The sequence below is a fragment of the Vicia villosa genome, linkage group LG6 (genome assembly GCF_029867415.1).
Source record: "Vicia villosa cultivar HV-30 ecotype Madison, WI linkage group LG6, Vvil1.0, whole genome shotgun sequence".
NCBI classification, from domain to species: domain Eukaryota; kingdom Viridiplantae; phylum Streptophyta; class Magnoliopsida; order Fabales; family Fabaceae; genus Vicia; species Vicia villosa.
The window spans coordinates 29,549,065-29,621,153 of record NC_081185.1 but is presented as its reverse complement, the minus strand read 5'-3'; the positions used below and the strand labels follow the sequence as shown (position 1 = coordinate 29,621,153).

Sequence of the window (72,089 nt, the reverse complement as noted above, 5' to 3'; positions counted from 1 at the left end):
CAAGGATAAATCGTACCCATACCTACTAATTAGCGTATTACGAACTCGATGGTGTGGTTCTTTGATCCTGTAAACGCTTGTACCATAGAAACCGAAGGTGTTCCTTCCTTGTGCCCTAAACATGGAAAAACGTGATAGCTGCGCCAAAACTCTCGTGCGTAGGCTCAAAACAAACGCACACATTAGTACGAACAGGAATATATGGATTAACAGCATTAATATAACATATAACACATGTTTGAGATTCAAGAAGTTATACTAATGGTGTACCTTCGCGAGAGAGGTTCTGAGCGTGAATTAATTCGTTTTAAAGTCTTTGATCAATATCTGGGGACCTCTGGAGCATGAATTGATCTTCAGAATGGACTGAGAACGGTTGGAGAACCAAGTTTGAATAAGCCTTAGTTTCTTAATAATTTCACTACCTTGAAACCCTATTTTTTTCAACCAATTTTTCGTCCTCCTCCCCTTGCAGCATGTTTCTATATATATAAGGGTGGAAATAGGTCAACAAGAATGGGCTTGGATCCATGTTATTTGGAAAATAAAATTTTATTGAAAATTATGTGATTTTTCCTTCTATTTTTGGACCATTCCTTTCATAACCATGCACCAACAAATTTGGATCCTTACATGTGAGTATTTGGGCCATTGGATGATTAAAACCTGATCCATACAATTTATCCTTATTATTTTTATAATTTTACTTAATTTATTTGTCTTTTTAGTGAATAAAATTCCAAATAAATCAACCAAAAGTCATAAAAATATAAAGACAAAATTATAGGTCCTTTCCTGGGTCACAAGCATGTTTAGGATCCAAAACCTAGGCCTATTAATCCAAAAACATAAAACTATGCAATTAGGGTTTTGTACTTTTCTTGAAAATTGACCAACTTGCGCAAGCCATAACTCGGTCAATTTTTATCATATGGAGATGATCTAGTACTTTCTGGAAAGCTCAAGATGTCCTCTTTAAGACACTTTGGAACCTTTTTTCCATTTGAGGATTTTATCTCGATGATATGGCTTCTGAGAAAAAACAGCTTTTTGCGAGCTTCTAGAAGGACCTGTAATGTTTTGGCTTATATCTCTTATGCGAAAGCATTTCTTGACCTTGGACCCAACATCAAAGTTGTAGAGAATTGAATTTCCTTGAGAATGAGATTTGGTTGGGGAATTTCTGAGAAAGTATGAAAGAGATATGGCCAGTCAAAGTTAGGTTGACGTTCTCCTTAAAACCCTAATTTAGCAACTTGTCCTTTGTGGATTTTTGATCTTTTCTTGATGGATCATGATCAAATTTTTATCAAATGAAGAATCTATCATTAGAATAATGATGTTGACCAAAAATCAGAAGTTTTGACTGTAATTTGACCGTAGTTGACTTTTTTAGGTCAAACTGGTCGACTGTTGACCACTTGAACTGTTGACTGAGCCATCTCATGAATCAGGGTTTGAAACTTGGCATAGGGATTCTTTGAAGTATATGAGAGGCCATGGGATCCATTTGAGGTCTTAGAACTTGATTTGATCTTGAGAGAAGCAAAACCCTAGTTGTGGGTTGATTGCTTAGGAGATAAGTAAAACTCGTTTCTCAGTGCTTGAGCCAAAAATATTTTAAAATATGATGGGCAAATTTTGGGGTATGACAGCTGCCCCTGTTCAATCTTCTTAGACCTGAAGATATAGATTGGCCTGTGTTCCTGTCGGAATCTGAAGGTGGAAAAGGATTGAACACTAGAATATCAAGAAATTTGCCCTTGCTGATGTAGGGACCTTTTCTAGAGATGGGCTTAAAGATGCCATCAATTGATGTATTGACATGTGTTAGAATGAGTTGTACATTAGACTGTATATGTGGTGTCAGAATTAAATTGTTAGCTCGATTGCCCTGAGCGTCGGGATCATATAAGTGAATTGATTGAGATGGGCTTAAAAGATGCCATCTGAATGTTGAGACTTGATTGAGATGGGCTTAAAGATGCCATCTAGCTTGATAGACTTGAGAATCAGAATACGTCGTACGTGAAGGATATACTTAGGATGAGTCGTACGTTAGAATGAATCCACTGTATTGATAAGTGTCAAAGTAAGTCGTACGTTAGGCTATACTTTTAGGACGAGTCATACGCTAGACTGGGTCAAGTTTGCATTGTTAAATGTATGGAAGGCCGACGTTAGGCTGTAGGATAGGTCGCACGTTAGACCAATTTCCCTATGTTGATAGTTGTCAGGATACACCATACGTCAGGTTGTATCCTAGGATGAGTCGTACGTTAGACTGGATCCTTTGTATTGAGAAGTACCAGAATGAGCCGTACGTTAGGCTATATCTGAGTTTAAATGTATTGAGAAGTGTTTGTTGGAGGTTGATCGTGTCAGCACCGTTTGTAGTAACTGAATTAGATCTTGGAAAGATGATCGTGTCTATACCTTTCGTGGTGATAGAATTAGATCTTTGAATGTTGGTTATGTCAGCATTGTTCGTAGTAACTAAATTAGGACTTGGAAGGATGATCGTGTCTACATCGTTTGTGATGATAGAATTAGATCTTGGATCGTCGATCGTCTCAGTAATGTGTATAGTAACTGATTTAGATCTCAGAATGATGATCGTCTCAGCACCTTGTGGGGTAACCAATTTAGATCTTGGAATGATCGTCTCCATCGTTTGTATTGATGAATTTAGATCTTGGATTGATCGTCTCCACCATTTGTATTAATGAATTTAGATCTTGGATTGATCGTCTCCACCGTTTGTATTGATGAATTTAGATCTTGAATTGTTGATCGTCTCGACACCTTGTGGGGTAACCAATTTAGATCTTAAGAAAATGATTATCTCTGAACTATCTCTGGAGAATACCCCGCACTAAGTATCAGAATTAAATCTTGGTCTTGATTATCTCTGAACTATCTCTGGAGAATACCCGGAACTAAGTATCCGAATTAAATCTTTGTCTTGATTATCTCTGAACTATCTCTGGAGAATACCCGGAATTAAGTATCAGAACTAAATCTTGGTTTTGATTATCTCTGAACTATCTCTGGAGAATACCTGGAACTAAGTATCAGAATTAAATCTTTGTCTTGATTATCTCTGAACTATCTCTGGAGAATACCCGGAACTAAGTATCAGAACTAAATCTTTGTCTTGATTATCTCTGAACTATCTCTGGAGAATACCCAGAACTAAGTATCAGAATTAAATCTTTGTCTTGAATGAGTGTCAGAATTAAATCATTGACTTGATTATCTCTGCACTATTTCTAGAATATAATGTTCACTCGATTTGTAGGAATAGACTGAAAAAGCAACATTAGTTAGTTCTATGCAATGTCGTGATGCATGTATTGTAGTGTTTATTTTTTTGAAATGAATGAGAGTGTTATGCATACGCCATGAGGCGTATGTATGTTATGTGTGTGCCATGAGGCGTATGATGTATGAATGCAAAGTGTTGTTAATGATGATAGTAGATTGTAGCAGCGTCTGGCATGGAAAATCAATCCCTAACTGTTGTAGAGTATACAGAGTACAGGTCTTTTGTTTTAGTAGGAACTCCGCTTCATGCTCGAGGATGATCAGCTGGGGATTTTTTACTTCTGCTTGGGGATGAAAGCAATTTGAATGGTTGATCTTTGATGCACCCTGACTAGGGATAAGAGAGATGAATAGAGCCTGTTGGAGGAGGGATTGGAAATAGCTACTTGAAGATTACTTTGTGGGGATATGATCCTGTGACATCGGCTCTGTGAGAGGATGTGGATGCCTCGAACATTGCCCCCAGTGGTTGTAGTAACTGCCATTCCTGGGCTTGTGTTGATTGGGACACACCAATGTGTGTTGGTCAAAGTGTCCAACCTACCTTGAACAGCTTTGCCCCTGCTAGTAGGGAATTTGAAGAGACTCGCCTCGTGAGGACCTTACGATATATGTACTATGGGTGACTTTCCCCTAGTAGCCATAAACTTAGTATGGTACCCCTGACTGATCGGGAAGTAGCTTCAGACCCACTTGGGTGCATGCCCCTGATTGTTTGGCATTCTTGAGAGATTCTTGGAATCTTGACTTAAATGCCCCAGATTGATTGGACAAGGCATGTCATGCCCCTTGTATACATTGCTTCTGGAGTGATCTTGTCTGTCGGGATAACTGTTAGTCATTAGTCGTACCCTGTGCAGATTCTTCTTGTTGCTAACATTTGAAACTATGTAGCAAAATATGTTTAATAATGAATTCATGAGATGCAATGCATATGTCTGTCTTGAGTTTTTTTGAAAAATATTAAAACAGGGGATGTAAAAGCGTGATATTTGTAAAAATGTGATGTTTGTAAAAACGAAATATCAACTCAGCATTTTTGGCAAACCTTAAGGAGTCAGGATACCTTTTTGGTGACAGTATGCTTTCGAACTAACCATGCTTCAGTTAGGACTTTCAAGGGTTGTAACGTGGCTTGGTTCACGATTTAAGAAACAAAGGACAATGGCTCAAAGTTTGTTTGTACCCATCCCAATCTTCGCGATGTTCTTCGATCCTATGCTTATTTAACCTTTCGTTTAAGTCCTAGCAGAGCTTGAAGTTGTAACATTGTCATTTGATGATGGTTAAAGTACCGGAAGTTTATTTGGACAGACAGTCATCTTTTTTGTAATGTTTTCTTTTGTTGAGGATTTGTAGTGACCTCTTTTTTAACTTTGTTATCCTTAACTTTTGCCTAAACTATTTATTTTGAGATTACAGTCAGCAAGATGTTTTGATTTTTGATAAGTCTCCTTCATAGGTTTTGACTTAACAGTTTTTTCTTTTTTTTTGGTGGATATTGACTGCCTGACTTAATGGTTACGGGAACCCATCACTAATTGTGTAGAAGGAATGCTGGCATAACTGAGTTAACTGAGTAACTACCCTGCCCCAGGTTATGATTAAGGGTTTTAATCTGTATGAGAAAGAAAACTTCTACTTCTTAGGCTCAAAGGGGTTGACGAGGGATTAACATCCTTATATCTCCACTGTTTAGGAATTGAAACAATGTATGTACATCGTCAGCATAGTCTGTTCAAAAGCATACTGTATGAGGTTGCGGTATATTTTTCGTCATCCTCCCTCAAAAGGCTTACAACTTAGCACGAGTTGAATATCACAAAACATATGCAAAGTAAAGATCCAGTTTAAAATGAGTGATAGCGAAATAATTTATTCAAGAAAAACATATGCAATGCATTGATGATGATTATTAAAACAAATAATGTCTATCATGAGCCGAATGTTTAAACAAGCAGGAAAGAAAATTGCAAATGAAAGCAAAGCTAATGACCCAACAATCCATCCTTCTAGACATTAATCAGTCTTGTCATGATTAGGCATGAGAGCAATGATCACCATAGGGATCTTAGGAGGGTTGAATTTAATTTCCCCATCATCGATCATGTCTTGAATCTTATTCTTCAACGTTGATCGGAAAAATAGCAAGTGTACTATTTTCACCGGTGTAGTTATAATGGGTTTTACCCCAAGTATCGATCACGAGGATTGCGTAGGAAACACAAGTTATTATACTAAGTCAATTAAACATAAGAGCATAGGGGTGTTGTTTTAAATGATCAACGCAATAAGCTAAAATGATGAAAAAAATAAAAATAAGCTGAAATCAAAGTTGAACTTTTATATATAAATTTAGGGTAATGCCAAGGTAGGTGTATGATTTGCCTTATAATGACTCTGTAAGAAGACCTCTTTAACAAGTTCATATGCTGCAACTATTTGTTCTTAAGGGTGTTTTCCTAAGTCCTTAGTGAAAACCTTTTAGTTTGCAATCCTATTGCCTAAGTCCTTAGAAACAAAGGTTTGTAAACCAAAGATGTAAATAATCAAGAATGTTCAAATAACTTTACGGTATCCCTAGTCCTAGGTGATAAATATAAGATTTAATTGTTTAAAAACCTTAACAATTGTAGTCCTACAGATTGTTAACCGTAGATCAATCCTTGTTTTGCCGACAAAGAAAGCATAAAAACATTAAACAATCAAATTGCAAAATATGAATACTTGATTAAAGAAATACGAAGATCATAGTCATTACAATTCAAATCAGGGACACCCCCTAGCATTGGGGGGTTTAGCCTCTCATAATATTCAAGAAACCAAAATTGAAAAGTTTAGACATTACAAAGATTAGGAGAACTCTGATCTTCAATGGTGTCCACCGTTGAATCTCTTCGTCTTCCAAAACCTTGATGAAGCTATCTTTCTCTTCTCTGGAATTCTATCGTACGATCCAAAAGTGCCTTCTCCATGTCTCTCAAGTCACTTTTAATCCCTCTAGGTTTTCAGATACCAGCCAGAATACCAAAATTGCCCCTGGGACTAAAAATTTGTAAAAACGTAAAATTCAGAATTTTTGTCCGCACAGCTGACACGGCCGTGTCACTTGACACGGGCAGACCGTGTCAGCTTCTGGTCTTAGGAGGAAGTTCTTCAGGAGGCCTGACACGGCCGTGTCAGGTGACACGGTCAGACCGTGTCCGCCTTTGCCTTTTTACTCATTTTTGCTTCTTGCTTCCTTTTTGCGCACCTCTTGGACATGCAATCTTTCATCAATCCTAAGCTAACCTGAAACCATTACCAAACGAGATCAAAAGCACCTAATTGACAATGAAAATGGCACAAAAACAAATTGCAAGCAAATAAACTACAACTAGATAAATTTAAAGAAAACATTTGAAAACAAACACAAAGTGTTACCAAACATGACGATCGTGTGTCGAATTCATGATGAAATTAAGTGTAAAATGGTGACCGATCAAATGTCCAGCAATTGTTAGTGTCATGTCCAGGACTGTTGGAATGGTACGCGTACCTCGCATTGGGTTTATAGCCAGGAGCGAAGGTGTTAGGATTGTTAAGAGGATCCCTCAAAATATTCAATTCGATCTTCAACAGATGTTGTAATGCTTGAGCCGGCGACATATTGATCTTGGTGAATTGAATTTTAGGTACATCTGGCTTTCGTCGTTATTATAGTGCCGGTGTAAAGATCAAAACTGCCCCAACAGATAGGTTGCGTTCATTACGACCTTTCTGGTTGTATATAGCATTAGCCATACGAGGCTTCTCAGGTGAGTTGAAGTCAATAATCTTGTCGTCAATTAAGTCTTGAATCCTATGCTTCAATGGTCCACAATCTTCAGTATCATAACCAGGGTTGCTCGAATGATAAACACATCTTGCATTATACTGGTACCCAGGAGCGGGATTGGCTGGAACTGAATATGGAGGTAATGTAGTTATCAAGTTCTAATTGAGTAGTTGTTGCAGAACTTGAGACAGCTGCATGAGTAACGGAGTAAATGATCGCTTAGGTTTGGATTTCCAATTATCTTGACTACCTTGCTGCCTATGCTGATCCTGCTCCTTCTTGATTAGAAGTGCCTTTAATTCTTCTTGCCCCTTGGTCAGGTTAAGGATCATCTGAGCCTGAAGATTTTTGACTGATTACTCGAGATCCATGATGCTGAAATAAACTGCGAGGAAGGATGAGAGACCTGTTGTAAGAAACCTGCTATGCGATGTTATGAATGCAAATGCAATATTTTCAAGGATCTATAGGAAATTTAGTTAGCAACATTGGAGAATGATTTGGTCGCATCTTTGTTCGAAGAACTCTGATTCTTGGATGTTCTTCTAGGGGAATCAAGCTCACCATATCTAGTGGGTCATAGCCTCTGATTCGGGATACTTCTGAATTTGAAGGTACATGGCTAGAGGAAAATAAATCCTCTTGCCTCTTGATAGATACAATGTCTCTGATTCGGAAGACAAATGGCCAGAGGAAAGTAAATCCTCTTGCCCCTTGATTAGGAATTCAGTCCTTCATAAAAGCACCTGAAATTGTGCGCCCTAAATCCCTAAGATCCTTGAAAGGGTTAGTTAATATGTTATGTCATGATGTCATGATGTTATGCAAATGAAATGCATCAGGAAAAGCGTAAGATAGTTAGCACAAACAAGTCCTACAACAAAACCTGCAAGGAAATCAAAGGGTTAGCAGTACACACAAGCAAGCCACACAAGTGTCCTTAGGTTTAAAGGCTTGCATGGAGTCTGACCAGGTAACTACCCTTCCCAAAGGTACTTCTATGGATAGAGTGAATTTAGTAACAGGGTTCTACCAGTTACTCATAATTGTCAGCCCCTCTAAAGCACCCTAATGATACTTTAAGAAAGAACCTATCTGAGTTGTAGTATCGGGTAGCGACTAGGCCCTAAACATTTGTCAAGAGTAGCCCCCTCACTACGTCCTAAAGGCCAAGATGGGTTAATGGGTAACTAAAGGTCCTTAAGCTCCGGCGCACCCAAAGGTATATACATAGACCTCCCTCATTTGAGCAAAGTGTGTATATATCTATGGAGTCCTAACTTAAGTGTGAAATTCATATTGACTCATCTCCCACACATGTGAAAGAGGTCGCCATGACTATGCCACTCCTATCTTAAGTGTACTTGAATCCGGGTATAGGATTCGTCCTTCATTTAATTCCCAAGCAACCTTTAAAATAAAGCAATCAAAACAAACAATTGAAAACATTTAAGTGAATCCTAAACTTTAAGGTAACCCCTCTTTTTTTAAGTATATCCCTAGCAGAGTCGCCAGTTCTATAATACGGTGGGAGAACTGACTTTTTGAAATGTTGCGGTAAGCAAGAGTCGCCACCGACTTTTATTTTATCCAATATATAGAAAGGCTAAAAGAACAGAAAAAAACCCTTTTAAAAGACTTTGACTTCGGGGGGTAAGTTATACAAAGGGAAGGTGTAAGCACCCTTTGTATCCATGGTTATCCATGGGCTCTTAATTGCTTAGCTCACTTGTTTGTTTGAATTGTTTGAAAGAGTGTCGTGTGTGAATTGAAAAGATTTGAATAAGGACTTTAGCTTGTAAATAAGCGTAGCCTTTTGAGTTGATTTGAAAAAAGGGTGTGAAAAGTAATTTGAGTTTGAATAGTGAGTAAGCAGTTAAAAGCACCTATCATAAGTTTAATGTCTTTCTGCTCTTTAAGATTTTTCGTTTGAAAGGGCTATCCATACCATAAGGAGGGTAGGTAGTCTTTTCATTGGATATAAAGGGTCATCGAGATTATCGTTTGCCACAGACTGTCCCTACCATAAAGAGGGCAGGTAGTCTTAGGGAAGGATAGAATAGTCATTTAGGAAACATGAGATGATACCTTAGCAATTGGGACAATCATCATTTAAACCGAGGCAACATCGAGGGACAAGATCATTTTTGTTAAGTCAACTTCGAAGGGACATATGATCTTATGATGATTTATGAACTGAGGGCAACATTTGCTTTAGGAATCCTTGGAATCGAGGGACTTGACTATTTTAGAATCGTAATTAAAAGGCAACAGACAGCATAAGAAAGGTTACCCTAAAGGTGTGTGAGTGCACAATCAAGTGGTTAATATTCAAATAATTTTATCTTGTAAAAATTAGTGATTATATGTTCAATTTAGGGTGTATCACTCCCTAGGATTACTAACCATAGCAGTTATAATGAACAGTTTAATAGTCCTACGCTATTACAATAAACACCTATTGATGCGAGAAAATTAAAGGCAAAAAAATAAACCTAATTACTATTACAATAAAACCCTTGAAGGGTAACAGAAAGTAAAAGGCAGAAAGAAAGGTAGAAAACTTTTTGTACATGGCTTTGGGGTAGATACATTATAAATTGAAATTGAAAATATACAAGGCACAAGGTAAACAGAAAAATAAACAAGGCAAGAGGCAAACCCCGAACGGGGAAAAGTTAACCATGGTTAATAAAAAGAAACAGGTTTTAAAACCTGGACTAAGGTTAATGTAAAAATTTATGTTGATCAAAGCCCTTAATTAATTATTGGTTTTAATTTTAAAATCGGCTAATCTGATTAAAATAATTTTCTGAACCCTAATTTATTTTTAATTGACCTAAATTAATTTATCCTAATTTATTTAACCTAAAATTAGTTAATCTAATTATATAAAAATTAAAGCCTAATTAAATATAATTGTTGAATCCTAAAGTTATAAACTAATCTAAATTATTATCTAAAATAAAACTAAAAAGATATTAAGAAAAGAAAATAAAAAAGGAAGGAGAAAAAACAAAAGTGGTAAATAAATAATAAAGAAATATAGAAACCCGGGCATTGATTAGGTGTGAGAGCTTCCTGAAAGTATACCATGAGCCAGCGTTCCATGACCTTTTGATTTGAGGATGTGTGAGATCTAAAGGCTGGTGGATGATGGTGCACTGTAGTTGCGTGTGGCTGTATGCGTTGGATTCAGTGAACATACAATTTGTAAAAATAATATTGTCATTCTTGGGTATCGAACCCAGGGCCTTATGGGAACGCATTAATCTTCCTTGCCAATCATGCTACACATTGTTAGTTGTAAATAATATATCCAGAATCAATTATATGCAAAACAAAACTATTAATGGCAAAATTCAAAGACACACTCAGACTAGGCCCCATTTATCCTGTGTCAGCGAATCAAAATTGGTGAGAGAGAGAATTGATTTTTGACCAGCCACCTAGAATTGGCCACGCGCAGAGAGAGGAATTGGGAGGGCTGACTAGCCAATCACACAGCAGCACGTGTGGCCCACTATCTTCTTTTTCTTCATTCATATTACCTGCGGATTCAGCTTCGCGTTTTGCTGCGAATTCTCTTGCGGAAAAACCTTCGAGTTCCTGCAACCACCAAAACTCACGGAATACGCATGGAACAAGGATAAATCGTACCCAGACCTACTAATTAGCGTATTACGAACTCGATGGTGTGGTTCTTTGATCCTGTAAATGCTTGTACCATAGAAACCGAAGGTGTTCTTTCCTTGTGCCCTAAACATGGCAAACGTGATAGCTGCGCCAAAACTCTCGTGCAAGGGCTCAAAACAAACACACACATTAGTACGAACAGGAATATATGGATTAACAACATTAATATAACATATAACGTATTTTTGAGATTCAAGAAGTTCTACTAATGGTGTACCTTCGTGAGAGAGGTTCTGAGCGTGAATTAATTCGTTTTAAAGGCTTGGATCAATATCTGGAGACCTCTGGAGCATGAATTGATCTTCAGAATGGACTGAGAAAGGTTGGAGAACCAAGTTTGAATAAGCCCTAGTTTCTTGATGATTTCACTACCTTGAAACCCTATTTTTTTCAACCAATTTTCCGTTCTCCTCCCCTTGCAGCATGTTTCTATATATATAAGGGTGGAAATAGGTCAACAAGAATGGGCTTGGATCCATGTTATTTGGACCATTCCTCTAATAACCATACACCAACGAATTTGGATCCTTTATGTGAGTATTTGGGCCATTGGATGATTAAAACCTGATCCATACAATTTATCCTTATTATTTTTATAATTTTACTTAATTTATTTGTCTTTTTAGTGAATAAAATTCCAAATAAATCAACCAAAAGTCATAAAAATATAAAGACAAAATTATAGGTCCTTTCCTGGGTCACAAGCATGTTTTGGATCCAAAACCTAGGCCTATTAATCCAAAAACATAAAACTATGCAATTAGGGTTTTGTACTTTTCTTGAAAATTGACCAACTTGCGCAAGCCATAACTCGGTCAATTTTTATCATATGGAGATGATCTAGTACTTTCTGGAAAGCTTAAGATGTCCTCTTTAAGACACTTTGGAACCTTTTTTCCATTTGAGGATTTTATCTCGATGATATGGCTTCTGAGAAAAAATAGCTTTTTGCGAGCTTCTAGAAGGACCTGTAATGTTTTGGCTTATATCTCTTATGAGAAAGCATTTCTTGACCTTGGGCCCAACATCAAAGTTGTAGAGAATTGAATTTCCTTGAGAATGAGCTTTGGTTGGGGAATTTCTGAGAAAGTATGAAAGAGATATGACCAGTCAAAGTTAGGTTGACTTTCTCCTTAAAACCCTAATTTAGCAACTTGTCCTTTGTGGATTTTTAATCTTTTCTTGATGGATCATGATCAACTTTTGATCAAATGATGAATCTAAAATTAGAATCTTGATGTTGACCAAAAATCAGAAGTTTTGACTGTAATTTGACCGTAGTTGACTTTTTTAGGTCAAACTAGTCGACTGTTGACCACTTGAACTGTTGACTGAGCCATCTCATGAATCAGGATTTGAAACTTGGCATAGGGATTATTTGAAGTATATGAGAGGCCATGGGATCCATTTGAGGTCTTAGAACTTGATTTGATCTTGAGAGAAGCAAAACCCTAGTTGTGGGTTGATTGCTTAGGAGATAAGTAAAACTCGTTTCTCAGTGCTTGAGCCAAAAATATTTTAAAATATGATGGGAAAATTTTGGGGTATGATACATAATCACATCATTGGTTATAAAATGCAATGAGACTAACACCTACTAAAATGCATGTGGTACCAACAGGGTATAAGCCCTTAACATAATGCCAATAAATTGAGGCAGCAACAAGGCATAAGCCTTCAACGATTCGTCAATCCAGGCTAACAATAGAGCATAAGCCCTAAACAATGTAATATATGGGAAATCTACATGCAACAATACAATTATGCAACCACAAGGCATAAGCCTTCTACAAAGGCCAATATAGGCCATCACCTCATCGAATCATACAGCCACATCATACAATTACAAACAAAAATTAGCAGACAAGGTAAAAATGTCTTTCTCAAACAATCATCCAAATAATTCCAAATACTTTGAAAATTCAAGTATTCAGTTTTTATCAAAACTCAGATCAAAGGCCATTCAAATGATTCCAGTAAAATACGGAAAATTCACTAAAACTCATGATAAATCACTATTGCCCAAGACATGATTTAGTTTTTTTAAAATATAAACATTTTCTTCCAGGGCTTGCTAAGTGGACTATCAATTATGCAGAAAAATTCGGCTACAGCCAGCTACTTCCCAAGCCACTTTTTCCACCAAAAATCCATTTTAAGCAGTCCAGTTTTACGAAAGAATAATATATTCATGTTCCTATATTCATATGACATCTATTGGGATCATAAAAGCGCAATTCTACGACGTCACTTTTGACACTGAATTTACGGTCAAAACATGAAACTTTGCAAAAACCAACAACAAGTCCAAATTTCATGAATTAGAAGCAATACAGCATATATACCACGCATAGCAACAATAAATTTTTATTAAACATACATCAATCATCAATTTCATAGAATTCCTATTCAAAACTTAAGAATATCAATATAGAACCAAAACTCCATTCCTATCTACTAATCATCATACCCAACCTTATAGAGTTAGAACCTCACCCTTACCTTGGATTAATGATTCTCTACTCTTGCAATGGATTCCTTACCCTAGCCTCTTTGTGCCTCTTCTCCTCTTCTACGATAACTTCTCTTTTCATGTTCTCTAACTTTTCTTCCCAATTCTCTTTTCTCTCTTATTTTTAGTTAACCCCTTACTAACTTCTATCTCACTAATGGGCTTAACAAGAACACCCCCACTATTTCTCATGCTAACAAAAAAAAGGCCCAACTAATTATATAATCATTTATTATATTATTATTATTATTATTATTATTATTATTATTATTATTATTATTATTATTTAACTTCTAATAAAATAGCATGAACACTAATATTTAGCTACACCCCCATGTTTCAACGCTTTTAGACATACACCCCTCCAACACACAACTCTATAAATAAATCTCAATTCTATTTAATAATTGACAACCAAATAATTAAGTAATTGAATAAATAAATAGGCGTTACAATTCTCAACTACCGAATGCAATCCATCAATATTCATCACACAAATCATACAACAATAACCGTTCATCATCAACTTCAACAAGTCAATTGAATCTTCTTCAACGCAACCGCTCGTTGCATTATAACACCGAATTCGCAATCACAAACGCAAAGACGCAACCTCATCACCTTGCAATATCCGCAACAAAAATGCTTCCAAGCGATAACAACAAATCTAATCGGTGTAGATGAGGTAGAAACGAGAACGCAACAATCAAACCCCGAATCGAATTGCATCAACGCACAAATTTTTTTGCAAACTGCAAATCACACCCAATCGCGATGTAATGTTCGGCTCATTACATCAGTCATCTGCGAGCCACAATTCCGCATGACCCAAATTTCAAAGCGAGAATAAAGAAAAAGTTGAGAATTGTAAGGGAGAGAATCGTTACTCGAACATGTGCGCATCTGAATCAGAGTTGGAAACCCGTTTTCTCCATTTGGCACTCCTTTTTCATTTCACTTTTATTGAATGTGTTGTGTATTACTGTTAAATCACATTAGTGTGTGTATCTTTTGATTAATCTGATTTGAGAAGAAATTAGAAGTTTAAAGGTTGCAGAGGTTGAAATAAAGGAAGTTTAGATGGAGAGAGAGAGAGTTGGATTTTGAGAGATGAGAAGAAAGGTCATGGAAAAACAACGTTGGAGCTGTAAGTACGAAGTGCGCCTAAGAGGGGGGTGAATTTGGTTCTTAAATTTTTTATCGGTTTTTGGTGATGTGTGGATTATTTTTCTGGTTTATGGTGAAGTTATGGAAAGAGTGAAATGCAGAAAAATAAATGACACAAGGATATATCTTGGTTCCCCTCACAATCCGAGAGTACCCCAGTCCCCGTATGCAGTAAGAGATTTTCACTATTGTTGATAACTTGTACAACACACAACAACAACACCAAGAACAATCCTCTTGGACCAAGAACAATCCTCTTAGATTTTTCACTAAGACCACTTATGAGAACAATCCTCTCAAAGGGCCTAACTTGTTTCCAAAAATCCTTGATAACAAGAATACAACAAGTATTTGATCTTTGTATAAGAGTTTGAATAGTAGAACAATGTATCAATCACTTGATTTATCTTCTCTTTCAAGTAAAACAATTCACAAGGATATATTAGTGCTCAAGGTATATGAATACATGAGAATGTTTTTCTGAAATATGTATGTAACAATGCAGAAAATTTCTCAATGAAAGTTTATGAATAATGAACACTTTGTTTGGAAATTTGTGAGAATAAAGTTTGTAAATTGTATGAAAGAGGTGAGTTTTTGAAATATGATATACATGGTATTTATAGATGACTCTACACCCTTTAGAATGGTTGCATTTTGATGGAACAATGAAATGGTTAAATGTTTGAAATATAATTTCGTTTGGATTTAAAACAGGCTGAAAAAGTCTCATTGGTGCAGTGGTAACCGATTACTTGAAATGAGGTAACCGGTCACCATGTAACGTTACTTTCTAGAATTTGAAGATATTACCCAGGTAACCGGTTAATTGGTTGAGGTAACCGGTTACATCACCTAAAATCTTCCAAAAACAAGGAAACAGTGGCGCTGCAAAGTTGACGTAACTAATTACTTGATTTCTGGTAACCTGTTACTCTGAAGCTAAAAGGTGAAAAATATGTGGAAATGGCTTGGAAACAAAAACAAAGATATTTCTTGATAAGGTAATGCATATGTATGAAAAGGTGAACTATTTTGAGCACTAAAATATCAATGTTTAAGTTTTAGCTTTTACCCAAATATTTGAAGATCAATCACAAAAGTTGCAAATGATCCAAATGCCATCATAGTTCTTTTGCTCATCTTTTTGATATATGTTGACTTCATCAAAACAAATGCTTCATGTAATTATGGAGAAGCTTGAGATTACAGGAGCGTGAAAGTAGAGTGAGAGAAATATGAGAGATCAAGAAACTGAGAGAAGGGCGAAAAACAGGAGTAGTTTTGAGTGATATTATTGATTTGGTTTTTGCTGTTTTAGATTCTGGAAATCAGTAAAGAGAGAGACTATGGGTGAAACTAGAGAACAAGGGAGAAGAAGATTTCTTTTAACGTGAAAATTGAATAAGGGGATAGACTGAGTGGGGACCGTAAGAGGAAGAGGGGTGGACTCCTCTTGGATGTCATCTAGGTGTTTTCTTCAAAATTCGTTTTGGGCTTAAGCCCAGGCCTTATCCATTTTCTTGTATGAACCTCTCCATGGTTTACATAACCCTTGTCCTGGCAGACTTAATAATTTTAGTCAATCTAAGCCCACCAGGTTCATGTATGCACTCTTGTTAGCGAGCTGCACCCCCCTGGGTTTACCTTAGTTTATTTGGGCCATGCGTGTAAGTTTGAGAGTGCACCTAAGAGGGGGTAGTGAATTAGGACTTTGAAAATTTATCCAGCTTTAGAATACTTGTTCTTATTTTTCTCGTTTAGTGCAAGAGTTTATACATGTGTTTCTTTATTTTCTGGGTTTTTATTTGTGATGAAAGCGGTAAATGCAAAAAAGTAAAGAACACAAGGATGTATAATGGTTTCCCTTATAGTTTAAGAGTACTCCAGTCCCTTTTCAACATGAAAGAGATATCACTATTGTTAGATATTTGTACAAGCCTAAACCCAGGACTTCTCCTACAATCTTCTAACAACAAAACCACCAAGAACAATCCTCTTGAATCAACCAAGTTGAAATGAGAACAATCCTCTCACTTTCAACCTCTTGCTTCCAACAATCTTAGATAGCAAGGTACAACCAAATAATCTCAATTCCAACAATCCTGGAAAATAAGATATGAATACAACAAGATTTTTAAGAGTATGAAATTTGTAGAATAATTATCACTTTGAGTGATGTATCAATATAATTAATCTTCCTTTCAAACAACGAACTTATAATGATATAATATAGTGCTCAAGTGTTTTTAAATATTATATGAGTTTTTCAGGACTAATATGAAAATGCATGCAGAAAAATTCTTTGTAAAAGTTCAAGAACACAAACACTTGTTTTGAAATTTGAATGATAATAATGATGTTAAATTTCTATTAAAGAGGTGATATGTAATTTGAAATTTCATGTATTTATAAGAGCATAACACCTTTATGAATCATGGTGAAGTCATGAAAAAATATAATGAACAAATGTCATGTTAAAATGAAAAGGTTTCATGAAGAAGTGCATGAAAAGGTGTTAACAAAATTGTTGTTTTTTCAAATTCGTACAGGACTTGTTAAGTCAGTTAAAACGGTCACCTGACTTAACAAGTTCACAACAATTTTAAAATTTAAAATTTAAAAATACTATTTCAGAACGTTCTAAATTGTGGCGGTTTTTATGTTGTTATGACAGGTCAAAATTCCACAATTTACCAAAATCTGAATGTTTGTAAAAATTGAAAAATTTTAAAAATTGCTAAATATTTGAACCAATTTTATGTAACATCTATTGATTTATCCAAGTCAATAGATTATATTTGAATGTGATTTAACATGGTTCAAAGATGAAAAATATTATATTTGAAAATGATTTAACATGATTCAAACATAAAATATTATATTTGAAAATGATTTAACATAGTTCAAACATGAAAAATAAATTTTGAAATGAAGGATAAAAAATATTTTGAGCACTAAGAAATCAATATTATTTGCATGCTTGTACCTCTATTCATTAAGATCAACGTTAGTCTTCAAAGTGGAATTCTTGATATGTTTGTTGCTAGCTTTCATAATGATGAGTCTTGATCACTTGATGTTACAATTGAAGTTGAAGCTTTTTCCATTCTTTATGCATTCATTTGTTTATCATTTTGTCTTCATGACTTCACAAGGCATTCAATTAATATTTGCACCACCCTTTTCCTTTTATTATTTTTAGTCCATTATTATTCTTGTTTTTATTATAGTTTTTTATTGTTGTCTTTAATTTCTATTATTATCTAACAAAATAAAAAATGTTATTAGATTTTAACTAGTTTTTAATGTTTTTAGAATTAGTTCATAATTTCTAAAATAATACAAAAATATTTTTATTTTTATTTATATTTTAAAAATACAAAAATATGTTTTTTAATTAGACTTTTATTTTCTCTTATATATTAAAAACTCCAAAAATATTAGGTAGAATTGTACACAATATTAGGATCTAGAATTCCCCCGTTTAATACAATTAGATTTCTTTTTCTTTTTCAACTTTTAAAACATCTTACTAATAACTATTAGAATCGCACTACCACGAGTCTTAAGCAATGGAAAACAGTGGGCGGGTGTAGTCCCTACCTTATTCTTCTTTCGTTCACAGTCTTTTGTGCGATTAGTGTCATAAATTTTCCCATAAAAAATACCCAGCAAAACTCATTCAAGACACCTAATAGAGGTTGATGAGAACCATACTTCCACGAGCTTTAAGCGATGAAAAAGGGTGGGCGGGTGCAGTCCCTACCTCGCGTTTCTTTCATCCATAGTCTTTGGTATGGTTCAAGTCCTAAACTTAATCAAAAGTGGAGAGGTGATGAGTGTCCTTGCAGTGTGATCCACTTATCATTATCTACAACAAAAACACTTAACAAACGGTTCTCTTCTCTCTTACCTTCAGGGCTTTATTTCCCTTAAACAGACATATTACTTCCTTCCGATTGCAGACAAGTAACGCGTAAGACTCCACTCAGCGAGCAGCTATCCTAATGCTAGAATGCAAATGTAACTTCGTCTACTAAAAAACACAAACAAACCAAAAATATTGAGCTGAACTATTGCACTCTGATTCCTCATAAGGGATACGTAAGCATTAGGTCGCGGGGCCTAAGCGAGCACAATTTTTTAAATATTCATTCTTTTTACCGTATTTTCTTTTCTCTTTCTCTTCTTTTTTCAGTTTTCCTTTAGCGAGTAAGCATTAGATAATACACCCTTAAATTAGGAGAAAGCTTGAGTGGATCTTGTGGAGTACCACAGACGTGAGGGGTGCTGATACTTTCCTCCTGCGTAACCGAATTCCTTACCTGATCTCTGGTCGCAAGACCTTTTCTTATCCTTTCTTTCTTCCGGATTTTCTCGATATTTTCCCTTCCCTTATGGGATAAATAAAATTCAGTGGCGACTCTATTATTCTGTATCATTTTTTGCGAGCGTGCGACACTTGTGAGTAACCAAAATATTAATATTTTGGAAGACTTTCTATTGTTTACCAATTTTCACGGTAAAGAGTAATCATTCAACAACTCAAGGTTTCCAACTTCCAAGAATATAAAACGTAAAGAATTAAAGAAGCAATAATGAGCAAACTTGACATGCGTGAAATCTTTTGGCTTTTAAATTTTTAAAATTCATAGAATAGGAAGAATCAGAAGAACTAATATAAAAGCGGAATTCCTCCTTGAACCAAAACACAAAAAGAACTTCATCCAAAGAAATTAAGAAGAGGAAGAATAAAAATGAGTACTTATGGTGAAACTTATAACAATGCTGAGAGAACATAAGCTGATATGGCTGTAGAGGCCAAAGCTCCTGTACAAAACCCTCCTCAAATCAAGAAGAGGTCCAAGTTGTTGAAAGTTGTTGTGGTTGCACCGAACCTTTGAGACCCAGGAGAGCTTTCAGGAAGAGGAGATCAATAAGAAGAAGAAGAAGAAGGGTGAAAAGGCCATTCATCATCGATTATGATGATGATGAAGCAAATTATACTTGGTCAAAATTTCTCTCAGTTAGAGCATTTATATATAATTAAAAAAAATGACTAACCTTTTTGTAAGTTTTCAGCTTAAGGTTTATTTAATGAAGGTTGTATTCAAGAAATTTTATAAACGTTTCTTATCTGCCAACTTAAGGTTACAACTAATCTATCAGCTTATTTTGACGTACACACTAATCTAGGGCTTTCATCCCATGGTTTCAAGGAATTCAAGAAATCCTTTCTCATACACAATAATCTATCAGCTTTCATCCTATGGTTATATGCTACAAAATCTGAATAAAACCAAAACTCAGTTGCAACAAAACAAAAAATAAAGGAAATGTGAATGTTACAAAGTCTAAAACATGAACAATACACATTCATAAGAACATAAATAGATGCGGTAACCCTAAACATTCATAAGAGGCAAAGAGAGAGAATGAATCTGAATAAAACCAAAACACAGTTGCAACAAAACGAAAATAAAGGAAATGTGACTGTCACAAAATCTAAAACATGAACAATACACATTCATAAGAATATAAACAAATGCGGTAACCATAAACATTCATAACCGTCAGAGAGAGAGAGAGAGAGAGAGAGAGAGAGAGAGAGAGAGAGAGAGAGAGAGAGAGAGAGAGAGAGAGAGAGAGAATGGTGACGCACCAAAAATGATATTCGAAGAGGATGGTGAAGATTTTCCTTCCAGAAATTATATTCGAATAGGATGTGGAAGATTCCGCTTCCAGAAATGATATTCGAAGAGGATGGTGAAGGTTTCTCTATCGCAGTTGTCTCGTTCCCTATGTGTTATGAACGAAATAAAGTACCTGCTACATTTTAATTTTGTAGGAAAAAATTTCACAATGGTTACGAGCTTCAACCGTAGTGATATATGAAACTTATAACCACGATTGAATAAAACAACCGTAGTTGTTATACTTTCAATTTTTAAATAAAAAATGTTAAGAGACAAGTGCTTATTTTTACTGTAAAAGTAGAAAAATGTAGATGTTGGGATTCAAAGCTTGTCACCCAATTTATATGACAACAGTTCTTTATAGGATCCTTGATGAACAATTTCTTAATAAAAAAAACATGCGCGTAGAAAATGTGATATGACTACGGTGGATATATGGCTGTGGTAATTTAGTGTCACCGAAGGTATATTCCGTAGTAGTGTTAGGTTGAACTTGAGTCCCGAGTCAATTTAGTGTCACCGTAGGTATATATGGGGTGGATGTCAGTTGTACTTGCTAAATAAGTATAATGAAGAACAACCTCTTATTGTATAAGGTTGTTTGAGGGTTTAGGGTTTGGAGTGTATTAAGTGGTCGCCCATGTAAGGGTGGCAGATAACTCTTATTTGTGTCTCTGAGAGAATTTTCTCTATTGAATTTATGGAGATTCGGAAGTCTCCTTCCCCACTCTAAAATTTAAGTGTATATATAAGGCTTCTTGGGTATGAGCTCGATGATTAGAAGGGGCATTTTCCGTATCTTTTCAGTCAACATTGTAGGAATGTGAGAATATTTGGCTCTTACTCAGATAGTGGGGAAATAGCTTTTTATTTTGACTCATTCCCAGAGTCAGTTAGTGATTGAACACCTCATCCGCCACACATGGTGAGTGAATGGGTCGCCTCAAAAAGACCAATGCTAATAGGACGATCTATCACTAGATTATTGGATGATTTCTTTCCTATTATAGATTGTCTCTTATAGCGTGTTGCAAGTCCACCTAATCCTTAGGCAATTGGCTGGCATCGTGTAATCGTAGACCTTCTCTCTTAGTGTCTAATAAAACTATTTGAGTACAATAAAATTGTCAAAAATATCTTAAATTCTATTTTAAAAATAAAAAATTTATTTAATGAATTAAAAAAGTGGACTCATTATGACACGAAAACAAGCGCCATTCACATGATTGATATTCTTGAGAGAAAAACATTCATAAATTCCACAACACTGGTTTATACTAAAAAGCATTCCATATGTAGAAATATGGACATCCCCCATATCACTATCAGGGGTTGGGTGAAACTCTATAGTTTTGTCGTGCTCAATTCCTTACATACATGTAATACAAACTGTTAATTTATTTCAATCAACAAAACAAAGAAAGAAAAGAGAATCTAGTCATCCACCATGGAAAAACAGCATCCCATGAGCCACGAGAAAGCAACCGAGTTTCGACCATTCTCGGTGGTAACACCTCATATGCGTACATTTCACCTATCATGGTTCAACCTCTTCTCCTGTTTCTTCACCACCTTCTCCATCCCTCCTCTCCTCCCAGTCATCCGCCACGACCTCAACCTCACAGCCGGTGACATAGGCAGAGCAGGTTCCGCTTCTTTCGCCGGCTCCATCCTCTCCCGCCTACTGATGGGCCCAATCTGCGACCTCGTGGGTCCCCGTAGAGCCTCGGGTATTCTTTCTCTCATAACCGCTCCCATCATCCTCCTCACCTCCATTGCCTCTACTCCTGGCGAATTCATCCTAGTTCGTTTCCTCGTAGGCTTCTCCCTCGCCAATTTCGTCGCAAATCAGTTCTGGATGAGCTCTATGTTTGACGAATCCGTTGTTGGGTCAGCCAACGCTTTCTCCGCTGGCTGGGCAAACACCGGTTCCGGCGTCACTCAACTTGTGATGCCTTTAATTTACTCCTCTCTCGTCACGTATCTTCCATCCTCCACCGCTTGGCGGGTATCATTTATAGTTCCCGCCGTTTTCCAAACGGTTACAGGTGTGTTAGTTTTAGCATTCGGCCATGAGGCAAACAAAATTCCATCAGAACCAAAGGAGAATACATTGAAAGTGATATTTGGTGGGTTAAGGGATTACAGAGGATGGATACTGGGGTTACTATATGGATTCTCGTTTGGGGTTGAAATGACAACGGATAACATAATAGCGCAATATTTTTATGACAGATTTGGGGTGAACCTAGAAACAGCAGGAATTATTGCAGCATGTTTTGGAATCACGAATTTGTTTTCAAGACCAATGGGAGGGATGGTTTCAGACAAAATGGGGAAGAGGTTTGGTATGAGAGGGAGATTGTGGGGTTTGTGGATTGTTCAAACGGTTGCGGGTTTGCTTTGTGTGATGCTTGGACGACTTGACTCCTTGTGGAGTTCTATTGTTATCATGTGTTGTTTCTCTGTTTTTGTTCAAGCTGCTTCTGGCCTCACGTTTGGTGTGGTTCCCTTTGTTTCTAAAAGGTTAGTTCAGTTTTAAACTTCACTCATTTTCTCTATATCTTGCGCTATCAATCTATTTAGCTATGCTATTGCTATTAATTGCTTTTTAGGCTCTCCCAATTATATGCTAAATATATAAATTTAATTCATTCATTTTTCAATTAATACGGTAAATTTTTAAATATAAAGTGCATTATCAATAAAGGCTTTCTGTCTATGTCAAAAAAGACTATATTTCTAAATATATAAATTTTTGGGTAATTGTTGTCATTACATAAATCTTATTATTATTTAATTCAATTTATATAGTGATTTTTTATTTATAAAAATATTATATTGTGATTGTGAGGTCAGGAATGAATGAATTTGTTGCTGCATAAAATATCTAGTTAAGCATTAAAGAGGTAGTTCGATATTTCTTTTAGAAGAAAAATATATTGAGCGTGTAATTTCTTTTAGGATTCACAACCTAGAATTATTTGTCTTTTACAACTCACTTTTCATGAATATATGAGTATATTCAAGGCCGTCTCAAGTTTTTGGAGGCCCTGTGTAGAATAGTCACTGTTTAACCATAAAAACTAATAGAGGCCTTATGTACTCATGTTTTAACCTACCAAATATTTTATGAGGCCCTATTTAGCTATAGTTTAACCTTAGAAATTTTGAGGCCCTGTGCGGTAGCCCGCTTTGCACGCCCTCAAAGACGGCCCTGAGTATATTTAGGAATTGGATCTCTTACCAACAATTCCGTGTATTTAGCCAATAAAATGGTTAATGATACGGAGAGCATTCAAATGAAATGGTAAAAAATGTCTACCAATTTAATCCAAGGTCATGGATTTGGTTTCGATTCGAAAAAATATTTTAAAATTTTTTTATTATTCATTGCGGTCCTATTTAACTCGAACAATCATACTGATTACCAATTGTGATATTCTATTTCTATAAAAAAATACAAAATAATTAATAATTAAACAATATATAAACGTCTAATAGAATTTATACTATATATATAATTTGAAAAGAATATTTGCATGTCTAATAGAATTTATATTTTAAAAATTAAATTGAAACATGAACCGACGTTCAAATTTAATAAATAATAAATAAGCTTTTTCCGTTGGTCAATTTTATTTTTTAAATTTATTGAATAATTAATGTATCTAATCTATAGGTTAGATATTTTAATTATTTAATAAATTTTAAAAGATAAAATTTATTTATAATTTAAGAGAGAAAGAGTATAGGTTTAGTTTCAACCAGTAGTAAAAAGCCCGAATAATAAATAATATGAACTTTGAAGATTTTATTAAAATAAGAAAAGTATTAATAAGCATTTTTAAGGTATTGTTTCAAGAAGCAAAAGAAATATTCTTTTTACAAACCGTGTATTTATTATTTTAACAAATATTTAACATATATTTTTTATATAATTGTTTTTATTTATAATTTTTTATAAAATATTCTTAAATAAACATCACATTATAAAATAATGTTAATTTTCTAAAATTTTGTTATAATATTAAGTTAAATAAGCAAGTTGGGAGTGTAAATAAGGCTTCTTCCAACATCTATGTATGTTTTTTTAAAATAACTATTAATAGTTTCTTGTTAAAAATAATTATTAACAGTAATTTAATTATAATTTTAATAGTTATCAAATAAATAAATAAATAAAAAATATCTAATCCCAGTTGGAATGGTGTTTTATGTTGGCATCAAATAGCATAGCCAAACTTTCTCACCAAATAAATAGTATCATGTATAAAAGGTAGCCTATGACTATAGGGATGTATATGGGTTGGATTGGATTGTATTGAGTTTGGGTTTGACCTAATCCGTTATTAAATCAGTTCAAACTTAAATGGGTTTGGTTCATTGTATAATCCGCAATTTCATTATCAAAATCAACCCGAACCGACCTGTTCATTTATGGGTTAGGTTGAGTTAAGTTCATGGGTTGTGTTTCAAATTTAAAAATATTGTAACACAATTCAATACATTTATACTCATTTCTAACACACAAAATGGATGAAGTACATCATATAATATATAATAATATTCATTAACATAACATAATAGATAATAATATAAAATTCCACAAGACACATTATGTTCATAAAATACATAAGTTGGAAATGATACAAAAAAAAAATTAGTCTTAGAATTATGTAAATTCATTGATTTAGTAGTATTATTGGTGGAAAATAAAGCATTTTTGAAAAAAATATGGTTACTACTGAGATAATAATTTTATATTTTTATTTAAAATAATAATAAAAAATAAGAAATTTCTAATGTAATATCAATGGGTTGGGACAATGGACCCACGGGTTGCAAAACTCAAATTCGATATCCTAACCAAAACTATATGAGTTGTTGCGGGTTGGGCTAGATATACCCGTAAATAAATGGATATTCAGGTAAGTTATATATTGGTTTGCTTTGGATTAACGGGTTCGTGGGTCGATTCGCACCCATGAACACCCCGACCTATGACATAGAATGATGTCGTTGTTCATTGAACGAAGATGTCTATAAAAGGCTGCTAATTGGCCATGTTTCAAGAATAAAAATATTGAAAGAAATGTTTAATATTCGATAAAAATATTATATTATATTTCAATTTAGATCGATGATTTATTGGTCAAACTATTAGATCACTTGTCGAACTACATGATAAAATTGAATTAAATCAAATAATTTAGTTGAATAAATTAATTTCTATAATAAAGTTATTAAACCAATTGAATTAAATGACCATGTCTCTAAAAAAATTATGACATCTAAAATAATTTTAAAATTTTAAAATATCATAATTTTACAAAATTTATTATTTAAATTAAAATTTTAAACATATTTATCACACAACAAAATAGTATAAATTCAATAAAATGTTAACAAAGTTTAATTGTAATATAAATTGAATAATAAAATAAATACAATGCCTATTAAATTTAATTTTAAATTGGAAGAATGGTTTCAAACAAGTTTTAAATAAAATATATTTTAATTTTAATTTTAATTGTAAAAAAAATTATCAAAATGCATTGTTGTATCAGAGAAAAAAGCAAGCATTTACCCGATCCAAAAATCAGATCATATTGATAACATCTCCAAATCCCAGTACAACAAGTTCGACCGACCGGTTTGGTCCAATTTCTAAAACACTACAATTTAGTACTCCCTCCGTTCCTTTTTAAGTGTCGTTTTAGAAGAATTTTTTTGTTCCTATTTAAGTGTCGTTTAATAATTTAATGTTATAACTTGTCAATTATACCCTTATTTTCTCAATAAATCTACCTCACATTTTTCAATTAGTTATTGGAAAAAGAGAGTGTATGAATGAATTTATTTGGAAAGAGAAAAATAAATAAGGATATGATAGGAAAAGTAACTCTAATAATCCACTATCTTGGTTGAAGAGCTTTTTGCTAAAATGACACTTAAAAAGGAACGGAGGGAGTATTTGACAAAAAACATTATTTTAAATTTAAGTTGAGTTAGAAATCAATAGTATATAATAAAAAGAAATTATTGATTTATTTCAATAAAATTTAATATGATACAAATAAAAAAAATTAACAAAAAATTTAAAACATAAATAATTAATAATTAATAATTAATTTATTAAAATTTAATATTTATTTTATCATATCACTAAGTGTGTATCAAATATGAAATAATAAAATAATAATAATATAATTTTTTTATTATATATTAATAACATATAGGTTAAAATATGATTTATCATATAATAAATATATTATATGTATATATAGCCAAGATTCATTTACACTAAATATAAATATAAAATTTTTACACCAAATCTCAACCGTTTATTGAAATGAATCAAACTGTTATATAAAATTAAATTAAAAAACTAAAAACTATAATGTATTTTTCTCCCTAAAAAGTTGTCAATTCTTTTTTAAAAAAATCATTTCATTCATTCTTATTAATGGTTGATATTTGATGTAAAACTTTAGACTCACACACACAGACAAAGCTATACTAAACCCATATTAGGCCAACTAACTAAAGCCCAACACATGGTCTAAAACAAACTAACTACAAATACTGAATGTGCAATTAAACTTGAACACCATCCCTTAATTCATATTTAGAGCTAAAATTCAATAACACCAATTTTATTTCTCAAATTGATGAAGTGTTCAATATTGACGACTTTAGTCATCACATCTGCAAATTGCATATGGGTGATATAGTGCACAACTTCTAGCACTCCATTTTGAACTTGATTCCTCGGATAGTGAAACTTTGTGTTAATGTGCTTGCTTCTCCCATACAACACTAGGTTCTTGGCAAGTCTTATAACTGACTTGTTATCAATCATTAGCTTTGCGTGCTTGCTCACCCTAATCTTTAGATCTTGCAACAAGTTCACCAACCAAACAGCTTGACAAGCAGTCAGGGCACCAATAATATATCCAGCCTCACATGTTGACAAGGCAACCACAGGTTGCTTCTTGGAGCACCAAGAAATTGGACTTCCCAAATATCTTAAAAAAATATTTAGAAGTACTTCTTATGTCAACTCGATCACCACAGCACTCAGAGTATGAATACCACATCAGTTCTGATTCACATTCAGCATCAGAAGGGAACAAAACTCTAAATTTCAGAGTCCCTTTAATACACCACAGAGTCCTAACTACAGTTTGGTAATGTGGCCACTTTGGTTTGTTCATAAACCTACTCACCATTCCAACTGCATAGAAAATGTCAGGTCTGGTATTATAGAGATATCTCAATGAGCCAACCAACTGTTTAAAATTTGTAACATCTACATCATCACCCTCAGCATCAGAATCCAACTTGTGATTCGCCTCAGCAGGTGTGGTTGCAGACTTGCAATTTGTTAACTCAAATCTCTTCGGAAGTTCAAGTTCATACTTTAGCTGATGCAAAATAATACCCTTCTCAAAGTAAAAAAATCTCCATCCCTAGAAAATATACCATATTTCGCAAAACAGTCATCTCAAACTCATTCATCAACACCTTCTTGAACTTCACTATCTCATCAAAATAATTTCTAGTCAGTAATATGTCATCAACATAGAGGCGAACCAGAATCATATTTCCTTTACAAGTATGCTGAACATAAACACTATATTCCATCTCACATTTCTGAAACCCCTGCTTCTTGAAAAATGAATCAATCTTCAAATTCCAAGCTCTGAGAGCTTGCTTCAATCCATACAAGGCTTTATGCAACTTGTACATCATCCCTTCCTGATTCTTTTTCACACATCCACGAGGTTATAACACATACACTTCTTCTTGTAAAGGACCATTCAGAATGCAGATTTAACATTCAGATGTATCATATGCCAATTCCTATTAACAATTATAGCAATCACCAACCTGATTGTTTCATGTCTAGCTACAGGTGCAAACACCTCAAAGTAATCTAGCTCGGGTTTCTGGAGAAAACCTCTAGCTACTAACCTTGCTTTGTGTTTTCCAATTGATCCATCTGGCTTCAACTTCACCTTGAAAACCCATCTGACGTTGATGGATTTCTTCTCCTTTGGAAGCTCAGTCAACTCCTAAGTCTTATTTCTTTCTATAGCCTCGAGTTCTTTTTTCATGACCTTCAACCAAACTTTCTCCTTGAGTTCTTATTTTGTATTCACATATTCGGAGTCTACTAAGATGGCATATCGAATGATGCCTTCATAGTCTATTTCAGTATCATGTAACATGTCAACCTCTAGAAGCCTTTTAGGTATTTATCTCATTCTTTATGGTATCTGAACTTGTTCTGAATCTTCTACAGAACCTAAAATAGTTTAAGCTTCTGGACCACCTCTAGAAACACCATCTTCAGAATTACCACCTTCAGAAACACGACCTTCAAAAGAATGATTACTTCCAGAAGCATGACTTTCACCTGAACCTGAATCATCATCAAAATCTGGATCACTTTTTTCAAAGTTTGGATCACTTTCGGTGTCTCTGTCAGAGTCACTTTCAGAGTCGCCTTCAGACTTATATTCACCTTCAGAATTAGAATCATTTTCAGCTTCAGAGTTATCTTCAGACTCTGAATCGTCTTGAGGCAGGATTAAATGTGTTCCAATCTCAAGTTTCTGAATCTTTCAACATGACATCTCTGCTGAATTCCACATTCTTAGAGATTTGGCAATAAAGCTTACAAGAACCTGTATTGTGGTACCCTACCAATAACATCATTTTTCTTCTATCATCCAGCTTCTTTCTAGTAGCACCTGGAACATGTTTATAGAAAACAGAACCAAATATCCTAAGAAAACAAAACCAAATACCCTAAGGTGACTCACACTTTGCTAATCTCCAGTCCACTTCTCAAAAGGAACAACTTCCTTCAGCTTCTTAGTCGGACACCTATTGAGCACATATGTTGCAGTGGCAACAACTTCTCCCTATAACAAGTGAGGTAGTTTCTTCTCCTTCATCATGCTCCTTGTCATATCAAGCAAAGTACAATTTCTTCTTTCAGCAAGACCATTGTGTTGTGGAGTATACGGATCAGTCACTCCATGATCAACTTTATTTTCTTCACAGAACTGTTTGAAACTTGTAGAGTTATACTCACCTCTACCATGAGTCCTGAGAATCTTCAGCTTCTGGACACTCTGTGTTTCTATCTTAACCTTGAACTTCTGAAACTCAATAAACACCTCATGCTTAAACTTGATGAGTTCTGCCCATGCTAGTCTTGTGAACTCATCCACAAATGACACAAAATATTTGTTTCCTCCAAGTGAAAGTTATGGGAATGGCCCATACACATCAAAGTGCACAACTCCCAAAGCATGCTTTGCTCTTGGAACCAATTCTAGTGCGAATAGCAATCTAGGTTGCTTACCTTTCATGGATATCTCACATGACTTATTGGACTTCATAATATTTGGAATTCTATGTACCAGCTTCTTAGAACTCAGATGCCTTAAGCTTCTGAAGTTCATATGCCTCAATCTCTTATGCCACACCTCACTGTCACCTTCAGCGCCTTCTACACTAAGGCATTTAGTTTCGGATGTCTCCATATTCACCTTGAATGTTCTGTTGCTTCCCTTTTTAGATTGCATAATCAGCTTCTGATCATAATCATACAACTTCAAGATATTGTCCTTCATAGTAACTAAGAAACCTTTCTCAATTAGCTAACCTACACTTATTAAATTTCTCTTCATGTCCGGAACATACCAAACATCTTTGATCAGAATAGTTTTACCATTTTTCACTTTGATTCTAGAAGGAACTTATCATCAGCACTTTGTTTACAGTGGAAATTCTTAAACAAGCGCAAGTCCTCCAGAATGATTATTATTCTGGTTGCTTTTAGGATCGACTAGATTGATCCTAGAACATGGTCTAAGTTTTGAGATTTTGATGTTTGTATTGTGTAAAATTTGTAAGTAAAGGAAAATATATTAAAAAGGTATAAAATAAAGTGCAGGAATGTTAAAGGTATTTTAACTCGAAAGGGTAAAGAAAATTTTTTAAAAAAACTTTACTAAAGATAAGTAAAAACTGATAAAAGATAATACAATTCGATTGAAATTAATTGGTAATTCATAAGGCTTGAATTAAGCAGATCTGAAGGGGATAGTTTGGTAGACAACACCTTTCCTCGAATCTCAATTAATTCTTCGAATTTTTCTTTTAAAACTTTATACCCTAAAGCTATTTGAGCCAAACCATTGGCTTCTTGATTCTTCAATCTAAGAATGTGCTCAATGTCTACGTATTTTAATTTTCAAAGTAACCTGTTTGCTATGACAAAATAGAATATCAGGTTTTCTTTTATGCACTTGTATTCTTAGGTTATTTGTTTGATCACCATCTCTGAATCACATCTTATTTCGACTCTAGTTGCCCCCAATTCCAACAAAGCTTCGAGTCTCGCTATCAATGCTTCTTACCCCGCTTCATTATTTGAGCAAGGGGGACCTTCGATTTTATACTTGAACTTTGTTGGAATTTTGTTAGGAGAAATAATCAAAACCCCAACACCAGTTCCATCTTTGTGAGTAGAACCGTTGAAGAATAACTTCCAAGGCTTTAGTTCCACATAATTATGAGGAACTTCGACCATTGCATGGTCAAATATAAAATCTGAGACTACTTGTCCTTTCATCGCTTTAAGAGGCATGAAAGTCAAGGAATAATCAGTTGGGGCAAGTTCCAATTTACCAATTCGACTATGTAGAATTGTTTTCGAAAACATATGCTTAATAATGTCAAAGTACGAAGAAACATTTATGTCAACTGGTTTAATATAGTATTTCAACTTTGTACATGATAAGTACAAACAAAGACACAGGTTTTCTACTATACTATACCTAGTTTATGCATCATTAAGAACTCAACTGAGGTAATAAATGGCTTTTTCGAAGCCATTCTCATTCTCTTAAGCGAGCATACTTCCTATGGTTAAATCTGATGCAGATATGTGTAATCTCATACACTTATTTCTGTAAGGGGGACAATATTGAAGGTTGAGCCAAGTATTGTTTAATCTTGTCGAATGCCTCTTGGTGCTCTTGCCCCCATTCAAATCCTACTTGTTTCTAATGCAGAAGGGGAGAGAAGTATTGAGTGCGTCCACTTAGATTTGAAATAAACCTACGCTAGAAGTTTATCTTCCCATGTAGTGATTGCAGCTCTTTCTTTGTCGAAGGCGCCTTTGTTTCCATGATGCCCTTCATTTTATTTTGATTGATATTCCCTTCTTATGGACTATAAAGCCCAAAAAATAACATGCCTGCATAAAGAAGGCACACTTAAGGGGATTCATCTTAAAACCATGTTTCATCATTCTTTCGAATGATTGGCGAAGATGGTCCAAATGGCTTTTATCTAAGATATATTTTACCACTATGTCGTCTATACACACCTACATAAATGTCTCAATATAATCATGAAAAAATAGAGTTCATTTCCCTTTAGTAAGTTGCCCTAACGTTTTTTAATTCGAAAGGCATGACATCTCATTTGTATGTCCCTAATGCCCCAGGACATCGAAATGCCGTTCTGGGAACATCTTCCTCAATAATGAATATTTGATTATATCTTGAATAACCATCGAGCATGCTAAGATACTCGAAGCCTGCGACTGAATCAATTAGCATCTCTGCCATAGCCATTGGATATTCGTCCTTAGGGGTTGCAGAATTTAAGTCACGAAAATCTATGCAAACCCTTAAGGATCTGTTCCTTTTAATAACCGGTACAATATTTGCTATCCACTCGACATACCTTGTAGTTCGGATGAAAAAAGAGAAATTGTAACTAACTTTTACTCAATTGGAAAACATTTACCATAAATGATTATACTTTATACCATTATAAAGCAAAGATACAATTTATACTAAACTCATATTAGGTCAACTAACTAAAGCCCAACACACGACCCAAAACAAACTAACAACAAACATTGAATATGCAATTACACTTCAAGATAAGTGACATTCTCTCATTGATACGACTCCCCAGATCTTAAGATTCAAAAGTTGAGCACTACACATGAATCAACATCATCCTCTACTCACCATTTCTTTAATGAATGATAAGCATTACTCTTTGATTAGTTTTACCGCTATCTATGCACGAATATATATATTACACATTATATATATATATATATATATATATATATATATATATATATATATATATATATATATATATATATATATATATATATATATATATATATATATATATTCTACACAAATACATCCATATAATTTAAAGGGTCCTGCTAACCAGTGCCCTCAGGGCAATGGTTAAGCATTCATAAAAAAGAAAATATTTTATAAAAATTTTAATATTTCAATTTTCAATGCATTAAATACGCAGATTACCGAGATAAAATCACTATTTTAAAGTTTTAACCATTGCCCTGAGGGCACTAGTTAGGTATAAACGTTACATTAAACAAATAAATATAAAAAAATGTATTCGCCGACATTATACATCTAGGGTGTTCGCGGTTCGGTTTGGACTGGTTTTGAGGCAAAAATTTATTCAATTCAAAAATAAATTAACTTATAGTTCAGTTCTATTTTAGATGATATATTAAAAAATTCAATCCGATCTTATCCGATTTAATGCAGATTAATTCAGATCGATTTTTTAGATATCCAAATTATGAATTATATTTTTATTAATATTATAAAATAATAATAAATCATAAGCTTGATATAATATATTAAAAGTCAATATTATAAAATAAAAATAGACAAATTTAGTTGAAATAATAAAAATAAATAAATAAAAATAAACTAATAAATAATATTAAAAAATTAATATACATCAAATAATAAATTAATGTAACATCATACTATATATATATATATATATATATATATATATATATATATATATATATATATATATATATATATATATATATATATATATATATATATATATATATATATATATATATATATATATGGACATGATCAAATGACATCAAGATGTCAAACTTAATAATATAACACATCCGATAACTCTTTACCGCATATCTGTATAACAAAATCGACCGTTGAATTGAAAGCTAAGATTATATAGATCATGTTCATAAAATTTAACATAATGATATATTTTTTGATATGTTAAAGAGAACGATCAAAATTAACGATTTTGTTGAAGTTTTGTAAGACATTAGTTTTTATGCATCCCGTTGACATATCAAATGATTCTGATTGATGTTAAATTTTATGTACATGATCTATATGATGTTAGCTTTCAACTCAACTGTGAATTTTATCATACGAATTTACGTAAAGAGTTATCAGAGATGTTATGTTACTAAATTTGACACATTTGTAATCTTTGATCTAGGGAGATTAATGGTCTCAATTGAGGATTAAAAGTTAAAAAATTATATTTTTATCAGCTTATATTTTTATAAGCAAAGTTTATTGATTAAAATATAAGAGATATTCAAAACTCATTAAAAAAAGATAAAATTATATAATTTGAAGACATTGCAAATGACACTTACGGCCTTATAGCAAGTTAAAAAACAAATTTTTTTGGTTAAATATGTTTTTAGTTCCTATAAATATTTCAATTTTAATCAATATTTTTTTTATAGGGACTAAAAACATATTTAACCCTTTTTTTTCTTAAAGAAAATTCTTTTGTCTTCCATGAATATTAAACACAAGACCTAATAGTTGCAAGGAGAGACACCTACCACTAAGCTACTTGCTTCTGTTGTTTAAAGTCTTGCATTAAGTATATATATTATAATAATATCGGAAAAACATATTTACTAAATATTTATTCCATATATAGCTATTATCCCATATATATTTACTACTTACATTTTTTAATATATGTTATCTAATATAATATATTTATTTAATTATTAAAAAATATAAAAAATATATTTCACGATAATATTTAAACTATTCTAACATAAATATTTAAAAAATATTAAATACTGTTTATATTTAAAAATGTTAATATTTAAATAACTTTAGTATTTAAATTACTATTTAAAAATAATGTTAATATTAAGAAAATATTAATGGGATAATAGCTACAGTATTTTTTAAATTACATCATTTTATACATATATATATATATATATATATATATATATATATATATATATATATATATATATATATATATATATATATATATATATATATATATATATATATATATATATATATATATATATATATATATATATATATATATATATATAGTATTTATATAAACCATTCATTTAATTATGAAATAATTTTAATATTTTTAACACTAAATTGTTACAGTATATTGATGTTAAATTATTAATTCTTATATTAAACATAAACTTTTTTTATTTGGTTCAGTTAATATTAACATTTTTATGTAATTAAAAATAAACCAAATTAAAACTAAATTAAAACTAAAATAAATAAATTATATTAAAACTATATTAATTAATTTAAAACTAATTTAGTTAGTCTAATTATGTTAAAACTAATTAAACTAATTTAAATTAAAACTACATTAATTTAATTTATAATAATTTTAGTTTATATTAATTTAGTTTAGTTTAATTTAGTTTATATTTAATAATTTAATTAACTTGAATATAAAAATAAATATTAATTATTACTTTATAATTTAACGAATAATAACTAATAACTTATAATGTTAACTATTAACTAATAAATACTAACTATAACTAATAATTATTAACTAATAACATTAATATTAATTAATAATATAAATATTAACCATTAATTAATATATTTTATAATTTAATTAACTAATATATTGACTAATAAAATTAACAATAATTGATTAATAGTAACTATTATATCTTAACTAAGGAAATTATTTAACAAAACCATCATGTAGTCTAGTGGTAAGACACTTCTTAATACATGCCAATTTTTTAAGTTTTGAAATTTAAAAATTAACACTAAAATAATAATAAAAATTTCCACATAGAATTAAAATATATAAAAAATAATAAAAATGCCACCTAAGTTAACCATGTCATTAAAAAAATAATAAAAAAAAGTTGCCACGTCAATAATTCTGAATAATAATAAAAAAAATTAAAAAAAAGTTGACACATTAAAAATCTGATGATTGGATTTCTTGAAGGGGCAAAATAGGAGAATCTTTCCTATGTTAGGGACGAATCCAATTTTTTTTACAGAGAAATTTTTCAAACCTCACCCATAGGTCGGGGCAAAATAACTATCATCCCTTTAAAATATTGTCAACCCACCTCCCTCACATTTACTACCTTCCTAATAAAGAGGATATTGTTTCTTTCCAACACATACCCCAAAATATTACATGACTGGAACATTGTTTTAGTCGAGGGTGACAAAACGGGTCGTCAGCCCCGTCCCCTTTAAAGCCCGCCAAAAAACGAGCGGGACGAGCAAGCCTATCAAATAAAATGACATAAAAATCACGTCCGTCCCGCCAAGATGGCGGGTTGGCGGACGACAGATTTTCCCGCCTATTTTTTATTTATATATTTTTTCATTTTTTTAATATATTAATATGCTTCTTTTACTTTAAATTAAATTTTTCACGTATTTTTTAAAATAATTTTTTATAAAAGTATATTTTAAACAAATTTTACTTAAAAAATAATACATATATTTACAAATAAATGTATAAATTAAAACTATTAAAAATTAAAATTACTATAATTAACAAAAAAAATTTGACGAACTTAAGATGAGACGGACTTAATGAATAGCCGAGATGGGTTTTGGCGGACAACGGACTTTGGTGGGCGGCGGATTCTGACAGGACAGGTTATGGTGGACGGTGAGCCCAAAATCTCAATTCAACACGTTAATTTTTGACGGATGCACGGGCAGACCACGACCCGTTTTGTCACCCTAGTTTTAGCAATGTTATCTTATAAATTGTTTTCACTTCTTAGTTCTCTCAAATTGATGCATATAGAAAAAATTAAATTTTCTTGAATAAATTATACTTTTTAAGAGACGCTCAAATTATAGTACCCTGATTCCTTATTTTAAAATATATACTATATTTTTCCAAATTGATGTCTCTTGAGATTTTATTGGAGAGTCAAATTCTATATTTTTTTTAGATTTTCGAGAATCATCGATAAAGTAAAATCTTAGAATTCATTGACATGTCTTAGTAGGGCTGGACAGAATTTGCACAACCAGCCCAAACCGACCAATCCATATGGCCCGTGAAGGCACGGTTCGGGTGGTCCGGTTTTTCGGGTCACCGGGTTGAGAGTTATTGGGTTCAGTTGGCTTGTGTTGGTCGGTTCCGGATGTTACTTTTAGGCCCAGGGAAAACCAGATCCGACCGACCCAATGGCTTTATTATTACTTTTGTTAGTAGTTTGGAGACTGGGTACGTATTATTTCCATAGGCTTGACCCAAGCTAAAAACCCAACCCAAACCCAATTCCAGTGTTCTCTTACTACTAGGGTTTCATTCATCTCTCAGCATTCTTCCTCCAACACAAACAACGCAGCCGTTTCTCCTCATCGGCCTTGAGCTCAAGCTTACGTCACCGCCATGCACAATTAAGCCACCACCATAGAATGTAAGTTATATTCACTCATCCTTGTTCTATTTCTCCTTTTCTCAATCTCAGAAATTTATTTTCTCTCAATCTCTCAATCTTAGAAAAACATTTTAGTGAATATATGTTTTAGTTTCATATACGAATCTTTTGAAACCGATGCAAGTTTCAAAATTTAAAAATATTCGTTTTAATCTCTAAACAGAAATTAAAAAATTCAATTTCGTTTTTTTTTGGGATTGTAATGTGAATATACGAATTTAAAAATTTTAAATTTAATTGAGATTTAGAATATATTTAATCCATTTTTTGAAGTTTGTTTGCTATTATAACAATCCTAAAAAACGTAAGTAAAATACAATTTATCAAAAACAACTATCATGAAAAAACAAAAAAACAATACTGCTTAGCTTATTGATTATAATCATGTTTCTGTAATGGCAACTCTAATCAATCCTTTCAATTTAAATTGTATCTCATTTTCTGTTGTATTTCTTTTTGCAGATTAATATAGTATTTTACTTAAAGATATGTGATCAAAATTAAAGATCAACTAACCGAACAAACCGACCCATCTTAACCGATAAACCGATTAAACCGAATCCGAACAAACCGATTAAAAGTTCAGTCGGAATTGGGCCTTGGATATGCATCCATGGATTCAAACGGTTTGTAATTTTGGGCCCGAATCCAACCCAAACCGACCGATGTCCAGCCCTATGTCTTAGTATAATTGGTAAATAAAATTGTAAGAACCATTATAAATTTACACAATCACAAAACTAGGATTCGAAATTCCACCTAATAATACTCCGGTCTTTCCTCCGTCTTATAATAGGTATTCTTTTTGAGATTTTCACATTTTTTTAAAAAATAATTAATTATATTAATTTTAATGATAAAATGAATTTCATTTACTAAAATAACCTTAATAATAATAGATAGTAGAGTATTTAAATAAATTAAAATACAATAAATAAGAGTAAATTAGTGGAAACAAATAATAAATATCACATTGATATTTTAAATGGACAAATAATTTGAGACAAATAAAAATGGAAAAACGACACTTATTATGATAAGGAGGGAGTAATGATTTTTGTTAATTTAACTAACATTAACGTATATGGAGCATATGGAGGGGACTAAAATAAAAAAAAAACAAAATAGGAGGACTAAAGTTGCAATTAAGCCTTGAATATATTTGAATGTGATAATTGTATATGGAGATCTTGAATAATGTCAATATTTACACATTTAATCAATACTACTAGTTATATATAAATGTTTGTATGCATTGGAAATTGTAGTTCACTAGGGGTAATATCGGGAATGACAGGGAGTGGTGGAACAATAGGAGCCGTTGTAACTCAAATGCTGCTATTCTCAGGCGACAACTTATCAAAGCAAACAAGCATATCACTAATGGGCTTAATGATGATATTATGTACTCTTCCTGTTACCTTAATCTACTTCCCTCAATGGGGTGGCATCTTTTATGCTCCTTCTCCACATTATGATTATGGTTATGATCAAGAAAACTATACCTTGTTGGAGTAATGTTTAATTTATTCCCAACAATAAATACTCATGCTTATTGTAAATAAATTCTTTTGTGAACTATCCAACTCCAACAAACACAATAAGAAATGTGGTTTTTTCAAAACCTAAATATATTATTTTATGAGATTAAAGGTAGTACATTGATTTTACAGTGTCATCCCATTGAAATTCATTAATCAGTCATGTCACATAGTTTTTTTAAAAATAACAGTGTGACTTGGCACTTAACATGATCGTCATTGATTGACAGTGTAAAATTATTTTACATAGTCAGTACATATCTTTTTTTCTCTTGTTTTATTTCTAATATATCTAATTATTTTTGTAATTGATTTTTTGCATTTGTTATGTGTTTAGAATGCTTCTAGAAATCTATCATACGAGACTGAAACATAAGAAACACCCAAATATAAATAATAGTAATATTATTAATTAAATTATATACGTAGTTGATAAAATTCAAATATTTTAAATAAAATTAATTTGTAAAGAATGACTTAAGTGTTCAGTAATAAATGGTGAGGACTGTTCTAAATTTTCTTTGAGAGAATATCTTAAAACAAAGATTCAGACAAAAAAGGCAGTAAACCCCGAAAAAAAAATTTAAATAACCAGGTTTAATAAAAAAATTATAAAAAAAACCATATTTTCGGGGTATTTACCAAAATTTCTAGGTTTGGGACCTCAGATAAGTGGATGCGCCAAATGAAATGGCGCATAGGTATTGAAATAGGGTGCATGCGCCAAACCATTTGGCTAACCCTAAATTTCAAAGAGTTGGCGCCAAATGGAATGGCGCATTAGGTCATGATATTTTCCTAATTGCCAAACCATTTAACGCATTAGTCTTAGGGTTTTTTTTTTTTAATTTTTTTTTAATTTTTTTTTCAATTTTTTTATTAGGTAAGTGCTTATATATAATTTTTTTTTAAATTTTTTTTAGTTTTTATAATTTAATGTAGAAAACGTAAATTGGCATTTGGTAATCGAAAACGAAACAACGACTTATATATAAAAACCGGAAGTAACAATACATCGGTTACAAGTGATTAAAGAAACGATACATCGACAACAATTGACTAAAGAAAACACAACAAAATGCTTAATGGCGTTCATCACCAAGATAGCCATCTGTTCCGCACGACGGTCTTGTTATCACACGTCTACCGCGATCGTTGATGCCGCCGCGAAGCCTAGCACCACCCCTACCCCTACCCCTCCGTGCTTCTTGCTGGGTCTGTGTCACTGGGCCTGGAAGTGGGTTGTTTTGTTGGTCGCTGTCTATGAATTCGTCCACGCCACCATAATTTTCCGGAAACCGACTGTTGTAAAGTCGGTTACCCAAGCCCTCATAAGTGTTAAATTGTGGTGGGGGAGTGGGTAGGGGAACGACTTCAGGTTGGTAGCACCCAGCAACACTAGAACTACCTTGATTAAAGCCAAATTGGTTTGACGGTGTTGCATAGCCAGAAGGGGTGCCACGGTGAGAGGATTCATCTTGAGGACCATCGTCGGGACTTAGATGTAGACTTGACGAACCGAGCGTAAGGTTTTGGCCGAACAACCTTGCGGACCCTACAAACGCTGAAAACCCAAATGGTTGTGATTGGGTCTGATATTGGCTAGCGGAATGGTGTTGGTCGTCAGCTTCTTGAAAAGGTTGAGACTGTGATTGGAACAGATTTGGTTGCCGGTAGTTGCGGGCAGAACGGGACGGAGTAAGGAACAGATTTTGTTGTTGTTCGGTGTACTGATTTTGTTCTGGTTCTCGTAGTAGTTGTTGCTGCTGTAGTTGTCGTTGTTGTAGTTGTTGCCGTTGTTGTTGCCGTTGTTGTTTTTTTTTTGAACCCTTTTGGCGCATTAGTACAAACCCTTTTTTTTTTTGAAAATTAGGGTTTATGTTTTTTCTTGTACTGGAAACCCTAGTTGTGCTATAGACCGTAAGCCAGGCGTCCGTCCCTCTATAAATTAGGGTTTCTTGTGTGCATAAGACTACACACACGGAAAAAATGAGATCTCGAATAAGGCCAGATAGCACGCACCGGAGCTTTGAGCCTCCACCACCTGTGAGGCGGTTCGACTATCAACCGGACTATCGTCGAAGGAACGGGTACGTCATTTTCTCTCCCGTCAAATCTCCCATGCAGGTTATGTTTTGGAATATCCATTCCATGGACCAACTTAAGAGAACCATCCTGAGGTTTTTGGACGGGGAGTACAGTCCCGACGAAGAAATCAGATCTATCAAGAGGCTTAGAACAAGGGGTGGTGTTTTTCTTGAAAGACAACGTTGGTGGGAGACTATGGAAGACGACATCCAATGCACTCGGATGATGGAGGACAGAGAAGACATTGTTTTAACCGTTGTAATATCCTAGATGCCGCAGTTGCTTTATCATTTCTGTAACTTCTGTACCGTTCAATCAAATGCTCTTAGCATATTTCAATGAAATGATATTTTATCGTTACAAAGTTGCCAATGAGTATTTAAGTTATAAATAATTAACAAAAATATTTCCCGCCATATTTACCCGCTAAAACAAAAGTTGCTACAAGTGGTCCTCTCTTCTAAAAATAGAGGTGTGTGTGTGTGGAGTTGAAGTATTAACTCTTTTTTTCTTCTTACTGCAAACACTTAAAAATGAATTCAGTTTGGGCTGTAGTCTTTTTTGAGGAAGGTAGTCACATGCGGGTTTTCCTGAACCCGCATTGGCATTTCAAGAGAATTGTTAGAGCCATCAACACTGGGTTTCGTCAACTGGATGGTCCAACCAGGAAAGTTAAATAGACAGATTATTGTTGTCCATACATTACGTTGACGGATAATAACCCAGAAGGCACGTACATGTATTATTGGGATCGTGTGAAAGACGATGTGGACGTGGATCTAATGTTTTGGACACACAGTGGAGAAGTTAACCGAGGCGTTGAAAATCCACTTGTTCTTGCAGTGATACTTGAGTAGTTTAGATTAAGTGTTGTTTTATTTGTTGCAATGTAATTTCGTGTACTACCAGTTGTTTTGTGTTATTTTCTTTTTTGCAATGTAATATCGTGTTTAATTAGATTCAACTAAAAATGCTGGAGTATGTTCACTTTATCACTACGATCATAACAAGTCCAAACCTAAAAATTCTTTCTTCAACATTTTAAATAAGCATCTTCATTTGTATATCATCGGCCGGGTTACCACATTGTTATTTTTAACGGTACCAAGAGAAGAAAAAAATCAATCTATTTCAACAAAAGATAGTAAAAGAAAAATAATAATCTAAAAATTCACTTAGAAAGAAAGAGAAAAAAAAACAGAACATCGTTGATAGGAAAATCATTTATGAACAAGAATAAAAAAAACTCACCATTGTGTGTCGTATTGAAGGGTTGAGAAGAAAAAAATGATTTTATTTCAGTTTTAATTTTTTATAAATAATTATAGATTATTAAGAGGATATCTCATTCTACCCCTTAATTCATGACGTATTCGGCGAAATATATTAGGAGAAAGAAAGCTAAGAAATTAAAGAAAAAATTATATATTTTATAATTACATTAATACCCCCATAAAAACTGTATATACACATAGATCAGCGTGCGTCTGTCTTTTACATTCAATTTGGAATCCTGTGACAGACATAGATCAGCGTGCGCCTGTCTAGTCTCTTCATGTTGGAATCCTGTGACAGACATAGATCAGCGTGCGTCTGTCTAGTCTCTTCATGTTGGAATATTGTGACAGACCTAGATCAGCGTGCGTCTATCTAGTCTCGTCAATTTGGAATCTTGGGACAGACCTAGATCAGCGTGCGTCTGTCTAGTCTCGTCAATTTGGAATCCTGTGACAGACCTAGATCAACGTGCGTCTGTCTTGAGTCAATGCAAAGCTGTAACTATTACCCTATATAAGACAACCAATATTTTCTAAACATTACAACACACACAAACAATATTGCCTACTCTGACCTGATATTACAACACCCAAACACTAACCCGAAAAAATGGCTTCATCTCCCCAATACCTTGTACATGCCCATCTAAACGGTGAGACTTACTCACATGAAATAGCCGGTTTTGTGATGAGAAACACTCAAGTTGTGCCATTTTTGTTAAGCAAAAGAGCCACCTTTACATCCTTCATTCAGCGACTACACGCTAAGATTGCAATGGGTCCTATTGCAAACATTTTTTACCAATGTCCCTCTTTCAGTGACAACAACACCGTCAAGTTTTATGAGATGGAGATTTCAAATGACGAATACCTCCAAGATATGTTTGCTACCCACGAATACTCTGGCTTGGATTCCATCGAGCTGTACGTTACTATACAGGTTGAGACACAAGAAACTCATGTTGTCCAGTCGCAAGTTATAGACCCACCAGTCAACGAGCAAGAAGAGGTTGATGTCATAGACGAGGAAGAAGAAGATCTGGAAACTAATTTTGAAGACATGGTCAACGAGGAATCCGACGACGAGCAACACATGCCGGTGCTTCCAGCCCATGTGTACGCACCTCCAGCACATATGAGTAACTTGAACCTGCAAGGTGACGAACCATCATCCGACATCTTCTTCACACCGTACATCCAAAATGACGATGAGTTAAAGGAAGGAGACAAGTTTCCTTCTAAGGAGGCATGTCTTAGAACAATAAAAAATGGCACATGGCGCACAACGTTGATTTTGAAGTAGATCGTTCAAACCTGGAACGGTATGTAATCACTTGTAAAAATCCAGAGTGTGGCTTCAGACTGTTGGCTTCTTATAGGAAGAGAAGTAATGCATGGAAAATAGGGTCGATTACGCAACAACACACATGTGTCAACCCTAACACTTCCCAGGATCATACGAAACTCAGTGGCGATCTCATCTGTCAGGAGATCTTGCCTCTAATAAGCTCTGATCCGTCTTTGAAGGTCAAAAATATTATCTCGCATATCGTTACAACCTTCAACTACACTCCATCTTACAGAAAGGCGTGGGTTGCAAAAACAAAGGCAATTGAGATAGTCTACGGCAACTGGGAGGAGTCATACAAAATTCTTCCCCGCTACCTTACTGCGCTACAAAGTTACGCACCTGGCACTGTTACTATTTTAGAGACACTTCCTGCGCATGCCCCGGATGGAAACCCTGTCCAAGGAAATGGAATATTCCATCGGCTTTTTTGGGCGTTCAAACCTTGCGTACGAGGGTTTGCACATTGTAAACCCATACTTCAAATTGATGGAACATGGTTATACGGCAAATACAAAGGAACCATGCTTATGGCGGTTGCACAGGACGGGAACAACAACATATTTCCAGTGGCGTTCGCAATTGTCGAAGGTGAAACTGCCGCGGCTTGGAGTTTCTTTCTAAGGAACCTCTGAGAACATGTTGCTCCTCAGCCTAACATCTGTTTAATCTCTGATAGGCACGCTTCCATTGAAAGTGCTTATAATAATCCAGCAAACGGATGACATGACCCGCCATCAAAACACGTCTATTGTATTTGCCACATCGCCCAAAACTTCATGCGGGAGATCAAGGACAGACATCTCAGGAAGGCCCTGGTCAATGCTGGTTATGCATTAACCCAACCCACATTCCAGCATTATCGGAGTGAGATTGTAATGACAAATCCAGATGTAGGAAGTTGGATAGATAACCTTTCTAGGGAGAAATGGACAAGGGCTTATGACAAAGGCGTGCGATGGGGTCATATGACGACAAATCTGGTGGAATCCATGAATGGAGTTTTCAAAGGCATTCTTAACCTTCCTATCACAGCACTAGCGGAGGCAACCTACTTTAGGATGACTTCGCTATTCTCAACGAGAGGCAGGAAATGGGGTGATGTTAGACAATCTGGTCAACTGTTAAGTGATAGTTGCATGAAATTTATGCAACAGCAATCGGCAAAAGCAAACACTCATCAAGTAACTTCTTTCGACCGATTCAACCGCATGTTCAGTGTGTGCGAAACAATTAACCACAATAAGGGTTTGCCAATACAACAATATAGGGTTCTGCTAGACGAAGATTGGTGCGACTGTGGAAGGTTTCAAGCTTTTCGTATGTCTTGCTCACATGTCATAGTTGCATGTGCGTTTGCGCACTGCGACACAAAATCACTACTGTCTCCAATTTACAAGGCTCAGACATTACTCCGAGTTTACAGTGCTGCGTTTCTAGTTGTAGCCAAGGAGGATTAATGGCTTGAGTATGATGGGGAGGTAGTTTGGCATAACGGCGCAATGCGGCGAAAGAAAAAGGGTCGCCCCAATAGTACGCGGATTAGAACCGAAATGGACGTCCACGACAAATTGGAAAGAAAATGCAACATTTGTCGTCAGGTGAGGCACAATAAAAAAAGATGCCCTAATCGTGGCTCGACCTCGTCGCAAGTTTAATCTACTCTGTATTTTTCTTTTACGCGGTCCAGCCCAAACCAGTACCCGTGCGAACGCACGAGTATCCTACTAGTTTTTTTATAAAACATGTGTAAAAAGGTTTAAAAGAATTTTTTTTCAATAAGGTTGTATGAAAGAAGAAGAAGAAAAATCAAGGAGTAGAGAAAGAGAGAAAAAAGTTGAAGAGATGGGTAGTGATTGTGAACAAAGAAAAATACAACTGCATTAAATCAAAAGCGCGATGGAAGAAAAATATTATAATAATAAACAAATTTTCTAAACCAATGCAAATATTTAATGAGTAATGTTATTCTTACACCCAACACTTACACCAATACTTACACCAAACACTGTTCACCGTATTTATACGATGAACAATGTTTTTAAAAATAAAATAATAATATTTATTTTTATTTTTAAAATTAAGGACGACACTGTTCATGTACGGACGTGCATTAACCAACTTCATTACTGCATTAACTAAGTTTTTACACTGCATTAACCAAGTTTGATGACTGCTAAAAATTATTATTAATACTTGAATATTGCATTAACAAACTTCATTATTGCATTAACCAAGTTTTTACACTGCATTAACCAAATTTGATGACTACTGTAAAGTACTGTTCATGGGTGTAAGAATAGCATTACTCAAATTTGGTTAATGCAGTGTAAAAACTTGGTTAATGCAGTAATGAAGTTGGTTATTGCAACATCCAGGTATTAAAAATAATTTTTAGCAGTCACCAAACTTGGTTAATGCAGTAATGAAGTTGGTTAATGCAACATTCAGGTATTAAAAATAATTTTTAGCAGTCATCAAACTTGGTTAATATAGTGTAAAAACTTGATTAATGCACTAATGAAGTTCGTTAATGCACGTCTATACATGAACAGTGTCGTCCGTAATTTTAAAAATAAAAAATACTTTTATAAACATTATTATTTTATTTTAAAAAATATTGTTCACCGTATAAATACAGTGAACAGTGTTTGGTGTAAGTATTGGTGTAAATGTTGGGTGTAAGAATAATATTTCTCTTATTCCAAACAAATAGTATTTCCCAAGCTAGAAACTAATAAAAATTTACGAAGACATCCGCATTGGTGAGCAAAGCAGGACAATTATGATATTTCAAGGGCATATACTTTTCTTATAGTATACTTATTTTATATGATAGATTATGGTTTGAAATTTGATTTATATGTGATGGACCTTTCAACTACTTATAATATATATTGTCTTTTTTAATTATAAATAAGGTGAGAGTAATACCTAATAACTTAATTGAATATTGAGTGAACATAATAACTTGATAATCCAAGAATAAATTACACCAATGAGATTGAAATGTATACCTCTTTATTTCAAATATCAGAATTAACATACACATTGGGTCAGCAACCTAAACCATTTATACGTCTTCGCAGCAGCATTATTAACCACAGTTTCGATGGTATACTTGGAACATAAATACAAATGATACAACAAATTTGTTTTACACAATTTCAATAAATTTATCCGATGCCCAGATTTTTGCAGCATCAGAGAGCTTACTACCCTCAACTTCCAATCTTGTCAAACTTGAACAATTCTTCACAAATAGTTCAATAGCATCGGATTGTATCCCCAAACAGAGCATAATATCAACATTTTCAAGTCTCTTGCAGCTCCTAAGCATAGAAACTAGAGCCACACTAGTGAGTCCTTTACAGCCTCTCACCTTCAAATCAACCAAATGAATGCAAGAAACCAACATCGAAATGAAATCTTTATCAAACAACAGTTCATTATGAGACAAATCTAGTTTCCTCAATTGCCTCAAATGTTGACCCAAAGTTGCAAGCAATCCTTTCTCCCTTTCAACCACATCACAGTTTATGAGTGCCAATTCTTCAAGACCATTACTCACTGCCATACCAAGAGCCTTTAGCCCTTCACCAGTAACAAAACAACAACTTTGAAGCCTAAGACTCGAAAGGCCTCGGAAGTTCATAGCCATAACAAAAAGATGATTGTTTTGAAGGTCCATAGGCAAACGAAAATCAAGTTTACGCAAATAATTAGAGGTGCAACTTGAAAAAAATTGTAGCAAACTCTGTCTGCTACCACCATCATGAACCAAAAGTGATTCCAATGAGATACAATGTCTAGCAATTTCCGAGAGAACTTCATCAACCACAGTCCTACAAGTTTTAAGCTCAATTTGTTGAATACCCTGCAAACAGTGAACAAAAGATGCGTAAGAACTACCAATTCCTTGGCAACTTAGAAGCTTCAGATTCTTAAGGCTTTTGCATCTCTTCCAAATCCAACCAATTCCCATTTCATCTCTACGGATACCCTCGAAACAAATAGTTTCCAAACTCAGTTCCTTATCAAAAAGGCCATTCACCTCCTCAGAACAACAGGCATCATCGTCATGATCGTCATGATGATCGTCGTCATAAGAGAAAACAATTGAGAGTTGTTTTAAACAAGGAAAAAACAAAACCCAATCGAGAAAAATAGGTTTTGAAAGAGTAATAGAAAGAGACCTCAATCGGGTACAAGAGTTTGAGAGAGAAACGATGGAGGAGAGAGGAACAGGAGCAGGCGAGAAATTGAGAGAGAGGAGTTTGGAGGAAGAAGAACAAGAGGAAATAGCAGAGAGAAGAAGGGATGTTGTTGTTGTTGTTGTTGTTGTTGTTGGGGTGGTGGTGGTGGAAGATGAAAGAAGGAGGAGAGAGAGAGAAGAGAGAGAAGGGTGTTGATTGAGGAGAGAGATGAAAGAGAAAAAGTGATGATGATGATGAGGGTTGTTGAAACGAAGGGAAAGGGTGAGTTTAGATGAACGGTAGAGATGAAGCCATCGCTTTGAAACAAGGGAGATTGAAGAGGAAGAAGAAGATGGGAGTTTTAGGAAGATTTCTTGCAAGAGTTCATCGCATAGGATATTATCCATCTTCTGGGTTCTTCGGAGAATCCAGCTCGTCTTTTATTAGAGAGAGAGAGAGATAATTAGGTGATAAGTGAAGTGTGTTTGAAAGAGGAAGGCTACTTGTTGAATGAATCTTAGACGCATGTGTAATGATCGTGTAAGCCACGTCCTATGTTGGGACGTCAATCTCAAAACCTTACATTAATTCACTTATAAGATTTAACTATATATATATATATAAAAACTAGTAACAAACTCGTGCGTTCGCACGAGTTCTGGTACGGGACGCGCATTTGTTTCAGATGTATATTTTTAATAGAAAAAATGTATATTAAAAGTAATTAACATTTTGATCAGGAACTTCATGTTTCCGTTAATATTCAATATTTTAATCAGTAACTTCATGTTCCCGTTAATATTCAATATTTTAATCAGTAACTTTTGGTTCCTGTTAATATTCAATATTGTGATCAGTAACTTCATGTTCCCGTTAATATTCAATATTTGAATCAGTAACTTCAGGTTCCTGTTAATATTCAATATTGTGTGATCAGTAACTTCATGTTTCCGTTAATATTCAATATTTTAATCAGTAACTTCAGGTTCCCGTTAATATTCAATATTGTGATCAGTAACTTCATGTTCCCGTTAATATTCACTATTTTGATCAGTAACTTCATGTTCACTTTAATATTCAATATTTTAATCAGTAACTTGAGGTTTCCGTTAATATTCAGTATTGTGATCAGTAACTTCATGTTCCCGTTAATATTCAATACAAATAATCATTAACTTCATGCTCGTGTTAATATGCAATATTGTGATCAGTAACTTCATGTTCCCGTTAATATTCACTATTTTGATCAATAATTTCATGTTTTAGTTAATATTTAATATTTTAATTAGTAACTTCAGGTTCTCGTTAAAATTCAATATTGTGATCAGTAACTTCATGTTCCCGTTAATATTCAATACAAATAATCAATAACTTCAGGTTCTTGTTAATATGCAATATTGTGATCAGTAACTTCAAGTTCCCATTAATATCCAATATCGTGATCAGTAACTTCATGTTCCTGTTAATATTCACTATTTTGATTAGTAACTTCATATTCCCGTTAATATTCAATATTTTAATCAGTAACTTCAGATTCCCGTTAATATTCAATATTGTGATAAGTAACTTCATGTTTCCGTTAATATTCAATACAAACCATCAATAACTTCAGGTTTCTGTTAATATGCAATATTGTGATTAGTAACTTTGGGTTCCCATTTAGTGTGAAAAATTATTCAATATTTGAATTAATAGTTAAGTTGTCACCGCTTATAACAATAATACTTTTTTGTATATGAAAATATTTTAATAAACAATATGTTTTACCCCGTTTATAAATATTATTTTTGTTTTAACATTATTTATAAAAATATTTGAATCAATAATAAAGTTATTGTCGTATATAAAAATATTTAAAATAATAATGTATTTTTTCCCGTATATAAATATTTTTTTTACTACATTAGAAATAATGCATCATACATGTTTTATCGTGATAAAAAAGTTTATTTAACAAATTTCTCTCACACACAAACCCACTATTTTCTAACACGTTACCCTATACTTCCTTATCCATTTTCTTATCAAATTTCACAATTAAAAAACATAATAAAATATTTTCTTATCCTAAAATGTTGTAATTAAAAAAACATAATAAAAATATTATGGATGAAAAATAATATTTAAATATTTAATATTATAAAAAAAATAATAGGGAAGGAGGGAGAAAGAAGTAGAAGTTATAAGACTATGTACAATGGTTACATTATTCAACACCCTACTTTTTCACTTTTTATCTTCCACATCATCTTCTCTCTCTTCCACCTAATAATTCAACACCTATTCAATTTTTTTTCACTACAATGGTTTTGTTTAATAAAATTCAACACCCTACCCCACATCATATTCTTATTTTCTTTTAAAGTTTTGTTTTTATGATTATATATTAATATCTATTATCAATTAAAATTAAATTAAAATAATTAATATTTAAACTTTTTTTTTTAAATTTAATAATTTATTTATATTTTCTAATTTTCTATTCTTAATTTTTTTTCTTGCAAGTAATAAATAAGAGATGTAAAAATAGTTATTTTTTAAACAATGATTTTTTTAAGGCTAAATAGAAAAAAAATTGAGAGAAAAAAGTGAATTTTTTTTTATGAGTCCAAATCAAATGAACCAAGTCTCTATTTATAGAGGAAAAAAATAATGAATTTTGATAAAAATAAAAATAAATAAAAAATTTATTTACTATGAAATAATTAATTTTAAATGATTAAAAGAAAATAAAATCTAAATAATCACAACAACCAATAAAATTGTGTAAAGTGTTGCATGTGGCCCCACTTTTTTCTCATTCAACATGTTGAATCTTTTCAACACCAATTAATCCACATCACATTAAACACCTCATTCAACTATTGAATAATTTTTTCAACACCCCCATTGTAAATGGTCTAACCAAGCGTGATTTGAAATGAAGAGTGTGAAGTTAAAAAAATGGATGTGGTTACCAAGATAAAAACCAAAAATTTATTTTATAAGTTGATAGAAAAGTTTAGAAGAAAAACACTAAGAAATGATTAGAGAACCAAACAATTGAAATTTAAAAGGAGAAGACGTCCACTTGTCAAGCTTAGAAATAATAAGGACATTAATGTCTTTTCCAAAAATTTTCTTATATGATAGATATATAAAGACATCAAATTAACTAATAAAAAAAAACACCAAATTCACACCCATATTATAAAATCTTTTTTTATTTATCTACAAGTTTTTGTCATCTCTCCATACTAACTTAGCAATGCCACCTTCTAAGGCTGACATCCCAACACACAAGTTGCATTTATACAGAACCATTTCTGTTCATGATTTTTGTAAATTACAAAATTAATTAAAATGTTCGAAAATTACTTTGTTATTAATTTAGCCAATTGAAAGTTGTAGTGTTACTTAAGTGGATAGATGTTAATACTTAATACTAAAAAGAGGCAACACAACTATAATTTTAAGTTTTTTTAGACAATATCTTTTTTCACTCATGATGTGTCTCACATCTCTCAAAATTTGAAATTGCCTTTAAAATTTTTAGAGATGTATCTTCAAACGCACCTAAATTAATTTTTGCTTAAAATTTGTTTGAAAATATGTTTTTGAAATTTTTTAAAGTAAATTCGAAGATGCATCTTCGAAAACACCCGTGAGCCATTTACTATATATTTTTCATTAAAATTGATTCCGTTGTCGAGACTCTGTCGATTTTAACAAATAAAGTCATAGGAATTGTATCCTTGCGTTCTGCCACTTGCGTTCATGTGCTTCTGGCCTTTATGCGATCTAGCGTAAAAAAAATTGATTTTCTGAAAAATCGACTTTGAATCGAAATTTTACCGTGTCATTTCATCCAAAAAAATCAGGGATCAAATTCCCCTATTTTGGACAAAATACAGATTACCACCCTAAAAACTTTAAATTTCTTTTTTTTTTTTCTATTTTATTTGATTTATTTTCTATTTTTGAAAAAAATTGTAGACACTTAGTTTGATTTTTAGTTGTATATTAAGATTTTTATGATTTTATTTTAATCGTTTTTCTATTTTTTAATTTTTTCTCAACTGAGACATTGTTGGTATATACATATTTATTGCATTGATGATGCATGAATATCAGGTCTGCCTTTCTGAATATACTCAATATTAAATTAAAAAAACACAACAGGACACTTTGTGGATATGCATATCCAAAATTGCTATTTTTCATTAAAAAAAAAAAAAGATTTATCCTGAGATGTGTGAGGCACTTTTTCTTTAGATGTTTTGCATGATGTCGAAACTAGGATATGTAACACCCCTCTAATACCCCACGACAATTAACAAAATTAAATCAGAGTAAACATGCAAAAGGTGTCACAATTCAAAAATAAAAGAAAACACACGTTCGGCATATGTCATGCATTCACTGAAACATCTGAAATTATAACTCATAGATAAAAATCATGTTTACACAGCGGAATCAAATCATCAAGTCAACATTACATCATTAATGTATCAGACTTCAAATAAAATAAACAATAGAGTTATAATTCGAAACTCAAAACATCGCGTCCCCAGTGTTACATCTATCAGAGCATGACACCGACACAACAACTAAACCGACTTATGAGCTAATCCTCACCAAGTCGAAAGCAGCTATCCTCAATCTGAAAATTGTCAACAAGTAAGGGTGAGTCTCATTCTCAATTAATCAATGTTATGCATTCATAAGCAACAAAACATCATAATATATCATTCACCCAATTTGTCATATATTCAGATTCACATCTATTATTCATCAATTCACACAATAATAGACTACAACACAACACAGAAATCCATACAATCATGTTATGACAAAATGCATATGACACAACTGACACTATGCATGTGGTACCAAAATTCGTGAATCACATTCACAGGACTTCTCTCTGCGATACTGCCCTTCAAGTCGCTTACACCCCACATGGGCACACGACTAACCTCATCGCTCACACCCCCATGGGCACACGACTAACCTCATCGCTCACACCCCCATGGGCACACGATGACTGCTTACTAATCTCCGCACAATGGGAATTAGCCACCAACGATCCACTCATCAACGGGATCCAATGTAAATGATTTATGAATGAATGCACACATATCACATACTTATCTCATCACCGATCCGATGCTTAACATCGTCTCATTTCATCTCACCAATATCATCACAAACAAGTATGTACATGTCCAAGCATCATTCAATCATTCACATACATTCACCACAATTAACATATTAATATTAACAACATATTAATATTCACAAATCATCAATCATCATCATATAATTCTCAACAATCATCACATCGTAATGTTTTCAAAACAACATCTTATATTGTCACATTTCATCATATATGTCAACAATACATCATCCAATTACACAAATCGTCACATGATTAATATTTCAACATAGCATGTATTTAACACACCTCATCACATATATGTACAATACATCATTCACCAAGAAATAAAATCATATTTAAAAATAATTGGATTCACACCTCATTCCATCATTTAAACACGTAGGCTATCTCATAAGATTCATCGTACTCGAAACGACACTAAAAACAGACCTACGGTTCGAAAGTTACACATCATTTAACTTTCCCATGAAATAACTAACGCTACAGCACGCGGCGCAACCAACGTTCGCGGCGCGACCTGAACCACACAAACACGTTTGCGGCGCCAACTCATGCACGCGGCGCGATACGAGAAAATAAGTACGCCTTCGCGGCGCCAACACATGGACGCGGCGCGACCTGAGCGTATCACAACTTCCTGGTTTTCTGCCCAACGGTTTGCGGCGCAAAAAGAGGTTCGCGGCGCGACCTGGCGATTTTGCAGAATTACGGGTCTGCGTTAGACTCTGCGATTTCACATCCTTTTCACCCAAAAACGATTCCAGACATAGCAGACAGGCATATAATCATCGAATTTCTCATCACACATCATTATACATCAAAACAACACATCAATAACCAACAATCTATACAAATTCATCAATTATCCCAAATCATAACATGCCTAACAATATCAAATCCCAATATGCCCAATCGAATCGAATCATACGTTAATCCATCCTATTACCCATAATCACATAATAGAAATTAACCGGAAGAGTCCCCCCTTACCTTAGCCAAGAGTTCTTGATTGGTCTCTCCCTCCATTGCTCCTCTTTCACGTTCTTCGTGTTCCAAACTCTTTTCACATTCCTTTCTCTTATTCTCAATTCCTTATTATTTTATAAAATAACATTTTAATTAGAATAGGGCCTTTACTAACATAACACCCCCTCATTCCTTAACATCACACATGGCCCAACACCGTAAACCATCCTTTTCCAATTAAATTCTACAAATCACCAATAATTCTAATTATTAATTAAATTTCCATTTAAATTAAAAATTAAAATATACGGGTGTTACAACTCTCCCCCACTAAAAGAGTTTTCGTCCTCGAAAACATACCTCAAGTAACCAGCTCGTATAAGAGTCCTCCACCTGACTCTCCAGCTCCCAATTAACATTACCATCGGTCAATCCTCAAAATCCATCTGACATAACCAACAGGAAACATGTTTCATACATTCAAATCCCCGTTCTTACGTCGCCTTTGACTATCCAAAAGTATACCACTCGCTATAGCTCCAAAAGGTTAACAACAACAGAACATTGAGGTAAAACCTATACAATACGCTCAACAGCCGAGTAATACAATTACACGATCTATAGTATGATCACACTGATCAACACTGCAGTAATGCATACCATCTACCAACATACCAACCTTAGACATACTCTTCCATCTGAGCGATAAAATAATACTTACACTTTTCACCAACCGCTTCCTTCAAGAAACTCAATACTCATATTCCTATACCATTGAATTCCAATTATCTGGCTCCTCTTAAGTCAAGCCATCGATTATCCAACACTTTACATTCCGTTTTTCCGCACTACTCTGATTACTGATCATAATCATCTATACCAAATAGATTTCTGAGTTTCACCCAATTCCGACTCTCTTTACTCATTCGTCCAAGAATCATCCTTCATCATTCATGGGACCAATTTACCACTCAGTAATACTTACTCGCACTCAAAAACAAATTCCTGAGTTACTACATCTATTAAACATTCTCACCATCGGAACGAGTACGCACAAGTAGTTATAATCACACTCATCAGTCTCGATATACCATTGCTTACATAATAGCTCAAACTGAATCCCACTCTTCTTTAAGAATTAAATCCACTTCGTTCTTCATAGAGTGTAATTACTCATTATATCTGGGATTTACAATATCACCTTAATAACAACACAAAATTATTAACGCATCATATAGTATCAACTCTTCGTTTTAATTTCGCCGAATACATACTCGTTAACTACGTACAACCGTATTAACATATTCATCATCTCGGCAATTATTCAAAAGAGTTATAATTCTTCGACACGACATCCTTACATCCACTGGAATTTAAATCCAACATATAGATCAAGACATATTCTCTATGTAGGCTTCCGACGTATTAATTCCTCACTTGCCACAAGTAGTACTCATAACACTACTCCGCATCACACTTTCGTTGCGCGACTCTGATTACCCGTCTTAAGTCATCATCCACCATGTTGCACTCTTTCATATTCACTTCTTCATAAGTTCACACAATGTAGTGAGTGATTATTCTCACGGCTTAGTATTCATCACATCTTAAACCATTAAGGTAACAAAACAAGCTTATCTCTTCTATATGATTCCATCTATTACCAACAAGAGATTTAGGGTGATCAAGTCCTAAATTTGTCAATATTAGTTGAAAATCATATTTAAGCATAAACCGTCGTTACTACATAACAGTGTCCATTTCCGAGTTTGCACCCAACTCATTAACATCATCATAGTTCAATAATCCACTACGGTGTCCGTCTTCTAGAATATTCTTCCGAAGCTCAAAACATCAGGAACACAAATCCAATCACTCAACCTCATTACATTGTTTTCGTCGATCCTGAATTCACCGCCTTTACTCTGGTAATTCAAAGTCAACCTATCGATCAACTCAACATCAGCTTTCTGACCTTCTCTAATCTCGTCAAGAGTACAACTAGTCATCTTTTAGCATACTCAATCTAACACTATTAGGAGTGCCTTCACATACTAACTCAAGTCTCTAAATTGTCTAATTAAATCCAACTCATTCATCATTAGCACCGACATTTTAAAGACTTCTTACGCAACACAACATTCATAACTCGTGGTTTTAATCCAAATTCTATTACATCCTTCACGTCCAAATATCATCCCACTCGGAATCTCAACAAAGTCTTCCTCACGTCAACAAATGTTAGAATTTCCCTACAATTCTTCTTTCATACTTATCGTTACTTTGCCATCACAAATACGGTTCCAAGGGTTCTACTCCACGTCGTTTCAAACAATCGCGGTAGTAGGCATTCTTATTCAACAAGTTTCACGCTTCCATAACCGACTTCAGAACCTTTCCTCATAGGGTCACTCTACTGTATTTATAACTCTTCCATAAATTAGAACACAATCCCTCCTCCTTGTAGGTTCAAACGGCACATTAATCCGACACTCGGAACTCAAGATATGAATTTTCCAATCATTGCCCGAAAATGCAACACTGACATCATGCAGCGACACTCTATACGATATATCCAAAACTCCTCAATTGGTAAATTCAATTCTTAAAATTACTCCTCAATAAACCTTCTAATTATTCCTTCGATCCATTCAACACTGGCACTGACATCCCGTGCAGTACCAATAAACAAGTCTAGTTATAAGAACAAGAGTAACCGTAACTTCACATCTTTCCAACGTCATCCTGTCACAATTAAATATGTTACAGCTTCTGCAACTATTTTTATAACAAAGTTCATCTCGTTAGCTTTCCGACGCTTCAAACGGAACTCAATTCGGATGTCCAGAACTCCAGTTATGAATTTTCGAAGTTCCGCAGCTATTCAGCAATTTTCCTGCGTTTCGCTTACGAAAATCTCACTCGAGAACTCATTCTCTTCAATTCGATCGCATTCCAGACAGCCCTTTATCATATCTCTTCACTTCCAAACATTATTATAACTTGAGCAACACATCTCATCGCCGAAGTGCGATTTCTAAAACGTTACTACAACAATCCCCTTTGCAAACTTGCAACTGAATCTCTTCCGAGACGTAAGGCTACTCAACTGACATCTTCGCAGTACACCAGTAGAGCTGACACATCGCAAATTTCCAATTTCCTTCTCTTACAATAACTGTCAATTATCTCTAATCATCTTCCTTCAAGATATTCCAACTCAATTCCCAATGAAGTCTTAATTCCAAGTCACCTTCAATTCGGGAAACAACAAACTCCAACAACGCTCGTACTGTTGCCAACAACAGCCTACTGAATCAATCTTCTTACAACTGAAACATAACCGAGAAGCGAAGCTTCTCCCCCACTTGTTTCAATCCAACACCTGCAACAAACAACCAAGTACCTACAGTGATTCACTCACATGTCGCGTACCAAGGAATAAAATGCCGACAATATACAACTGTCGCGCAACTCAACTGACTCAACAATTGGCCGGACGGACCGACCTGCTCTGATACCACTATTGTAACACCCCTCTAATACCCCACGGCAATTAACAAAATTAAATCAGAGTAAACATGCAAAAGGTGTCACAATTCAAAAATAAAAGAAAACACACGTTCGGCATATGTCATGCATTCACTGAAACATCTGAAATTATAACTCATAGATAAAAATCATGTTTACACAGCGGAATCAAATCATCAAGTCAACATTACATCATTAATGTATCAGACTTCAAATAAAATAAACAATAGAGTTATAATTCGAAACTCAAAACATCGCGTCCCCAGTGTTACATCTATCAGAGCATGACACCGACACAACAACTAAACCGACTTATGAGCTAATCCTCACCAAGTCGAAAGCAGCTATCCTCAATCTGAAAATTGTCAACAAGTAAGGGTGAGTCTCATTCTCAATTAATCAATGTTATGCATTCATAAGCAACAAAACATCATAATATATCATTCACCCAATTTGTCATATATTCAGATTCACATCTATTATTCATCAATTCACACAATAATAGACTACAACACAACACAGAAATCCATACAATCATGTTATGACAAAATGCATATGACACAACTGACACTATGCATGTGGTACCAAAATTCGTGAATCATATTCACAGGACTTCTCTCTGCGATACTGCCCTTCAAGTCGCTTACACCCCACATGGGCACACGACTAACCTCATCGCTCACACCCCCATGGGCACACGACTAACCTCATCGCTCACACCCCCATGGGCACACGATGACTGCTTACTAATCTCCGCACAATGGGAATTAGCCACCAACGATCCACTCATCAACGGGATCCAATGTAAATGATTTATGAATGAATGCACACATATCACATACTTATCTCATCACCGATCCGATGCTTAACATCGTCTCATTTCATCTCACCAATATCATCACAAACAAGTATGTACATGTCCAAGCATCATTCAATCATTCACATACATTCACCACAATTAACATATTAATATTAACAACATATTAATATTCACAAATCATCAACCATCATCATATAATTCTCAACAATCATCACATCGTAATGTTTTCAAAACAACATCTTATATTGTCACATTTCATCATATATGTCAACAATACATCATCCAATTACACAAATCGTCACATGATTAATATTTCAACATAGCATGTATTTAACACACCTCATCACATATATGTACAATACATCATTCACCAAGAAATAAAATCATATTTAAAAATAATTGGATTCACACCTCATTCCATCATTTAAACACGTAGGCTATCTCAAAAGATTCATCGTACTCGAAACGACACTAAAAACAGACCTACGGTTCGAAAGTTACACATCATTTAACTTTCCCATGAAATAACTAACGCTACAGCACGCGGCGCAACCAACGTTCGCGGCGCGACCTGAACCACACAAACACGTTCGCGGCACCAACTCATGCACGCGGGGCGATACGAGAAAATAAGTACGCCTTCGCGGCGCCAACACATGGACGCGGCGCGACCTGAGCGTATCACAACTTCCTGGTTTTCTGCCCAACGGTTCGCAGCGCAAATAGAGGTTCGCGGCGCGACCTGGCGATTTTGCAGAATTACGGGTCTGCGTTAGACTCTGCGATTTCACATCCTTTTCACCCAAAAACGATTCCAGACATAGCAGACAGGCATATAATCATCGAATTTCTCATCACACATCATTATACATCAAAACAACACATCAATAACCAACAATCTATACAAATTCATCAATTATCCCAAATCATAACATACCTAACAATATCAAATCCCAATATGCCCAATCGAATCGAATCATACGTTAATCCATCCTATTACCCATAATCACATAATAGAAATTAACCGGAAGAGTCCCCCCTTACCTTAGCCAAGAGTTCTTGATTGGTCTCTCCCTCCATTGCTCCTCTTTCACGTTCTTCGTGTTCCAAACTCTTTTCACATTCCTTTCTCTTATTCTCAATTCCTTATTATTTTATAAAATAACCTTTTAATTAGAATAGGGCCTTTACTAACATAACACCCCCTCATTCCTTAACATCACACATGGCCCAACACCGTAAACCATCCTTTTCCAATTAAATTCTACAAATCACCAATAATTCTAATTATTAATTAAATTTCCATTTAAATTAAAAATTAAAATATACGGGTGTTACAGGATACTTTAATTTTAGCGTTTCTGTATATTGGACGGTATTATCAGAGTCATGATGTGCATTTTATCATTAGGAAGCATAAAAATATTTTAGAAATGGTTTAGAAGAGATTCTACATGATTCTATCTGGTAAAAACGATTTTTCTTAAAAAAATCAAATATATGTGTCGATATATACAACCTATGATTCGACAAATGTGCATACAATATTTTAAAGTTTGTAAGCTCTGTAATGCATGTGTCGACACATGCAACTTTCATATCGACACATAGCAGAAATTTTTCTTTTATGAGTCGACACATACGAAGAATTAGTCGACACATGTGATTCATTTTTAAAGCCTGTAACTTCTGTCCACTATGAGTCAACTCATAGCCTACATGTGTCCAAATGAGTCAACACATAATTTACATGTGTCGACACATGTTGTGAAAATTTGAAAATTTTGCATTTTTTTATAAACCTCTAGTTTTCTTTTTTCCTAAAACTTGCACACATATAAATACCTCATACATGCATCATTTCAAAGTTGATGAAATAATAAATATACAAAGAGTTCTCTTCATCTTCAATCTCACAATCTATGCATAGACACAACAATTACACATAATAATTCTTGTTGGATTCCATCTAGAATCAGATTGATAACGTCCAATTTAGGTTGTTGAATTCCAAATTAGGTAGAGAATCTTTTTGGGTTTCACTAGGAAAAACCAATTAGGTTTTGTCCTCCAAGATCAAGATGTTGACTTGGGGTTTTTTCGCAAGACATTGTAATTCGGATTCAGCCGAGTGAAAGCTTCGAAGAAGGTGGTTCTTGTGAGTGCACTTATCCATTAGATGTTTTGCATGAATGTCAAAACCTAGGAAAACTTTAGCATTTCTGTACATTGAACAGTATCTCCGAGTCGTTAATTGTACCTTTGCATTAGGGATATTTAAATGCACTTATAACATGTTTGGAAAAGGTATCATGCATCAAAAATTAGTTACCTAGCTTTAAAAATCAATTGCACATGTGGAAAATCAAGTTTTTCTCAAAATACAAGTGTATGTGTCGACACATGCGCTTCAATATTAAAGCCTGTAGAGTCTATTTCCATGAGTTGACACATAATATTGCACACGTCGACAAATGCTTCAAAATTTGCTCCTACATATTGACACATACGTATTTCAAGTACTTGTGCTGCAGTTTTAAAGCATGTAGCCTCTGTTACACACAGGTGGACACATGAACTGATATGCGTCGACACATGCATTTACATAGGTCGACGCATAACTTACATGTGTCGACACATGTTGCTGTTTTTTTTTAATTTGCATTCTTTTTCACATTTTTAGGTTTCCCTTTTGCCTCCAACTTGCACCACTATAAATACATCATACATACATCATTTTCATTTTAATGAAACTATAAACGCATACTAAGATTTCTCATCATCTTCAACCTTGCATCTATGCATACACACACAAAAAAGTACACATAATCATTCATTATTTAGGTTCCATCTAGACTTGGTTGATAACAATCAATTTAGGTTGGTTTGGGTTGAGAATCATAGGGGGTTTCATCGGAAAAACCGTGAGGGTTTTTACTCCAAGGTCAAGGTGTTCATTTGGGGGTTTTCGATAAGAATTGCACAATTGGATTCGACTGAGTGAAAGGCCTTGAAGAACGCGAGGTTCTTGCAAAGGATTAGCGTGAGCCGATGAATCAATTGGTAATCTTGGGTGACAACAACCCATAATTCAGATTCGACCGAGTGAAAGTTTTGAAGAATGATGGTTTCTTACAAAGGAGTAGCGCGAGACAGTGAATCAATTGGTGTTTGTAGGGTGACTTGATAAAACTCAGATTAAAGGAAGAGAAGTACAAAGATCAAAATTAAGCATATGGTTTGTATGGTTGGATTGCTTCACATCTCTTGTAAATAATTTTTTGCATAGTAATATTGATATCTCAATTCCAAATTGAAATTGGTGGCAGATGTAGCCATAGCAAGGACAATCGATGAACTGCCTAAATAACTCCTTATATCCTCTCTCTATCTCTTTATCTCTTGCATTTATATTTTCATTATCAAATTGTTAAACATATTGATTGAGCGATTGATTTATAACGATTTTCCGTGGATTGTTAAAAATATTATTGATTTGTTTATTGCCTTACAACCACATAGATTGTAAGTGGATTTTGATATCAACAAACTTAAAAGGAAAATCTGAAAAAATCGATCACACGCCAAGTGTTCGATAAAACTTTGAGTTTTTCTATTGAATTCATTGGAAATTGGTTGCTTAGGTGATTTCATTATAACGGTTGATTAAAAATTTAATTGATTAATCTTTTGTATCATTGTCATTTTATACTAAAGGTTGTGCGCATATATGAGGTTCTAATAACCGATTCGGTCTAAACACGATACTTCCGCTCCCCATAGCTTTTAACATTTCAAAACCTTTTTAAAAATAAAATTTAAATTTGGGGATCTATTCACCCCCCCTCTAGATAAGTCTCCGTCATCTAACAAGTGGTATCAGAGCCATGTTCATTCTTTTCTTCAAACACTTATTAGATAATGGCTAGCGAACCTAAAGAGGCATATGATATAGAGCGCCTATTTTCACTGGTGAAAACTATGGTTATTAGAAAGCTTGTATGTCCACTCATCAATTCATATAATAAGGGTGTGTGGGACACTATTATGAACGGTTCAACTCAAATTACCATGACCGATGGAAAAGGCGTCATCATACCTAAACCGGAAGCACAATGGGATGATAATGATCACAAAAAGTGGGGTTACGATTGGCAAGCACAAAATACTCTCATATCTTCTCTTGTTGTTGATGAATATTATTGTGTTTCCCATTAAGAAAGCGCTAAAGATATGTGGGACGCATTACAAATTTCCTGTGGGGGAACTAATGACGTTAAATAAGCTAGAATTAACACATTGAATCAAGAGTTTGAACTATTTTGCATGATGCAAATGATGCATGATATGCAATGCAAATGTTTTTTTTATCATTTTAGTTTCAAGGAACTTTTAAGAAAGTAAACAATTTGCAAACATCAAAAAGAGGGACACAAGCATAATAACCGAATAACTATTTTATTGAATAAATAGGAAGGATTACAACTTGAGTACAAAGTTTCTCATTCCTATCTATGAAAAAAAACTAAATCCTAGAATCTGATGAAGTCCAAGCGCTCTGCAGCATCTTCTTGAGCTTCCTAATCTTAGACTCATATGATTCCTGCATCTTCGCCTTCTCTTCGATCAATTTGTCTACCACTCCTTTCTAGGCCCCTGAAGTAGCAAGAATGTTAGAATACTCATGTAGTGGTACCATGCTAGAGGAAAATAAATCCTCTTGCACTCTTCTCTTCTTATTGGACTTCTCAATTGGGACATCCTTCTGGTGTTGTAGCAAAACATCCTTATGAAGAAGCAACTCATCCTTCTCCTTCAACTGTTTGAGCAATTCCACCTTCTCTACATCAGAAGCATGGAATTTATATTTCCACTCATCCCTTTCAATCTTCAATTGATCACAAGTAACTTGAGAATCTTCCAAATCTTCAGCAGGAGTAACAGAAATAATGGAATCAACATGAGTATCAGATAATGGAGAGAATGAAGGATACGACATCTTTAACTTGATTGCTCTATCAGTCACCCTCTTCATATATGATTTTTTAGCTACACAATCCTTCTTTCCAAGTTCTTCTCTACCCTTCCTTTGGATGTTGTGCCAGGCATGGACGATCCTCTTCCTCAATCTTTGCTCGTCTTTCTCATTCATGAAAAAGATTCCTTCCACTGAGAGATTACCAGGTTTGTCATTCAAAGGATACCTCATTTGACGTCTGGCTAAAACAGGGTTGTAGCTGATTCCTCCTTTTGTACCAAGAAGAGGCACATTAGAGAACTCACCCCATCTATCAATTATCTTAGCATAGAAGTAATCATGAGAATACCAAACAATATCAGAACTGGTAAGTGACATAATCCTTTGAGACCATATCAAACATTCTTTGTTGTCCCAGAAAGCAGGGGTCTCAAGAAGGTGAGAAATAAACCACATATACAACAAAGGTGCACATCATACAATAGTCCCCTTGCGCTTATCAGTCCTTAAGTGAACGGAATGATAAGTATCACCTAGCAGGGTTGGAACAGGGTTCTAGATCAAGAAAATTCGGATAGCATTAACATCAACAAAGTGGTCAATGTTAGGGGACATAACCAAGCCACAGACCAATAAAGCTAGAATATCCTCAAAATCAGCCATACTACCAGCAGTAACAAAGTAAGTAGCTTTCCTTATCAAGAACTCAGCATCAATCCCTTTAATGCATCCTTTGGTGATGATATTGGCATCCACATCAGATTTCTTCAAGTTAAGAACACTAGTAATTACTTGGGACTTAGGAATTTCCTCCAAACCACTGAACGGGATTTTATTGGAAACATGAATTCTAACCAAGTGGACATACTCCTCTAAGATAGGCAACAACTAGTAGTCAGGAAATGTGAAACATCAGTAGATCAGATCATAAAACTGGACCAACGTGTTAAGAAGTCCCTCTTCAACTTTGGTAGATAAGATATAAAGAAGTCTTCCATGACGCTTTGCAAAACCATCACCATCAACAACCAAAGTGGCTAACTTTCTAAACTCTTCCAAATTAGGATCTTGGAAACTGTACTTGTGAGTATGCCTCCTTCCAGGTTCCATGGTCTTTAGATCTGTGAGATTTGCAAATAAAAATTCTTACTTCCTTGAAACTCAAATAGAAAGGATCTATTTTTTATTATGGATGCATGAATGCAACAACCACAATCAAGATCACACAAGGCCACACAAACAAGGTTCAAAGGTTCGACGACACGAGCATGGAGCCATGGGTCTAACCAACCACAAGGTGTGTACTAAGGTGTTTTTGTACCTGTAGAATGGGTTCTAACAAAGTTCCCAGGGTCTGCATTCCATCTTTAGGATATTATCGATTTAAACAACTACTTGCCAACCAACAATATTCTTAAGAGAAACTCGCCTGAGTGTAGTATCGCATGACAACTAATTAGGTCTACACCCAAATAGTCTCCGCACTATGTCCTAATAAGGCCAAGAGGGGGTAAAGGGGTTCTAGGTCCTCAGCTTCTCTTGTTTTCAGGTTGAAAACAATAATGCTTTCACAATTAACTTGTTCAACATCACCACTTTCAAGGAGACAATCCACTGAGTTAGAGGATCTCAAGTTAGCTTATTAAGGATTAACTCCACATAATCCAAAATGAAAATACCACCAGCATATCTTAATGTAAGCTCAAGTCCGGGTATAGGACTTATCTCACACAGGGTCTATCAAGCCCTTTATCACCAGGCACCCAAAAAACAAACAAACAGACAAAGCACACAATAACAGATAACAGATAATAATATACACAGATAAACAAAAGTAGGCTTAACACACTTAGAGGACTAGTCCCTAATGAAGTCACCAATTTTTTGTAGCGGGGAAAATTTGAGATCGAAGCCATTGGATTGACTTGACTCATTATTTTAGTGAAAGTCGCCAATGCGCTTTATTGTTTCCAAAGGAAAAGGAAAAAGAGCGAAATAAACCCAAAGAAGTTTTTAAAATAAAAAACAACAAAAAACATATATCTTAGGTACGGGTGTTGATTATGTAAGGGGAAGGTGTTAGCACACCCTACACTTTTGGTACTTCACATGAACCTTTTTGAAAATCTGTGTGTTAAAAAAAATTATGTGCAAAAAATGAGAGTTTGTTTGATTTTAAAATTATGCTCGGTAAGACATGACATCTTGTGCCTACATACCTCCTTAGTGTAATGGAGAATTCTTAAAAACTGTAGTTCCACTTAAAAGGGAAACAAAAGATTTTAATTGAAAACTGAATAGACACTTTATCATCATAGTAGAGAATACTCAGCCAATTATCTTGAACATGAGAACAAATGGATCATTTGCATCACAAATGAAAGAAGGACTCCAACTTGGATAAATCAACAAGTATGCCACTAACTCTTTCAAGGGGAAAAGGTTCCATCATGTCAATCAATATCAAGATCTTGGGGAATTACATCTCCACCATGACAATTAATCATGTCTAGACTTTAAAAGGAAAGCCACTAAGGGAAAAAGATATATTTTAAAGAAAGGTTTTTAAAAGAGGTTTGCAAACATAAGAAGGTTTTTGAAATAGAGGGAGAAGTTTTGAAAATCAAAGAAGATGGAAGGAGATGAAGTGTAATAACCCAAGTTTCTCATCAAGAGATAGTATCATTAAATGGTAATTTGACACTAAAAGGTTGGTAGAACCTAATTAAAGATAAATGTCTTAGCTAAAAGAGTTAATTATCTAAGAGATCACAATCAATAATAATTGGATTAAAGTTTTTATTTAAGTGATGAGATTAATTCATTAATCTTACAAGTCTACTAATGGGTGGCATATTAGTAATTAAGCTATAAGTTGTAAGGGTGTGGTTGTGATTTCACAAAGATTTATTAAGTGGAAATTGAATCTCTTTTCTCTCATTCTTCTTATTTTATAAGTTTTCCAATTAAAAAATTTTGAGAGAGAGAGAGAGAAGGAAACGTAAGAGGGAGATAGGAAGAGGAAAAGAGTCCAAGCTCACAATCATCCACACTTGCAACTCATCTTCATCAATATGGAAGGTTAGTAATTGGAAAGAATAGTTATTGTATTTCCTCTTTCTAGTAAACCCTAAACCCATTCATAAGCCCCCACTCTTTTGGGTTTGTATGTATATATGTTGTAATTTGGAGTAATTTGGAGAGCTAGGAAACTGGTGTTGGAATGGAGAAAAGGATTAAAAGTCAGAATCTTCATCATCACCAATGTGGGTTCCATTAGTTAGTACTTGGGTAGATTTAGTGTGGAAAATTCATGATGGGATTTAGGGTTGTGAATAAAATTGTGATTTCATGATTATATGTTTGGATTGCTTATATTGTGATTCTTCTTGGTGATTGTTATATGGACTGATATAGTATGTTAAGTGTGATCATGAACGCTATTTGCCTTGTTTGCATTGCTATGCGCATGTGGTTATGAATCATGAAAACCTTGATCTTGATTGCATGACCATAATTGTGATATGTGTTTGATGATGATAGATATGTTGATTAAATGAAGATGATACTAAGAATGGTAATTTTATGCTTGGGATAGTTTAGGATGAAAATAGATGTGTTGGAACTGGTTTAATGCAGGAAATATGTGATTTTTGCTTCTGGTTCAATGAGCAATCGATTGCATGGGTCAAGGAATTGATTTCACTGTGAAAAATTGATATTCTGTACATTTTATTCAGTGAGCAATCAATTGCACAATAGTGTAAATCGATTGTACCTGACAGAAAAATTCCCTTTTATTGTTTTGACCATAATTGGAGTTCCGTAACTCGGAATTAGGCGCCGTTGGAGGAATCGGAAAGCTAATGCAAAGGGATATAAGATGCCTAAGCAACCAAAAATTTAGCATACTCTTAATTATTAATGAAATCCATGTGTATGTTCTTGTACCTTGATTAACAAAGATAAAATATGACTTTGGTAAGGTGAACCTTAGGGAGCTTAAGCAAGAGTTGTGGATGGAAGTTGGCCCGCTTTTTCCCCTTTCCCTAAAGTGGCTACTTCCAAAATCCTACAATCTAATGGTGATAGTGATTATGGGACGAGGGGTTAGAGGACAGACATGAGGACAGTAATTGCGAGTAGGCACGTTACATATATGTTGGGTACTTCTTGTGAAGAAATTGCAAGGATGCCCCTATGCCACATATATTGCAGGCGTTCTCCGGATTTGGTATCGAGAATGGGTCGGCTCTGTAGTTCAGGAGCTATTCTTCGGGGATGAACTCTCGGGGATATGTACCTCACCTTCTCCTTTTGTCGTTTCCTTTACGAGTGAATTTTTACGTGAGATTCGGGCCCTATAAATTGGAAGAGTTGAATTGTTATAGCGATTCAATTTCGTTCCACGGTTCTCTATAGTCCAAATTCATTACTAACCAGATAGAGTAATTAGAGTATCCACGGTTCTCTATAGTTCAAATTCATATACCTAATATCTGAATACGTGATATGTAATTAGAGTATCCAATTAGGTGGTCAGTGGACACTCAATCATGATGCTACGAGTGGATAGGCTTTCCTATACTAGATAGTGATGAAACATTGGGATCAATGATGGATCCGTAGATGATGTATGTACCCTATAGAACGAAGAGGACCCATAAGGGGAACTCATTGAGATTTAGTAATCTCACCCCATTCATCTTATTATTTTTCAGGTACCGTGCAAGATCAAAGTTTTGAAGATCCTTGGATCAGGAGCTTCATGATCGGATGACGTGAAGACGTATTTGATCTTTCCTTCCGCTATGTATTTATATTTTATTTTTGTAGACATACTTATGTATTTCATTTCTGAGAGATTTTAGAATGTATACAGTTATGTCATTATTTTCGACTTTTGTATGTACTCAGTACCAATTAATCATATTTTACTGATATGATTCTAGACACATATTGGTAGGATATTACATGAAGGGACTATCCTAAAGAATAAAATAAAAGCTAAGGACAAGAACAATCTAACCAAACAAGAAGCCAATGTAATAGCCCAATTTTTATTTTCGTATTTATTTATTAGGTGCTTATTTTATTAATTATTATTTGTGTGATAATTAATTAATTAATTGTTGTGTTTTGGTGATTATTTGAATATGTTTGGTATTCAATTAATTAAGTGAACTAGTAAATATGTAGTAATGGGCCTAATTAATTAGAATATAGAATTGGGTGGGTTAAGCCCATTTAGCTAAAAGAGTTAGTAAGAGATAGGGTTATGCCTAATACTATCACTTCGTAAAGAAGAGAGAAAAGAAGAGAAAATGGGCTAGAAGAGAAGAAAAGAGAAAAGAGGGGGATTCTTGAAGAGGAAGGACTAGACATTCAAGGTAAGGGTGTGAATCCAAGTGATTATAGGTAGATATAATTGGGTAATGTATGCGGGGTTAAAAAATGCATGATTTTAGGTTGGGAGATTTCTATTTCATGAGCGTTGTTGTGGAATTGGTATGTTAATCCATAAATTGTGTGAAATCCAACTTGTATTAATGATTCTATGTATGATTCTATGAATGGGTATGAAGATAGCATATGATTTGGTGCATGTATGTTGATTTTGTGAAACCCTAACTTTGGAGATTATTATAGAATCTACGAATTTCATTTATGAGTTATGTTTTGATGTTTATCATTGATTATATGTGATGTATATATGATATAAGCATGAAATTCGTGATAAAATTTGAACTGGAATTGATTTTGGGTGAAATGGGGGGAAAACGGGTTGCTGTCAACGCAACAGTATTTTTGCAGAATTCGTAGAGGGCGCGTCGCGTAGGTGTAGCGCGCTGTTGAAAACTGCGCAACCCTCTTGACAGAAGGTAGCGTGCATCGCGCGGGTCTTGTGGCGCGTAGCGCGGATGTGCTGGGAGTGAAATATTCCTATTTTTCTTGAATTGACTTGTGTAATTGCGTGCTATTTATTTATGAATAATTATAATGATTTTTGATTAATTATTTGACATGTATTGGATGGTAAATGGTTAAATTTACATGATAAATATGATACTTGAAGTATATGTATGCGTTATAATGTGAATTGATGAATGATGATGCAATACATGTTATGCTATATTTGAATACAGGTGATTGAATTGTGGGGTGCTAATTGATGCATTGTTTGGGATTGAAGTCATGTTGTGTATGTGTGCAATGTTGGAAGAGATGTGATTATGTAGTTTAAGAAGTAGAGATCGTCTTATTTGCATAAGTCTTGTTTGTTTCACACTTACACTAGCATGAGTCTTTGAAAGAGACAATGTCGGGTAGTCTTGCGAAGATTATTTGCTCGTCCTAAACCTAATGCCGAATGGGGTTTGAAAGCTTAACGCCGAATGGAGCTTTAGAGGTGGTTATCTAGTCTAAGAGATGGATAATCGGCTTGCAGAAAATGATAACGGAGGGATCCACATGCATTTCGCATAGAGTCACACTTGAGTCGGACATGTCGGTGTGAATTGTTGTTGTGTGATTATGTGATAAGATCATGTGGAACGATTTTGGTGGATATGCATATATGTGGATGTTGTGATTGATATTATGTACTTGAATTGTGTTTCATAATAGTATAAAATTAAGGATTGTGGTAATTGAATATAATTACTCGAATTGTGGAGCTGTGTCGTATGAGATAAACATGTGAATCTTGATATATTATATATGATGCATGTTTACGCGAAGAGTGATGAATTCTTGGAATGTATTCTTGTTGTGTTTTACATTTCCCATTATTATGTTTATTTATAATGATTTGAATTCTCACCCTTCTGTTTGAATGATGTTCATTGCGACATTGTGCAGGTTTCGAAGAGTAGTGCACTAGTACAAATAAAACAATATAATTTTAAAATTTACACCCGATTTACTAAAAACGGGTGTAATTGAGAATTTTTGGTGGCAATTTTGTAAATAAAATGTCACTTTTGCATTATCTGGTTATAATATACACCCTTTTTCCTAAAAACGGGTTTAAACTAAAAAATTTATTATAATCAAATTTCAATTACTCCTTTTAAACTAAAAAACGGGTGTAAATTTATATAAACAAAAAAAATTGTTTGATGTTCTTACTTGAAATTCTTCTTTGTTTTGGTGTTTTGATTATATATGAAGGCTGGAAGGGAGAAGGTGCACTACAAAAAATTTGCCATATACCATCGGACACCTTTAGTGACGGTAAAAATAAGTGTTGGTATAGATGGCCTATAGAGACCAAAATTACATGCCAACCATTGGTAAAAGATCTGAAATAAAAGGCTCTCAATTTTCAATAAAGGCGCTTAATTTATTTTTATAAAAACAAATAAGTAAAAGAAATATACATCGCTTCAAATTTCTCATTACCGAAACTCTCATATTTCTCTCACACTTCAATAGCTCTATCTCATAAAATTTCTCTTCAGAAACCCTAAATCCCAAAATTTCTCTTCGCACGATAACCCTTCAATCGCTAAACGCTCCTTCCCTGAACTCAATCGTTCAACCCTTCATATGCTGCTGAAACCCTCATTCGATGGCTGAACTCAACCGCTCGCTGAACTCAATCGATGGCTGAACACTTGATTCGCTCAATAGCTCCCTCCCTAAACTGAATCGCTCCAAATTTCTTCTCACAAGCCATCAATCCTTCAGTGGCTCAACCCCTCTTCTCTAAATCTCTTGTCACAACTAGATTTACTGGAGGTAAGGGAGAACCGCGTTTCTCTGCAGTTATTTTGTGGGTTTAAGCTATTATTTTCAGCGTTTGGTCGCAAGTTCCATGATTTTGTTCGATTCATATTTAGAATGCTTACTGTAGGTTTTTTTTAGAAGCTACTTGTTTCTTTCATATTTTCCTTATACAACAAAATGTTGTTTGTGATTTTTTCTCACAAATATTTTGTATTCCTGCTTTATTTTTTATTTTCAAGTGTCAATAATCTTTAGTGGGAACTGACCTATTATATTAGGTTTGTAGATGCAACAATGTATTTGAATCTACCTTATTGTGTTTCCTGTATGAATAAAGTGAGGATAACTCAAATTTCTGTGAGACTTATATATGCTATTGTTTTTTATTCTGATTTCTTGTCTTGTGTTGTGTGTCTCTTAATGGCTTTTTTTACAATTTACTATAATGACATTACCCTTTGAGAATTATTGGCTATGATTGGATTCCCTTATCTTCCAAACTAGTTTTAACTATGAACAATGTATACATACTCTTCTGGATTTGCAAACTCAATGAGATGTAGGAAAGGGAAAAAAGATGGCAAGTTTTTCTAGCAGTGCCAGTGCTTCGATGATGACGAAATGTACTGCTGACAGTTTGAATTCTGATTGTACGTGTGCGGGTTCTTTGACCTTCTCTCTAGACCTTGGTGAAGCCGGTTTCTTGGGATTAACTGGATTACAGAATCTAGGAAATATTTGCTTCATGAACAGTGCCCTTCAATGGTTAGCACATACACCAAAGCTTTTTGACTATTTTCTTCACTTCAGATCTAATTTCATATATGATCAAGGGTATTACGATAACAAGTCATAATACTTTTGAAACTTATTTTCTCTCAAACGTTTTTCATCAATTTTTTGTGGTGATGATGATGGTATTGAAGTGAAATGTGTAAGTGGATCAAGCTACTCATGGTGGTGGCAGAGCATATGGTGCATTGCTGTTGGATGCTGGAGGTACCCTCTTGAAGTTGATCAATCTTGTTCAATATACTTATGCCGTTATTGGATCAAGATATGGTACTTTCTTCACTTATTCTCTAAACTAGGCGATATCGTATGAACTATGGTGTATTTGCTATCATGTGCTATTTAATATCGTATGTGCTATTGTTAAGAATAATCTTATTTTCAAAACTGTAAATCACCATGTTCCTCCTCCTGTCTCGCCTTTTCTCTTGCACGACAGCTTATTTTATTGCTCATTGACTGTCCATTTCAGCAATAAGCAATGCCCACTTCTTTATAAGCCTAATGTAAGATGAGAACATGGTCAATCATTGGGAAAATTGAATGTGAAGTTTTAAAATTATATGGCAATGTTTTAGCCAATGCTGTTAAATAGACATTACAGCAGCGCTGCATTGATACGATGTAGTGAAACTTCGCTCAGCTGCTATTGTTATTAAGAGTTTGCTTGGATAAATGGCTTATTTGTAGCTTATAGCTCAAGTACTTATCAAAATAAGCACTTATGAATAAGCTCACATAAACCATTTTTATAACAAAAGATAACATAAATTCAAATTATTTTTATATATGATATAAGTTGTTTTCTTAATAAGTTCAAAAAGTGT

General features: G+C 34.1%; 4 protein-coding genes and 1 long non-coding RNA gene across 8 annotated transcripts in view; 2 read left to right on the top strand and 3 right to left on the bottom strand.

Moving 5' to 3' along the window:
* The window catches only part of LOC131613465 (uncharacterized), a 4,248-nt gene extending 3,770 nt beyond the window's left edge, over positions 1 to 478 (bottom strand). The window contains exon 1 of the mRNA XM_058885134.1: positions 426 to 478. Coding sequence (XP_058741117.1) covers positions 426 to 478 — 53 coding nt within the window. The remainder of the gene's footprint in view (positions 1 to 425) is intronic.
* Positions 479 to 21,475: 20,997 nt separating this feature from the next.
* On the top strand, positions 21,476 to 38,455 carry LOC131609060 (high affinity nitrate transporter 2.7-like). Of its 2 annotated transcripts, none has more exons than XM_058880692.1 (2): positions 21,476 to 22,744; positions 38,131 to 38,455. In XM_058880692.1, the coding sequence occupies exons 1-2, from the start codon at positions 21,666 to 21,668 to the stop codon at positions 38,309 to 38,311; spliced, it is 1,260 nt and encodes a 419-aa protein (XP_058736675.1). In that variant the 5' UTR covers positions 21,476 to 21,665; the 3' UTR covers positions 38,312 to 38,455. The 2 variants fall into 2 exon arrangements, with proteins under 2 accessions (XP_058736675.1, XP_058736674.1); XM_058880691.1 differs by having other exon boundaries at positions 38,102 to 38,454.
* Positions 38,456 to 46,029: 7,574 nt separating this feature from the next.
* Positions 46,030 to 47,815, bottom strand: LOC131611391 (F-box protein At5g51370-like). Its single transcript, XM_058883423.1, has one exon. The coding sequence runs from the start codon at positions 47,688 to 47,690 to the stop codon at positions 46,245 to 46,247; it is 1,446 nt and encodes a 481-aa protein (XP_058739406.1). The 5' UTR covers positions 47,691 to 47,815; the 3' UTR covers positions 46,030 to 46,244.
* Positions 47,816 to 62,409: 14,594 nt separating this feature from the next.
* Positions 62,410 to 63,195, bottom strand: LOC131613464 (uncharacterized). The gene has a single exon (XM_058885133.1). It carries the CDS (start codon positions 63,193 to 63,195, stop codon positions 62,410 to 62,412), a length of 786 nt encoding a protein of 261 aa, XP_058741116.1.
* A 6,942-nt stretch (positions 63,196 to 70,137) lies between these two features.
* The window catches only part of LOC131611390 (uncharacterized), a 4,659-nt gene continuing 2,707 nt past the window's right edge, over positions 70,138 to 72,089 (top strand). For 2 of the 3 annotated variants that reach the window (XR_009286883.1, XR_009286882.1), the window contains exons 1-2: positions 70,686 to 71,235; positions 71,397 to 71,532. This is a non-coding gene — a long non-coding RNA (uncharacterized LOC131611390). Of the gene's footprint in view, positions 70,483 to 70,685; positions 71,236 to 71,396; positions 71,533 to 72,089 lie in introns of those variants that run through there. The other variant, XR_009286884.1, reaches the window with a different exon arrangement.

Coding starts and splice junctions, on each gene's coding strand:
- LOC131609060 (XM_058880691.1), top strand. CDS start 21,666: ATGGAAAAACAGCATCCCATGAGCCACGAGAAAGCAACCGAGTTTCGA. Junction 22,745..38,101: donor GTTCCCTTTGTTTCTAAAAG/GTTAGTTCAGTT, acceptor TGGAAATTGTAG/TTCACTAGGGGTAATATCGG.
- LOC131611391 (XM_058883423.1), bottom strand. CDS start 47,690: ATGGATAATATCCTATGCGATGAACTCTTGCAAGAAATCTTCCTAAAA.
- LOC131613464 (XM_058885133.1), bottom strand. CDS start 63,195: ATGTGGTTTATTTCTCACCTTCTTGAGACCCCTGCTTTCTGGGACAAC.